The 68247-nt window shown below is 35.8% G+C and overlaps 6 protein-coding genes and 1 long non-coding RNA gene across 11 annotated transcripts; 1 reads left to right on the top strand and 6 right to left on the bottom strand.

Moving 5' to 3' along the window:
* Nucleotides 1-8931: 8931 nt before the first annotated feature.
* On the bottom strand, nt 8932-9611 carry LOC130463589 (uncharacterized). The gene is made up of 2 exons (XM_056832759.1): nt 9315-9611; nt 8932-9273 (listed from the first exon to the last, which is right to left on the bottom strand). The coding sequence occupies exons 1-2, from the start codon at nt 9609-9611 to the stop codon at nt 8932-8934; spliced, it is 639 nt and encodes a 212-aa protein (XP_056688737.1).
* Nucleotides 9612-10189: 578 nt separating this feature from the next.
* Nucleotides 10190-10864, bottom strand: LOC110801581 (uncharacterized). The gene has a single exon (XM_022006939.1). The coding sequence runs from the start codon at nt 10862-10864 to the stop codon at nt 10190-10192; it is 675 nt and encodes a 224-aa protein (XP_021862631.1).
* Nucleotides 10865-13874: 3010 nt separating this feature from the next.
* LOC110801580 (splicing factor SF3a60 homolog) lies at nt 13875-14639 on the bottom strand. Its single transcript, XM_022006937.1, has one exon. It carries the CDS (start codon nt 14637-14639, stop codon nt 13875-13877), a length of 765 nt encoding a protein of 254 aa, XP_021862629.1.
* Nucleotides 14640-19857: 5218 nt separating this feature from the next.
* LOC130462568 (uncharacterized) lies at nt 19858-24875 on the bottom strand. Of its 2 annotated transcripts, none has more exons than XR_008923091.1 (3): nt 24738-24875; nt 22027-22258; nt 19858-21947 (listed from the first exon to the last, which is right to left on the bottom strand). It is a non-coding gene; the product is annotated as an uncharacterized lncRNA (long non-coding RNA). The 2 variants fall into 2 exon arrangements; XR_008923092.1 differs by having other exon boundaries at nt 21537-21860.
* LOC110801557 (alpha-galactosidase) lies at nt 22054-25192 on the top strand. The gene is made up of 15 exons (XM_022006913.2): nt 22054-22223; nt 22423-22481; nt 22578-22634; nt 22740-22774; nt 22892-22995; nt 23126-23201; nt 23327-23385; nt 23478-23543; nt 23666-23749; nt 23926-23990; nt 24085-24167; nt 24278-24368; nt 24439-24488; nt 24580-24720; nt 24848-25192. Exons 1-15 carry the CDS (start codon nt 22054-22056, stop codon nt 24935-24937), a joined length of 1230 nt encoding a protein of 409 aa, XP_021862605.1. The 3' UTR covers nt 24938-25192.
* Nucleotides 25193-28050: 2858 nt separating this feature from the next.
* On the bottom strand, nt 28051-44192 carry LOC110801566 (putative GTP diphosphokinase RSH1, chloroplastic). 4 transcript variants are annotated; one of them, XM_022006921.2, is made up of 24 exons: nt 43946-44192; nt 43601-43806; nt 39884-40066; nt 37847-37912; nt 37669-37761; nt 37461-37592; nt 37283-37384; nt 37126-37203; nt 36944-37015; nt 34600-34707; nt 34261-34358; nt 33410-33470; nt 33217-33279; nt 33062-33118; nt 32786-32887; nt 32369-32506; nt 32114-32245; nt 31942-32031; nt 31793-31864; nt 30557-30643; nt 30041-30479; nt 28917-28978; nt 28755-28809; nt 28051-28657 (listed from the first exon to the last, which is right to left on the bottom strand). In XM_022006921.2, the coding sequence occupies exons 1-23, from the start codon at nt 43968-43970 to the stop codon at nt 28774-28776; spliced, it is 2502 nt and encodes an 833-aa protein (XP_021862613.1). In that variant the 5' UTR covers nt 43971-44192; the 3' UTR covers nt 28051-28657; nt 28755-28773. The 4 variants fall into 4 exon arrangements, with proteins under 4 accessions (XP_021862613.1, XP_021862611.1, XP_021862612.1 ...); XM_022006919.2 differs by having other exon boundaries at nt 28755-28823; nt 43946-44190; XM_022006920.2 differs by having other exon boundaries at nt 28755-28823; nt 31942-32028; nt 43946-44189.
* Nucleotides 44193-49030: 4838 nt separating this feature from the next.
* On the bottom strand, nt 49031-54946 carry LOC110801579 (exopolygalacturonase clone GBGE184-like). The gene is made up of 5 exons (XM_022006936.2): nt 54690-54946; nt 53662-53964; nt 51982-52277; nt 51683-51902; nt 49031-49725 (listed from the first exon to the last, which is right to left on the bottom strand). Exons 1-5 carry the CDS (start codon nt 54864-54866, stop codon nt 49489-49491), a joined length of 1233 nt encoding a protein of 410 aa, XP_021862628.1. The 5' UTR covers nt 54867-54946; the 3' UTR covers nt 49031-49488.
* Nucleotides 54947-68247: the final 13301 nt, after the last annotated feature.

Below are 68247 nucleotides of genomic sequence, written 5' to 3'. Positions count from 1 at the left end.
GGATATAAAACTAAAAGATTTACTATAGCATATATCACCCGAATAACATATGTAATAAAAAAAATGTCTAAGAAATCACACGATCGATCATCTCGAATGTAAAGCTTTAAGAGAAAAAGACTGAAATTGATGGTCTAAACAACTTTATTGAACTTAGAAACATTACAAATTGCAAACATCATAAAACCATTACAAAGCATAAGTAGTTAATTACTAACAGAGGGTACCATGTATTTGCGATGCGTGCAAGATAATATGAAAACAACATTTCTTCCTCCGGACATTTTTTTTCCCAATCTCTATCTTTTACTTGTTTCCTTATACATAAGGACAATTTTGTTAAACACAAAATCCAAAGGACAAACAGTTTATACACCATTATAAATTTTAAACAAAAAGTTCATTGTTTTTAGGGATTCTTAACACGTATTTCTCACTGAATACAACCCTCCTTTATGTTTAGTTCAAAGGCAGCTGTTAGCATTACTAAAGCATTACTTTTAGTAATACACAGTTTATGAAGAATTGTAATACAAAAAAAACCAACTTTAAAAGTTAAAGACGGTATAATTAATTAGTTGACTAAAAATTTTGTACATAGCATTACAGAAAAATAGGAGAACGACTAAAATCCTATCCTTACAACGTCACTGTTTTATTTGTAGAACAATTACTATAAACTCCAAAAACAAAAATTAATAAACGAAAAAGTGAGACCTAAGCATAGTAATTTAGGCTTGCTTTCTTATTTGCTTGGACTTGAATGATGCATTCATTGAAGTCCTCGTGGTTTACCTGGAAAATTGGAAACAAAGTTGGTAAGTTTAACAGAAGAGAAAGGAAAATCATAAAAAAAAAAAAAAAAAGAAGGGAGAGAAACCCATACCTCACATCTTGGCGAAGAACCAACATGCCTGCTTCAACACATACGGCCTTCAACTGTACATCGTTGAAGTCGTTAGCCAATTCTTCAAAGTTGACATCTGGATGCACCTTGAATGAATCTGCAACAAAATTAGAAGAAATCAATAATTAAACAAATAACCTGATTTAAAGATTTTAGAGACAAATTTCACCAAGATAAATTCTAAGAGACTTACAGCGAAGGGATTGACCTCTACCTCTTCTTCGAAAGGATTGGGATCATAACGACTTGTTATTTTTTAGATCTTCAGACAAAATCCAAATATCTGAAACAAAAACCTCAATCTCAAATTTGGCATCCTACAATTATCCAGATCCAATTTCATTTTTCACTTAGCATTAAAAGTACCAAACACTCAGAAACAATATGATGTATCTATGATGCTTTCTTTGCAATCAATTAACTCAGAAAAAATCAGAAAAAACCTACAATTACTCTACAATTATCCTCAATCTCAAATTTAGCATCCTACACTTATCCAGATCTTCCACTTAGCATTAAAATTACCAAACACTCAGAAACAATATGATGTATCTATGATGCTGTCTTTGCAAATCAATTAACTCAGAAAAATTCAGAAACAACCTGCTTGGAAAGCATTGAAGGTCATCTACAACATTGAAGCACTTTCGGAATAGGTAATACAAAACCCCTAACACTTAACGGTCTTACCACCCAAGGCAAGGAAGTTCAATATTCACGAAGCAAGAAAAGGAACAATCAATGGGATAATATCATTCTAAAGCCTACAATGAACAGAATAAAAATTAAATATGTCTGCTCTCCCACTGTTATCAACAAAGTGCTATTTGAGAACCGAAGATTAATACACATAGCACCTTTAGGAGGTCCAGTTTACAAAGTAGGCCATGGACGGAGCACCAAACAACCAGAACCATTCCTAAACTAAGCCATGATTCGGGGATAAAAGCTGAATTTAAGTATACCTGGTGTGCCAATGAACAACCACTTGTTGACTTTACCCATCTTCCTGTCGAGAATCCGACAACCCAGGCTGACTTTTCACATTGCGTTCCTCAGAATCTGTCCCTCCACCTTAATAATAAAGATCTATGTAACATACATAATACACAATAGAGAAACGACAAACTAATTGACAAATATTTAACAATCAAATACCTGCGACAGGACTCAAAACAGCATGAAGATGTTTAGGAACCTGTTTGTCTGATAAAAAGAGGCCAGGCTAGCTTTCCAGGACTGCGATACTTCAAAACAAAACACAGAAACTTGAACTCTGGAACCACATAACTTAAAGATTTTGTGCAGTTGTTCAACCTGTTCATTAATCATCATATTTGAACCACATAGCTTAATGATTGAACCACGTATCTTTAAACACACCGCAATTAAGTTGACGGATTAAGAATACTGATTGAAATGATGGAAAAGGCAAATAAATAATAGGAAAAAACCTGAAAATCGGATGTGAATCTTGTTATGTGAGTGCGAGAATCCTTGGGGATGCCTTCAGTTCTAAACTTACAGTTGAATATCATCATTCGCTTTCAGGATTTTCTGAAACTGCTGAAGTAAAAGTTAAAATTCAAAGGAGGACAAAGAATTGACAACTGCAACTTAACAAATTAAATTGTAAAATCTGCATAATTGAATTAGGATAGCCTTGCAAATAAAATAAAAAAGATTGTAAATTCGGCTTTTTAAATATCTCATCTATGACTCGTGATTAAAAATCTCAACAAAGATTTCCTATAACTCAAATACAGGAAGCTCCAAAAGATTTAATATTAAATTGATTTTATTACTTGTAAAATCGATTCTTTAGATAAAAACTAAACAGAACCTGTCAAAGTATGATAATGGTTCAACAACACCTTTCTTTCAAAAGGTTGGTTCAATGTAACCCAAACGATTGCAATCGAAGCAATACCTGGTATATAGGGCACGACCTTTCGTAGTTATGTACATGTCCATAGAATGCAATATCAACTTTGTACCTCTGCTAAAGCTTTTGAAGGCTTTCTCTCCCGATTGGCTCTTTAAATGAGCCCTCTTTCCCATACCATTTGTCTGATTAATAACCAAGGACACGATGGGCTGCAAAGATTAGCCTAGGTTGCTTTTGCCTATCTGCTGTTGAAAGGAAATTCTTAATGAACTTGTATTGCTCAGTTCCTTCCCTCCAGTCTCACTGTCCCGAATGCAGAAGCGGAACATTCCATAGTCTTACCTAAAGAATATCACCCCAAGTTAATGAATTTCATAGGAAGAATAATAGCCTAGAAAATTGTAAGTCGGTAATGTGCCACATTTGGTAAAGTTGTTGTTCTAGGCAACGTAGTAAACACAAAAACTAAATCAAATTGACAGCATCCCTAAACAATCAAATCGACCATCCTAAAATGAAAAAAAAATCAAACAGAAACAATTGCACTAACAAACAATGATAAAATTGACCAAATTTTAACAGAAACCCATAAATCGGATGATGAAAAACCCTAATCCTGATCAAATAAAATCAGCAAAAGATGCTAAATACCCAAAATCAACAATCAATTTCCAATTATATGTCAAACCCCAGAACTGGGATAACTTTCTAAAAAAAAAATTAAAAATTCCAAAAAAACATAGAATAAATGATAGTTACCTAGACTTTATGGTGTGCAGCGGTGATTCATCGGTGGTATCATCGTCGGAGTCGTCCTCGGGGAGGGGTATCTTGATGGCGGCGGCGGAGGGAGAAGGGAGTTTCTTGGAGGAAGCTAGGGCAGGCGATGGTACCTGGTATCATCGGCGGCGGAAGAAGGGAGTTTCCGTCTGAGTTTCCATCTAAATTGGCACCGCTCATAGGGTTTGTGAGATTAGAGGAGATCAGATGGAAAGCAGAGAGGAAGAGAGATAGTCGCTGGAGTTGAGAGAGAGAAGGTGCCCGATCATAGGGTTTGGAAGGGAGGTTTAGAGTTTAACTGTAAAGGGTATTTGGGTCTTTTTTCTTGGGGACACGAAAAGTGGAGTTACCAAAACGCCCTCAGCTGTTCCTTTATATAATAGAGATTTATCCGGCCTATCAATTTATAAGGAGTCTAAAACCCATCATTATACCAGGGTTTTACAATTAATTTAATTCTAAGATTGAGTCTTAAGTTGGCTAATTTTTTTTTTTGTTGAATACGGAGTATATAACGCCATTAAACTAATTCCTTTGTTATTTCGTCATGGCGGACAAATCTCCGTTTCACGTCGTAAGCTGTTGGTCACTATTCCGAGAGTTATTCAAGAAAATTCTTCCAAAACATCATAAGAAGAATATTTGCGATGGTGTTGCAACATGTTGCAGTGACCGTCTTTCGTTGGAGGAACAGGGAGAATCGAGTATTTCATTGGAGGAACAGGGAGAATCGAGTATTCTGTTGGAGGAGCAGCGAGAATCTAGTATTCCGTTGGAGGAACAGGGAGAATCGAGTATTCTGTTGGAGGAGCAAGGAGAATCTAGTGTTCCATTAGATAGACAGGAAGAATCTAGTATTCCGTTGGAGGAGCAGGGAGAATCGAGTATTTCATTGGAGAAACAGGGAGAATCGAGTATTCCGTTGGAGGAACGGGAAAAGAGCAAGGAGAATCTAGTGTTTCATTAGAGGGACAGGAAGAATCTAGTGTTCCATTAGAGGGACAGAAAGAATCTAGTATTCCGTTGGAGGAAAAAAATAATGTAATAAGTGGCCGTCTCCCGTTGGAATTGGAATCAAATATTCTCCAAAGATTACCGGTTAAAACGCTTTTCCAGATCCAATGTGTTTATAAGTGTTGGCGTGACGAAATTTATTGCTCATATTTTAGAACATCACATACAAGTCGAATTGTTTCTCATACAGAAAATAATCCCACCCTTATCCTCGTCCGCCGTGGTTGTTTTTTTCAATTCTTCTCCGATGATTTAAATTCTCATATAGAGTTAAAGAAACTATCTGTTCATGGCCTTCCCGAGGGTTATTACGGTGAATTTGTTTATTCTTGTAACGGTCTGCTTTGTTTCCACAGAAGAGATTATGAATACGAAGGAGGTATGCAAATTATTAGGTTTTGGTTATATAACCCGGCTACCGGCAGCTTTAACAATAATATACCGAAATTGATACCGGGTTATGTTCATTACGGTTGCGATTCCATTATTGGGTTTGGGTACGATTGCATTAGCGATGATTATAAGATATTTTGCACAGTTCCACACGCGGAAAGCGGTTTGGATGGATCACAAGCCATAAATTCATGGGTTTATAGCTTGAAAAACAATTCATGGAGAATCATCAAACCTCCTCCGCCTCATGGCCCACATCACTGTGCCATTAGACCAAAGATGGTATTCTCTAATAATGGTTTACACTGGTTAGTTAAAAATGATAAAGTATTTAGTTTTGACCTCGCAACTGAAGAGTATGATCAAGTACCCCTACCTTATAGGGTTTCTCAGTTTCGTAGTAGACATGAATTGGCTGAATTGAGGGGATGTTTGCATTTCGTAGAATATAAAACAAGGTATGAATATGATCATACCCCTCTGTCGTTGACAGAAATAAAAGAGTATAAGATGCGAATATGGGCGATGAAGAACAATAGATGGGTGAAACGGATGGATTATCTGTCACTAAAACAAGTCGTAGAGAGCGAAATGAAACGACATCATACCCTTGGGAATCAACTACTTACGCTTCCATTTATGTATACCCCGCCATTGCCTTACGCTTATTCAGAGAATCAAGATGAAATACTCTTAGTTTTAGAAGGAAAACCTTTTGTTGGTTGTCATGTTAGGACTGGAAAATTAAAAAGGGTCCAACTATCTGGTTTGCCTGACGATTGGAAGGATGCAGGATATTCATATCAAGTCATTCCATGGATTGCTTCCTTTGTTTCCCCCTCAAGCTCCATTATTTAAGCCTTATTCTAGTAAACTAGTTAATTCTTTTGTTTCTTTCTTTATTTTATCCATCTACCACTCTGTTTTTTAAAGTTTAATTAATTACGGAGTGCTATATTTTATCCATGTTTGTTCACATACATTGAGATGATAGTTGTTGCTATACTCGATGAGATTGTATCATACATTGTACATTATTGACATCGAATACGTCAAGCTTGTGCAGAGAAACTTTGTGATTAATGTAAAAACTAGGATAATTTAGGCCAAGGTCATACCGTAAATAGTGTAGTTAAAGTTCAAATTATAAGATATCTAGGGAACATAGAAAGTTTAACTTTTAAACATATCCTTTGCGAGAGAAGGTCATAATTTTCAGGTAGAGCCGTATAGGTGGCAAATTTTCAGGTAGAGCCGTAGAGGTGGTAAATAAGTTCTTTTGATTCAGTTTGGTCATGTATACCTATATATTGGCCTGAGCAGGCCCGGCCCAAACAAACTTGGGGCCCTGTGCTAAATTTTTTTTTTTTTTTTTTTTTGGCAATTAACAGTATATTAATAACCAAAGCAGTGAGCAAAAAGCTCAAATGTTACAAAGAGGACCAGACCTCCAAAACACCAGCACCAACAGAGAACACAGAAGGCTACACCAGCCCTACAACTGCACTAGCTTATCTCTAAGCTCTTCTGAGCATCTACATGACACTCTAAACAGAATTTCCCTTATAATACAAGAACTAGACTTGGTTGCTTTCTTAAAAATGACAGCATTTCTAGCAAGCCAGATGCTGTAAACAGTTTCAGCAAAGCACATCACATACAGCTTTGCAATATTCCCAATTTTCCTACCCTGCTTTGCAGCAATCTCCAGCTCCCTAGAGAAACCATAACCACCTCCATTAAGACCTAAATGCCTCCAAATTGCTTGCCAAATTGCAGCAGAGAAACTGCAATCAAAAAACAGATGCTCAACTGTTTCCTTCTTTGCTTTGCATAACACACACAAATCAGCACATGGGATCCCCCAAGCTTGAATTCTATCTGCAGTGTATAGCCTATTCAATCCAGCCAGCCAAGTGATAAATATGCTTCTAGGACTGGCCCTGTTATTGCACAAGACCCTTTTCGATGAAATTTTAGGGTGATCCCCCTGCAGCTTTCTATACACTAGTCCAATGGAGTACTTCCCTTTAGCATTAACATTATTCCACCCACCAACTTGCTGAATCAACTCTCTTGCACCCAGAATATTCTTCAGTGACCAAGAACAGGAGTTAGGGATAGGGCATACTAGAGGATCCCTCCCTTTCATATAGTAACAGTCCACCCATCGAACCCACAGCTTGTCTTTTTTATGAGCAAGAGCCCACAACAGCTTCCCAATGGCTACTTTGTTCCACATGGCAATGTTCTTTATGTTCCACCCTCCAGCAGACTTAGGCAAATACATCCTCTCCCAAGCTACCAGAGCTTTTTTAGAACAACTTGTATCACCAGTCTATAAGAAAACCCTGCAATAAGCCTCAACTTCCTTCACAATTTTCTTTGGAAGTATAAAAATCTGACACCAGAATGTTTGCATCCCAAAAAGAATTGTTTTGATTAGAAGCAATCTTCCTGCATAAGAAAGAAACTTAGTAGACCACACTTTAGCTCTAGCCAGAATCTTCTCCACAAGAGGCTTGCATTGATGATAATTCAACTTCTTGGAGGAGAGGGGAACCCCCAAGTATCTAAAAGGAAGAGCTCCTTCAGGGATGTCAACATGTTCCAATATGTGAGCTTTCTCAGCAGCAGTAACACCTCCAAAATAGATATTACTCTTTCCCATGTTGGCCTCCAAACCAGACGTACACAAAAGAGAATTTCTGAAAAGCTTTCAACAACAACTGAACTAAAATTTTGTCAGCCCTTGCAAATAACAACAGATCATCAACAAACATCATGTGAGAAATGTTCAATTTCTCACATCTGGGATGAAAATTAAAATCTGGCACAGCCTTCAATTGAGTCATACACCTAGTTAAGTATTCCATTCCAATGGCAAACAAAAAAGGAAACAAAGGGTCTCCTTGTCTTAACCCTTTCTTAGAAGGAAAGGGTTTACTAGGGAATCCATTTATCAAAACTGAATATGAAACAGTAGTAATGCAAGCCATTATCCACTGGACAAAAAGAGAAGGGAAACCCAACTCATGAAGCACAGTTTCCAGAAACCCCCATTCTATTGAATCATATGCTTTTTTCAAATCTATTTTAAGCACACACCTTGGTGAGATATGAGCTCTGCCATACCCTTTAATAAGTTCAGTAGCAAGTAAAATGTTGTCAGCAATATACCTTCCAGGGATGAAACCAGATTGGCATTCACTAACCACTTCAGCCACTACCTTTTGCAACCTAGCAGTGAGCACCTTTGAGATGATTTTGTACACCAAAGTGCAGCATGCAATTGGGCGAAAATCCTTCACATGAGAAGCATTAATCACTTTAGGAACTAAGGTGATTGAGGTGCAGTTCACACCCAAGTACATCTGCTTGCTTTGAAAAAAGAACTGAACAACTCTATACACATCTGGTTTGATAATATGCCAAGCCTTTTTAAAGAACACAGCATTAAAGCCATCAAGGCCTGGAGCCTTGCTATCATCAATGCTATTTAAAGCATCATCAATTTCACCATGGGTGACTGGTCTAACCAAAGACATTGCAGCTTCAGTAGACAGTCTGGGACCTGCTCTCAAAATAGGAATATTAGCTGTAGGGATACTACTGGCAGCAGTTCCTAATAGCTTGGTATAGAAATTCTGTATTTCTCTAGTGATATCATCAGGATCAGTCAACTTAAGCCCTTGATCATTGTACAGCAAAGAAATTCTGTTGGTATTTCTTCTTTGTTTCACAGAAGCAAAGAAAAATCTAGAGTTAGAATCACCATTAGATAACCAGTTAATTCTAGATTTTTGCTTAAGAGCTGACTCCTCAACAGAGAGCCACTTGATGAGTTCCTTTGTGCACCTTTTCTCTTCAACTTGCAACAAGATATCTGATGGATCATCCACCAATTGTGCCTGAACACTATCAAGAGATACCTGAGCTTGCTGAATTCTCATATCAAAGCAAATTCCTCTTTGTGCAATTGCTTCAGCTTACTTTTAAGCCTTTTTAATTTGAACCAGATGCAGCTAAGTGGATTTCCCTGTATAGGTCGGTTCCAATCAAGAGTGACAACAGTCTGAAATTGAGAATGATTAGCCAAGAAATCAAAGAACTTGAATGGTCTACCTCCCCCCGTGTGATCATTCCCAAACTGTACCAACAGAGGAGAGTGATCTGAAATTGAAGTATTACCATAGTCCACTGCAATGTGGCCAAATTGAAGCATCCAACATCCATTCCCTAGTGCTCTGTCAATCCTACTGGCCACCCTAGCATCTCCTAACCCTTGTTGCTCCAAGAGTAAAAATGTCCAGAGCTCCTAAGTTCACTCACATCTGTATTAGCAATGAAATCTTCAAAATCCTGAGTTTCATATCTACTAACAGCAGCACCACCAATCCTATCCTGGGTATTCAAAACAGCATTAAAATCACCTATGATCAACCAGGGGGCATTACTAACACTTGCAGCAATCCCTGTTAAGGAAGCCCACAAACCTCTCCTTGTTTCAACTGTATGTAAGCCATAAACAGCTGTAAAGAAACACACAAACACTCCCTTACTATCCATGATCTCCCCATCGATGAACTGCTCATGAGTAGTATGAACCAAAACTGACCCATTCACCATGTTCCAGCCCACCCAAATTCTGCCTCTAGGGTTACAAGCAGAGTTACAATGCCAAGTTCAAGCCTTCCCTATTTTTTGCTGAACTTTGTCTTTATTTTTATCCTTTACTCTAGTCTCCATAACTGCTATCACATCTACATTATTCTTACTTAAGAACTGCTTCAAAGTTCTTGTTTTATTAGGATCATTAAGACCCCTTATATTCCAAGCACAAATAATCATCCTGGGTGGTTGATAAAACCAGATACCCCTCCTTCATTCTCCTCCTCAACTCCATTTATGTTCTCATCCTGTTGCTCCATAGATAGCAAACTAAAAGAGTTCTGCACAGGAGTACCCTTTAACACAGGTCTCTCCTCCCTATGTTTAGTTCTCCTAGCATCCACTTTCCATTCTGTTGTTTCATGAGCTTCCACATTATTACCCACAGGAGTAAGGTGATCTTCAACAACCTGTGGCTTTTGTACCTGTTTTGGTACCCATTTCTTAATCACCTTTTTAACAGGAGCAGCTGCTTTGAACACTTTCACATTACAATTATGCCCCACCATACAACACTTCTTACAATATTCTGGTTTCTACTCATACTCTGTTGCTTGTTCAAATTCTTGTCCTGAGGGATCTGCTACAGTAATACTGGAAGGCAATGGTCTAGTTACATCTACCTCAACAAGCACTCTAGCAAAGGAAATTCTAAGATGCTGAGAAGTACACTCATCTGCATACAAAGGCACCCCAACCACACTACTCAATCTACTGAGAGAGTCTTCTCCCCAACGGTTCAAAGGCAGGTTTGGGAACTTAATCCACAGGGGAATGACTTTCAACACTTTCTCATGAAAACAAAAACTAGGAGACCACTGCTTGAGAATAGTAAGCTTCCCATAGAAGAAGTGTGGCCCTGCAAACAACACAACATCCTTATCCTCTACAGATCCAAATTTCAGCACAAAATATCCTTCATCATGTAGAAAGACCTTAGGCATAGCTACATGATTCCATTCTTTTGTGATAAACCTCATTACAGAAGCAATTGTGGGTGTCTCACCAATAACAAACATCACTACAGCATTAGACCACGGGGCATTGCATCTATTAAGTTCAGACTGTTGCAAACAAGCAATTACTTTCCCATCAGTACAAACAGGGGCGACAAATGATAGTGCTTTCCCTTTTGAGGCAATAGAGCTACCCTTCACCTTATTAGCCCAAGTTTCAGTTGGTTTAGGAGTCCCATCACTCCCTCCCTCCATCTGCAATCGTCTACTAACAATACGAGCAGATGATTACTGACCCCCACCCTTTTCAGCCACAACAAGCACACCACTCGATTTTCCAGCAGAATGTAAAGATTGGTATTCACGAATTACCTCCTGAAGACGAATTGAAACTGGTCCAGCACTAGGATGCACCAATTTTGGGTCAGCAATTGATTCAGGTTCAGCCAGCAATTCCTCCACCATTGCGTAAGTTAGATCTTGCGTGTTCTCTAAGTTTTCCAGCGAATCATCAGTCTGACTGGCGATTACCGGCGAAGAGGTTCCCGTAGTTCCCGTCGTTCCCGGCGAAACAGCTCGTGTAGTCTTCTTCCTCCTTCCCATCGGTGGACGTGGTGCAGGATAAGCACAGTACCTTATCGTGCGCTACACCCCATGAGAGAGAAAGTTTTTGATTTTCATATGCTTAGTTAATATTCCGTTATTGTATTCGTTGTTCCCTGTGCTAAATTTTCCCATGCTAAAAAATAGGCCCTTATATAATTTATGATTTTTTTCTACTTCATAAGTAAATTATAGGCACAATTTTTTTTTCCAATAAAAACTGAAAACATGAAGAAAAAGAGAAAATTAACTGTCAAAAATGAAAAAAACGGAAAGTTTTCTGACAAATAGTGACATTCATGGGAATGAAACATTGAAATATGGGCCCCTCTTTAGTTACAACTTACACGTGATGTTGCTAAGTGCCTAAGTCTACTCTTCAACATTTGAGTAATTTTGGGTCCTTTCACTCGATTTTGACCCATTTATACTTGGGGGCCCTGTGTCGTGTCCCACTTTGGACAGGTATAGGGCCGGGCTTGGGCCTGAGTGATGAGTCCATCAAATCAAGTAGTGGTAAATCAGGTACATTGTTAATTTATCAATAGTAGTCCATATATCTGTTTCGAGTTATGTTTGTCAACTAAAATTGGACGACTCCTATATATAAGGATATAATGTTAATGACTTGTTTAGCAATTGGTTAATCTTTCAATATATAAGGATATGTCTGGTTGTGGCATAACTTATGAGTTTTGTGAAATTAAGCAGCTTTAGTTTTGAGGTATTTTCTAAAGCTAATAAAGAAAGTTATTCTTTAATTACTTGAATTGGTATCAGAGCCGCAAAAGAGACATAGAAACGTTGCTTTTACTAGAGAGATCATAAGTTTTGATAATGGGGGATACTGATGTGACACCGTCGGAGAAGAGAAAAGAAGGAGGAGGACCCTCTTCAATCAAGTGCCCCATGCTGAATACAACCAATTATACGGTATGGGCCATAAGAATGAAGATCTTACTCAAGGTACACTTAATGGGACTGATAATGAGCTCAGGTTGCTAGCTTACATTTTAAGTAATGCAACTGTTTTGGAAGAGCTTCACATTGATCTTCGTACCAAGTGTGTAACTAAAGAGGCTAAACTATGGAATGAATGTAAATTCTTCACCGACTTGTACAATATTCCAAGGAGATGTTCAACTTGTGAGATTATGTTCGAAGCTGAGTATATAAGACCATAAAGAATTCAAGATATGACTGCAAAAATGGATACTTTGCGTGTCAAATGAATTACTTTTAAGTTTTGATTGACATTCTGTTATTATTGGCAACTTTTGTTTTCTTCTTCAAGCATGTTGGTGGCAGGTATTAACATCTTAATTACCGTTTGATGTATGCAAATTGTTTGGTTTATGCTTAAAATTACTGTTGATTTGTATGGGTGACTAGATAATTGCTTGTTTAATTTGTTTGTCTTGCATGTTTAAGTGCGTACTCAGGCAAATGCGTACTCAGCCAAACTTGGGGAGCAAACTCTTCAGGCCAGGTTTCTAGAGCAGCTAGCATTGATCGATATGGGAGTTTTCAGTACTTGCATTTTGTAGTCTTAATTAGATATCCGAACAATGTTTTTTTCGGGACGTTTTTTGGATTATTTCCATGCTTTAATGATTTGGTTTCTGAGGATTCCCAAGTTGTAGTTTTGAAGGTTAACTTTTAAGGTGATCTGGGTATTTTATTTTCTCTGCAACTTTTTTTCCAAAGCTAAACAGCTTGGTAAGGTTTTAGTAATTTAATAAAGGTATTGAAGGCAAACAAAACCAGAAAAATACTTGTCTAGTAATTTGATCCATGCCTGTTTTCTGCCCTTTTTTATGTGGTTACTTTCCTAGCATACTTGTCCGTTGTCCGTGATCATTTAATCAATACTAAAGCTATATATAAATCTAGCATTCAAAACTATGCTCAATCTTCAAGTGGGGTCAGTATATTTGTTTGGGCGGAAAAATATATACCCTATGTGACAACCATCAAGACAGTAATAAAAGCTATGGACATTGATCAAGGGAAACGGCTAAAGTAAAGAAACGGTTACAAACATTGACAGCAATGCTAAAATCAAGGGACGGTTACAAGCATTGAATGATATAGGAGTTACACCTATTTACTCCTTTATTAAATTCTCGATTTATGTTACAAAATAATGATTCATGTATAAATAGGAAATGATAAGCTAATTGTATGCATTCCATTCACACTTGACAATAATATACCCCTAGTTTTCCACCTACGTTCTCACCATCTTTATATTATCTTGGTCATTCGGATTGTTAGCACCCCTCCCTCCGACAAATTCAACCCTAGGTAGAATTTGTCCAAAACAATATTCAAATAACAATCCAGAGAGTACAAACCTTAGTGAAGCCTAAAAGTTCCAAGAATGCCAAAAACAATAGCAAATCATACTGGTAAAGTAAGGAATAGCAGCAGCAGCAATGAAACAAGGATAATGGTATCGTAGCTGATATTTTATCCTTGATCTGTTTGTTTGGATAAAATCAGTTTATTTGACAGAAACCGTATGCTACTCCAAATTGAAATCAGGAATTCTAGTTCTTTTATTTCTGAAACAAAACAGTAATTTGTAATTACAAAAGTCAAAATCCAGACACAAGCTACTGAAATCTAATTAACCTATTAATCAATGAAGGTAATAATATCAAATTAAGCCCTGCCTAACAAGATCCGTGTAAGTCTTCTTGGTATAGATATTACCATCACCATCTTCACATTCCTCATCTATTTCAGGACACCATTGAGTCAACCCCTCTCTCAATCGAATCGACTCCCACAACTCTTTCGCTTCATCGATCAAAGTAATCTCGTAAAACAGCTTAGAGTTCGGTATTCCTAAACAACTCATGCCATACTCATGTCGTTTTTCCCAGAAGTGGTTTTCAAAAGACCTTCTACCCTTATAAGTAGAGTCCCCACAAATCTGACACTTGAATTCTTGATCGAGACCATGAAGCTTGTACAACCAGTACGGCATAGACAGCTTATTATTAACATTAACAACCTTGTTGTTATCATCATCTTCTTCTTCTCTATTGATTTCTAGTTCAAGTACATGATCAGCTTCGCGGTCATCAGCTAACTCTTTAGCAGTCATCGCTGACCTATTCTTAACATGTTGTCGAGTTCGATCAAGAGTTTCTTTCAAAATCTTACATAACTTGTTCACTTTGACTTCTAAGAGCGCGGTTGCTTTATCTTCTGTTCTCTTCTTCAAGTGCTTTCTTTCCAGTTTGTTTACAGGGGTGTTCTTTGCTAAGAGAACCCTCGCTGCCTTTTGGAGAACGGTACCACCAGACTTAAGCCCTAAAACCTCCAAGCATTCTCTAAGCTTCACTGGTCCTAACTCAATCAAACTCTCCACTGTGTTACACTCATCAAAATTCACGATCACATCATAAATCGTCATCGTTCTTGCCCGTTTCTTCCATTGATTCTCAAATTCAGCCTCTAAATTCTTAAACACTCTGTCCAAGAACATCAAAGGCTCTGTTCGATCCAAGAACCCTACCAAATACTCAAACACCCCTTCGATGTAATCCCTGTATTGTTTCGTGCCCTTAAACTTTAAAGGATCGACCCTTCATTCTCATCATCAAATTCAGGGAATTTATCAATATAATCCGTGTAATCGAGAGGGTACCCGAACTTGGAATTGATAAACACGTTGTAAAACTCATGTAAATCTGCGTGGCAAATGACTCTAGGATGCTCCTAGAGTCATTTGCCACGCAAATTTGTAAATCTGCGACGCACTTGATTGAATCATTTGCCTCGCAGCTTTGTTAATCTGCGATGCAAATGACTCTGGGGGCATCCTAGAGTCATTTGCCTCGCAGTTTAACAAAGCTGCGACGCAAATGAGTAAATTTTATGCTAAAATTTGTTATTTGCATCACATATTTAGAATGGCGTGGCAAATGCGGGGATGCAAATAAGCCTTTTTCCACTAGTGTCTAGAGTCGACATCTAGACCAGTTATAATCTGGACATATCGATTCTGATCTGGACATGATCTGTACAAATCGGTTTTGATCTGAACATATTGGTTATGTAAGAATTGGTTCTGATGTAGACAAGATCTTTGCAGATTTGAACATGATCTGGACATGATCTGTACAGATCAGTTATGATATGGATATTATCTGATTCTATCAGTTCTGGTCTAGATATATACTCCGTAATAGTTTTGATCTATAAAAATCAGTTTTGATATGGAGATGACCTGATCATATCGTTTCTGATCTGGACTTAATGGTTTTAATTTGGACATGATGAATTTGAATGTTTTGTTAATGTTTTTTATGCCTTAAGTAATAGCTTTTAATTGCACCGACAACAAAAAAAAATTTTATTAAAGCAATAATAGTAATAAATATTAAATATAATGACAATGATATAAATAATAATAATAATAATCATCATCATAATAATCTGATCTGATCTGGTCTGATCTGATCTGATCTGAACTTATTTTTTCTGATCTGATCTGATCTGATCTGGTCTGGTTTGATCTGATCTGATTAAATCTGAAATAAGTAATAAGGTCCTGAAATAAGGTGAACTAAACAGGGCCTAAGTTACCTCATTTCCTCTCATATGTTGATCGAGTTTAGTTCTACGAAATTCTTTTTTCTTTTTTTTTCTTTTTTTTTTTTCTTTTTTTGGCTTTTACGTCTTGTTTTCTAAATGCCAACTACAATTACATAATTCTCTTACTCTCTACTAGTTACACGCTCAAATACAGTTTAATTTTGTTCCTTCTTCCAATTTTCCGTCAATTGTTACACTCGTATAGGGACGGTGTAAAATGCATAATCAATAAAAGATATTACCTCCATTTCAAAATTATTCTTACAGTAACTATTTGCACAAATATTAAGAAAAGATAGTAAATGTATGTAAAAAGGTGGGTGAATATAATAAAATATTAAAGTAAGATAGATGTGTAAAAAGGTGAGAAAGTGAGTGGAAAGTTATAAATATTATGGGGGTAAAAGGGGTAAAATAGTAATTTTTCATATCCAAAATAAAATAAAGCACAATGTAAAGAACATTAGGAAATAGACTAAAACCGTTCAAAAAAATAAAAAGACTAAAACGAAAAGTATAAAATCATTTTGAAACAAAAGTAGTACTCCCTCCGTATTTTTTTAAGAGATACACTTGGTCGGGCACGGGTATTAAAAAGAATAATTGAATGAAATAAAATAATAAAGCAAGTCGGGTTGGATAGATATTTTAATAATTAAATATGTGGGGACCATGTCATTTTGGTGGGTGGAGGGTGGGGTGGGTTTATGAAAATATTTGTTTAATAGGATGGTGGGTGATAGGGTATATTAGATGTATTATTTAATTAGATGGTGGGGTTGATAAGTTACTAAAAATGGCAAGTGTATCTCTTAAATAAATACGGCCGGAAAAGGCAAGTGTATCGCTTAAAAAAATACGGAGGGAGTACATAAGTATTTAAATTATTATATTCGACATTTTTTTATCGATGGCCTGATAAAAAACCAAGTACACAAAAACTTAAGCGGAACACATAAAAGTCTAATTACAAAAACAAAAGAGTACGTAGTAGTACTCGTTCCATTTTTCAAAGTTCTACTCACTTGCATTTTGTGCTTTTTCAACAAACGATGTTGACCTTTCATATATCTAAATATAAATTAGTAAAAATCATAAAAGTTGATATTTTATATATTAGGCAAACTTGGAAATCTATTTTATCCGACTCTTTAAGCCGCTTAGATTTTAATTTGCTATTCAGGCGAACATGGAAATCTATTATATATGTAGTATATATATATTTGTAAAATAAACTCGCTCTATTTGTCCGAATCGACATCCTAAACGATGAATCGGACCCTAAATCGATCTATTTGTCCGAATTGACACCCTAAATAACAGTAATAATTATTAATGGGTTCAAATTATAAAGATTTGAAAATAAAGTTAGGACGGATAAAAAAATTGCTACGATTAAATTGAGACGGATGAAGTAAGGGAGAGGGTAGAGCTTTCAAAAACTGACCCGGCCTGAAAACCCGACCTGAACCGACCGAACCCGTAACCGACCATGACCCGAAATTACGGTAAAATAGGTAACCCGAAACCCGACCTGTACCCGACCCGAAAAAACCGATAACCGATTTTAACCCGATTTTGTAACACCCGAACCCGAACCCGACACCCGACCCGAAAATGACCGACAACCGAACTGACCCGACCGAACAATGACCCGAACCCGATTCGATACCCGACCCGATGTCAACCCAAAACCGATTGTAACTCGATGAAACCTGCTATTGACCCGACTTGTGACAACCCGCTACCCGATTTACCCGAGTTATCAATGACACGACCAAATATTAACTACATTGATAAATCTATTTTAATTATTTATTGCTAGATATTGAAAAATTTAACTCTAAAATAAGTTAAACAAAATTTTTTAGAATATAAAATAATTAAAATGTATAGGTTAATTATCACACCCGAGTTTGACCCGTCCTTGAGAGTGACCCGATCTGAATTCTATTTGATCTGATTATTATCCGATCCAAACTAAGACACGAACCCGAAAATAACTGTGTTGCAAACCGACTTAAACCCGACTCGATAAGACCCGAACCCGAAATTATCTGCTACAAACCGACTTAAACCCGACCCGATAAGACCTGAACCCGAAATCAAACCTGACCGAAATGTAACCCGACCCGAACCCGACCTGAACCCGGGATAGGAAAAAACCAGATATGACCCGACCTGAAATCGACCCGACCGAACCCAAACTCAACCCGAATGAAATATTGACCCGACACGATCCGACCTGATCATGACCCGAGACCCGAGATGACCCGACCCAAACCTGACCCGATGACCTATTTTGACAGCTATAGGAGAGGGAGGTGAGGCTACCGAGAAAGGAGGCACTATTATCAGGTGGACACAATTGGGACATAAACTATAATGAATACGGCAGTAGGACTTTATTCAATGGGCGAGTGGGCAATGGAGATGGGGTGACCATGTAATCTAATGGTGACTACTGACTACTGACTACTGAGTACGCAAAAATCATACGGAACTATGTAGTGATCTTATCTGCTTATCTGACAAGGACTCTACATTTTATCAGTATCTCACATCATTAAAATAAAACTACACAAAATAAAAATTATTACTCTGTATTTATTAGCTTAAATAAAGTAGCTAGTCTCACACCATCTACCCGTATTATTATTAAAATTAATGGAATTACATGACTCCGTTGTTATTGATTTAAATTTTAAATATTCATCTCATATGTTTTTTATTACTTTATCCATTGTAATTTGTAATATTATTGCCCACTTGTCTTTTAAAATAGTTTCGCAAATATTACATATTTATTTAGAACCTTAATGTTCCAAAAAGCACACATATTTAACCCACCCCACCCCACCATATCCATAGGAAGTAAAATTTGCTTTCATACTTCAAATACCCAACATATCCTTGCACGCTACCTCTTGTTGATTTATTTTATGTTTTAATCATATGGATAAGTTTGTATTTTGACATTTCTCTCTATTTCTTTTTTCCTCCACCAAAAGTCTAGTTATGGTGCAATAAATTTGGAATAGAGAAAGTATATACTTCCTCCGTTCCGGAAATATCGCACCATTTATTTTTTACACTATTCATACTACGACTTTGGCCATTTTTTGTGATTCGTACGTAAGCAAATTTTAGTCATGCGGGATCATGTTAGATTCGTATCGATATATACTTTTTAAATATAATTTTTTTGTAATTTTTAATTGCACACGATTTGATATATTAAGAATCAAAGTAATTGTTAGAGGAGTAAAAGTCAATCATGGTTCGACATTTCTGAAACGGAGAAAATATATATTTTACTTAATTTTTATATTATGTAAATATTAATTTCAAATTCTATGGAACGGGCATCATCCGGACCAATAACTAATTTAGGGATCAAAACTTAATCCGTGCAATTCAGCAAAGTTACAGGGAAATGCTACTGAAAATGCCCCAATTTCTAGCTAGCTGGCTTTGCAGTTAGTCAGTTACACCTATTTGTTTCTATTTTCAAAGAAAATCTTCATAAATCCTTGTATCATTAATATTTCTTACCTACACGGCTACACATAACACTCAACCATTGCATCATGGACGATGATAAAGGTCGCAAGTTGCGACAACATTTAGTTGTCGCAATCTTACGTGTCGCAGTTTAATTGGTACATATAAGCGCCACGTAGGCTACGCGTCATCATAATATTTTTACTATTAATTCAATATTTCTACTACGAAAATATGTAAATAAGGTAGCCGATATAAAAAAGGAAAAAAGTTAGAATATTAAGATTTTCCTACCCTTTTTTATAACATGTATAATAAAAAATATAAGTTAAATATTTTAATTTCCAATTTAAATCATGACACATAAGCATGCCACGTCATCATTGTGACACGGCTTAAAGGTCGCATGTTGCGACCTTTATCATTTTCGTTGCATCATTATCTCACACCATTCAAATACAACTACATTAAATAAAAACAATACCAAGTGTGCGTTTTCTTCCCCTTAAATCTTGTGAACATAATGAAGCTGATAGAAATTTATGAGATAATTACTTATTGGAACTGACAAAATCTTATTGCGCCTAATTAGACGTGTAAAAAAGACTTGATTGGAACTTATTGAAACTAATAAAGTACTTCCTCCGTTCATAAATACTCGCAACGTTTGTCACTTTCACCCAAGCCAGTGCACAATTTAGATTGTCAATATCTTAAATTCTCTCCAAGCAAAAATTATAAAAAAAAATTGATAGGTTGAAAATAAGTATTGAGACGAATCTAACAAGATCACACATGACTATGTTTCATTTGACGTATAAATCACCAACAATAGTCAAAAATGGAATATGTGAATAGTGTAAAAATATCAAATATTACGAATATTTATGAAGAGAGGAAGTATGAACTAAACTTGATATTTTCTAAGGTGAAAAGAACACCGTCTCTCAAAATCATTAAAAGTAAAGATGACTTTGGCCCGTGCCAAACTCACTTAGCTTGAGCCTGGGTAGACCGGCCCATGAGCAACGCACTAGGCAAGGTCAATTGCAAAAGAAAGGTGGCCCATAACTAGAGCTGGCAAAAGCTTACCCAACCCACTAACCCGACCCGAACCCAACCCGTTATTAAAGGGTTGGGTCAAGATTTTTCAACCCGTTTAGTTAAATAGGTCGACCCAACCCAACCCGTTTATTAAATGGGTTGGGTCAGGTTGAAAATTTCAACCCGAAGACAACCCGCCTAACCCGTTTAATTATTGGGTCATAGGTTAACCCGCCAACCCGGCCAATCCGCCAACCCGTTTAAAAGTTTAAAGAAAAATTACTGGATATCCTAAATCATTTTGGGCTTTATGGTTTGGGCTTCTCTTCTTCTCTACTCATATATAAAGAAAAACCCTAAAAATCTCTCACAAATTCACTCTCACTGTCTCCCCTCTCTCAGTCTCTCCTCTCTAACTCTCGCACTCACTCATTCTCTCACTATGACTTAAACCCACCGCGCCGCCGCTTGTTGGTTTCCACTCACCCACCACGCCCCTCGTCGGTCTCCGGCTCTCCGCTCACCGCGCCGCTCTCTCACTCACTCAGTCACTCTAATTCAAGTGAGTAATTTTCGTAATTTTTTGTATGTTGAACCATTCGTAATTTTGAGTAATAAGCATGGGTCTTGCTGTTTTCTTGTAAAATGTAGGATTACCATGCTAAATATCAAATATGGCTTTGTTTTAGTAACATTAAGAAGTTTGTGCTTTTTGTAAGTTGGATTTGTACTAGATTTGGTCTTTGTAGGAAACTTCAATATGAAATTAGTAGTTCATGGTAGTTTACCGGTTAATTTTTATATATGTGAGCTAGTGGAATGTTGATTTTATTATGTTACTGATTTATTGCCAATTTAAATTGAAGTGCAGTACATTGTTGAAGGTGGAAGATCAAGTTGATGTGCTTTGTGACTGTGGATACTCAACCCTCACCCTGCTTCACCAGGAACTCCAACAAGTTTGATGCTTAGATAGGGCTAGCGTATTATAAACTAGCATTGAACAATTACATATATGAGTTTGTATTTGAATTTTAGTTTTATGTCAAGAATTTCGGATTTGGTAATGTAGTAAGCCTTAATTTCGGATTTGGTGACTTATTAAGACTTAATGACTTGTAACAATGCATTCATTAATTGCAAATATTGCCAATTCGATTCACATTTTTTATTTAACAGATTACAGTGCATGTTGTTTACAAAGAAAAATAAATAAATGGGTCAGCGGGTTGAAATCAGGTTGACCCGTTTAATTTCAGGTTGGGTTGGGTTGAAATTTTCAACCCGTTTAACTAAACAGGTTGGGTTCAGGTCGGGGAATTTTCAACCCGTTTATAAATAGGTCGACCTGATTTCGACCCAACCCGACCCATTGCCAGCTCTACCCATAACACCATGCATGCCTGTGGTCCGCACCGTGCTGTATGTCAGTTGTGCATAAAAGTTTAGGACTTGGTCACCTAGATTGTGTCTGGCCCCAGTTAGATTCCTTTAGAAGATTTTTCACCCCCCGTGATATGGTACAGCGTGATTTCTAAAGCAAGTAGGGGAGAGTCATTCTGGTTTTATTCTACTCCTACATAATACAAACAAACTTTAAGGTTAATATAAATAAATAAATAAAGTAGCTGCAGAATACCGGTAACGTAACTTACCAACTCACAGCTTTCGGATAAACAATAATGTTGTCGAATGATGGAGGTTTCATCAGTAGGCTCATCATATGGCTGCTAGTAGTAGTAGTAGCAGGAACTGCACATGCAGCTCGTATTCATCTTCCAAAGAACACATCAGTTGTAAATGGAAGGCCAAGTCTCTTAAGCAATGGCCTTGGTCTTACTCCACCCATGGGGTACGTTTACTGTCTTGTCCTGCTTCAAATTTCAACTGCAAAATAACTTGGAACTCAATCAAGGAAAAATGAAATGTCTGTCTATATTCAATTCAATTGTATATACTGCATCAAAATTTAATCTACAACAAGAAAATTAATTAGTCAAACATGAAATTAAGACAGTATGATAATGTTGTTTCCCCCCTCTTCTGAATAGGTGGAACAGCTGGAACCACTTTGGGTGTAAGATTGATGAGCGTTTGATTAGAGCAACAGGTAACTGCTTTTATAATCAGAAATAACTTAAAGTTGTATGTTTCAAGTTTCAACAATAAGATGGTGAACATCGATCTTTCTGCACTTTTCCTGCAGCTGATGCAATGGTGTCCAGCGGCCTAGCAGGCTTAGGGTATAAGTACATAAACATTGGTAAGCTTTTATCAGACTGGAGACTGGAGATTATGTTAAGCTTAATGTTTGTTTAGAGTTTAGACTACAAAGTTTTTACTGGAGTCATCATCTGTACTGAAACAGATGATTGCTGGGGAGAACTCAACAGAGATTCTCAGGTGCCTTCACATGTTTTACGTCTCCTACTATTCCAACTTATAAAAACATATTTTTCTTCAACTTTCCTTCTGATCCAAATTCCTAAATTTTGCCAATACTTGTTGCAAAATGTTCAGGGGCACTTGGTTCCCAAAGCTTCAACCTTTCCATCAGGAATTAAAGCACTCGCAAACTATGTTCATAGAAAGGGCCTGAAGCTTGGAATCTACTCAGATGCAGGGTAATCACTCTATCAATCTATCTCCCAGGCATTTGTTTGTTCATCTCAGAAAAAAGTAGTGATATCAAATCAATCGTTTCAAATCTGTATATGGTCAAACCAAACTCTTATTCCATGATTTCTATTTCAGAATACAGACTTGTAGCAAGACCATGCCAGGATCGCTTGGCCATGAAGAGCAGGATGCGAAAACATTTGCCTCCTGGGTGAGTAATTGATTTATTTCCTTTCTTGATATGATCCAAGGTCAACCAATACACAATTGGATTAGGGTAGGGTAGATACAGATTTCTCATCAGTTGATCTCTTTCTTTCCTGAAAACTGAAACAGGGTGTTGATTACTTGAAATATGACAACTGTGAAAACACAGGGATTGGCCCAAAGGAAAGGTTTGTACCTACTACTATAAACATTGATCCCGAGCATATGAAAGTCGCAAAAGTATTTGTTTCAAGCATTTACACTAATCTATTGTGTATAGGTTCCCTAAGATGAGTAAGGCCCTACTAAACAGTGGAAGACGTATATTTTTCTCCCTATGTGAATGGTAAGTAACTCATTCCATTCAACTTGAAGGTAATGTAATTTTATATCTGTAATACTGTGAGGAAAGTTCTATAGTAGAAACTAGTACTTACAGATTCTCTCACAAAACTTTCTGATTAGCAGGGGACAAGAAGATCCAGCAACTTGGGCCCCGAGTATTGGAAACAGTTGGAGAACAACTGGTGATATTGAAGATAACTGGAATAGGTAACACAGAAAAAATTCCAACAGATGTTCTTTATATTTTCCTTTGAAGTTCAAATACAATAGTCAATTAGTCATTCATCTGATCTGGACATCTAGTTTCAGCAGATAAAAATAAAGCAGAAGTTATACAATGCTTTATTGGGCTATTAAATCTTGAAACTCTTGTTCTGTTCCAGAATGACAAATAATGCAGACCAAAATGACAACTGGGCATCACATGCTCGTCCTGGTGCATGGAATGGTAAAAGGAAACAGATATTTTTATTTTTCAAGTTGCAATGCTGTTCTGGATAGCCGGAAAGGTATAAATGTGAAAGGGAATAAATTGTGTGCAGATCCAGACATGCTTGAAGTTGGTAATGGAGGGATGACCAAAGAGGAGTATCGTTCTCACTTCAGCATATGGGCATTAGTAAAAGTACCATTCCAACTTCATATTTTTTCTGACTTCTGTAATGGAACTCAATCAGTATATGTTTCTGGATGATTACTTCCTAGGCCTGTAATGTAGACTCTTGGTTTCTGCAGGCTCCTTTGCTGATTGGATGTGATGTGCAATCAATAGATCGGGCAACTTTTGAACTGCTAAGCAACAAGGAGGTTATTGCTGTCAATCAAGGTAAAGGACTGATGAAGGAGGTAGTCATTTATTTTATGCACATGGAACTAATTGACATTTTAATGACCAGATAAGCTAGGCATTCAAGGGAGAAAGGTTAAGAAATATGGTGATCTTGAGGTGATGTATACTTCATATACTACTAGTTTAGTTTTCCCAAATGATCATGTTTGGCATGAAGCCAAAAATTAAGATCTTATGAAATTTTTAGGTTTGGGCTGGACCATTAGCTCATAAGAGGGTAGCTGTTATTCTATGGAATAGAGGATCTTCACCATCAAATATAACTGCATATTGGTCTGACATAGGCCTTCAGCCAACAACTATAGTGGATGCTCGGGATTTATGGAGGGTGAGTTGTTTACTTACCTTGTTGTTGTTAAGCTGATATATTGTTGAACAGGACTTTTCCTCTTCTTTTACTTGATGCTCAAACTCCATGATTAATCCTCATTCAAAATGCCGCTTGAAAAATGCAGCATTCAACTCAGTCTGGTGTCAAATATCAACTTTCTGCTCAAGTTGAATCTCATGCAGTTAATATGTACATCTTAACACCTCATGCGTGAAATTTCTTCCACCTGCGGACCAAGCCAAATAGCTCAAGCAGAAGTCTTATTGCATGATCAACAGGGAGAGGAAAAGATTATTCAAGAAGGAAAACAAAAATTACGTGCAAAACATGTCTGACAGTCCATCATGTTGTATACTACCCAATATAGAAGTGATGTATTTGGACATTAGTTTCAGAAAACACAAGTGATATTTGACTAGATTCCTGCTGATTATTGAAAATCAAGAATCATAACCGTACTACTCCCGAACTCTGCTAAACTCATTATATGCTCACTAAATTAGAAAAGAACATGATGCGCATGGGAACATCAATAAATATAGATGTTTGACAGTGGTAATAAAATCCTCTTTGTTACACTCAAACATAATTCATTGATCAATTGGGAATCTAAGGCATGCAGGCTATGAAGCTTTAAAAGAAGATGAAAAGAATTCCGATAGCTTTTGGCTTTTGCTCCACAAGGCATCATAGAATGCTGGTTGCCAAGCATTAGATCGGGTGGGATTAGATAATTAGATCAACTAATTAACATTCCATCTTCAGTTGCCATAAAGTAGAAACAGTAAACTTGTTGAATGATTTTAGTTAGCATATAATATAACAGCATACGCAGGAAACCAACAGAAAAGCAAGCATGAACAAGCAGAATGTAGCATAACTTTATTTTACTTGTAAATGCATTGAAACTTGAAATGTGCAGCAATCTCATCAATGTTCAATACTCCAATTATTCGGATACATGAAAAGAGTAACACAATTACAATTTTGTAAAGATATAACAACAGTGGGCTATGGCTTTACATTGCAAGAAATATTACAAGACTGTAAGTGGCACCAAAGAAAAGGCGTACCTTTCTCTTTCTCTACACCCCCTTATGAGATGAAATTGATTGTGCTGAATAGAGATGACTGAATCAAATACTGTCACAGGTTTTATCAGTACCTAGGATGATTAAACAATAAGCACAGTTAACAAAACAGGTTTTAGCAAACACATCATTATAATAACAAGCATTTAGTACAAGTCTCACAAGTCAGAAGTCAATTGATGATCCTATGATGATAAATTATAGGAATAAAAATGAAGCATACGAATGCTTCATCTTTGAATTCTCATTCAATTGCAAAAATCCGATACAGAATAATATAATCATTTCCAAAAATTGGAAACTTTATTGCAGATTGGCAGTAAAACAGGTTAGCACCTTTACCTAAATTCACTCCGTGACTCCGGAAGAGAGGGAGCGCGGAAAATGACTCCATAGAATGACTGGCTGACTTTGTCGTGGCATTTAACTTTTTCAGACTTTCGCAAGGAACCCATATTTTGGGGAATTTCAACCCAAGTTCAGGGCAATAACAATAACAATAAGAGGTTTGTCATGAGGAATTTTAGACTTGATAAAAATGTGGCCGGGCCGCGACCTTAAAAATCTGTCATTATGTCGGGTTGGTTAAGCTTTAGGTTAATTTTATTTACCCATAACTCACTATTTCAGGCTAAAAATAGCGGTTTTTCGGACCGGGCCAAATTTATAACTAAAGTGTAGTTTTAGTGGTTTACATTGCCCAAACACGGGCAATTTTTTTTAAAAAAAGGCTGGGTCGGGCCTGAAAACTGGGCCTAACTATTCTGCCCAAAACCCCCTGATTTTTGGGTCGGGCTCATGTTGATTAGCTCTAAGGTTTTTGTATTGAATTGTGGAAACCTCACTATTGTTTGGAAAAGTTACAAATCACTTTGTTTTTTTCATGTATGCAAAAAAACATATATACTTCATCCGTTCTAAAAATATTGCACCATTTGTTTTTTACACTATTCACACTATGACTTTGGCCATTTTATGATTTGTACGTAAGGAAACTTCAGTCATGTGGGGTCATGTTAGATTCGCATAGATATATATTTTCTAAATATTAATTTTTTATAATTTTTACTTACACACGATTTAAGATATTAAGAGTCAGAGTAATGGTTAGAGGAGTAAAAGTCAACCATGATGCGATATTTTCGAAACGGAGGAAGTAGATTTTTTTGTTTTGTTTTGTTTTAGATGAGATGAATGATAATGGGTTCTACATATGAAACTGTGTACTCCCTTTGTCCCTATTTGTTTGCCCCATTTGCCATTTATGTACGTCCCCAAGAGATTGTTCATTTACTACAAATGTTCATGGGACCAGAACTTTACTTTCACATAAAATATATTTGGCAACCACTTTTGTCTCTTTTCAATTCCACTCGTCATTTCTTAATAAAGCATATTTACTTCATTGGTCAAACAAAAAGGGACAGAAGAGAGTATATGTTTATCTATTGTTGGTAGAAAGTTAATTACTTCATTACAATAACGTTTGTAAAATAATGATGTGCTATGAAAACAAACTTGATTCAAATTTATTCAATTACTACCGCCCTTAGCTTACCAAGTTACACCTAATTTGTAAATCAACTAACCAATATACATTCATACGTCCAAGGCCAAATTGTTTTCTGCACTCTTTTGGGAGAACATGCTTGTTAGATTTTCCACGCACATCAAGAATCCATCAAAAACATTCAAATAAATGGCATAAAACCACCTTATCCACCTGATTTCTGGTGCATCTAAGAATTTGTACTCCTTGTTTCCCTCGTATTTCATCAAAAGATGCATTTGACTGACACGGTATTAAATAGATAGCCTCTTCACAAGCTATCCCATAACTCATTGTTTTGGATGATGTTTAGATTATTCGTTTGAACACAGTATCTAATGTCACGACTCACGAGAAACTCCATGGCAATAAATTTTCAATATCCTCCTCATCTCATGAGGAAAAATAAAAAATCTCACAAAGTGATGACATTCATGAGTGGTAGGAGTACTCTAAGCAACTTTAAATTGAAACTGGCATATTATAATGCTAGTACGAGTGTTGTTAACTCTTTGCCTCTTTGGGTCAATGTATCATATTCCCTTCATTATTACTTGTCAATAAAGAATTACACTCAACAAGTTGTCAATCTCATAATCAACAACAGCGATGAATGCAGCATAATGATTTACAACCACAATCATTCCAGTTCGAAGCAGGCTTAGAACAGGATTTCAAGACGACCGATGTAAAAGAAAATTAATATAGAATTAAATACATGAATGAACTCTGGAAATTAACACATGGCTATGTATGGCTTCTCCCTTTGTCTTTCCTGGTGGATGAAGCCTTGTATTCCCCATATACACCTATAGTCCTAACTATAACTCTTCTCTGTATATACATTGCCCTGACTTAGTATACGAGCTAAATCGGCTCACGCTATCTACTTCACCACGTTCAACCAAAAATATCCAGGATTCTGGTTTGGTATCCAGGATTCTGGTTTAACAAACCAAATCATCAAATATCCAGGATTCTGGTTCAACAAACCACACCATCAGAGAGCGCCTCTGTCTCTCCTCCACACACAACTTCCACTCACAAGCCTGCAGGGCAGCGAGTGCTTGGAGAACAAAAATGGTGGGTTGTAGTGAAGAACACCAGAATATGGTATAGTATGTGGCTATGTGATACCCACAACCGGCCACGCCTTTCTTTTATCATTTTTCTCCTTTCTGAGTTTCCATATAATGACAAGCATTTTCTATACTGGAGTGGGGCTCAACCAACTGCAACCTGTGGACCATCCCAGAACACCGAGTATGAGATCAATCCTTGCGCAAGCATCATTCTGGAATAAGACGAATTCAGCATTTGCGTTAGTACTTGGCAGTTACAAGCTTGAATTAATAAGTAAATTACTTCAAAGATAAACCAACACAACTAACCAAATTATCCGGAGTCCCTTCAATCTGAAATAGCATGACTCCCATACCCTTCCCTCTGTCAAGTTCAGCCTAATTTGGTAAATATTTAAAAGGAAAATTAAGTCAGACGCACACTTCACAAATTTCTATTAAATAGAAAGAGGCGTTGTTGCTTCAGCTTACCACACAGGAGCATACTGAGATCCCTAAAGAAGCCAACACTGTTGTCACTTCGCCCAGTATACCTGAAATGTTTTTGGTGTAGAAATTTCAGAAGCCAAAGCGAGGAAATTGGTGCATAACATAATCTAAAATGTATCAACTACTCAAAACAATTCCACTATTTTAGCCACCAAACACTTGAATAAACCATATTACTGAATCCAACTCAAAGTCAAAAGGTTTAACATAAGTAGTACTGTAGTACTATGGTTAACGTTGTACATATCTTCCAATCGAGCAAATATCACATAGAAGTTGAAACTTACCAGTTATTCAGGACAGCCTTCATTCATAAATCTTTCCATACTTCCTTTCCTATAATGTTTTGGAAAATTTACAAAAATAATCCCAACAATTACCGTTCTTATTATCCCAAGTATGGATTCTACTAGAATGTGTCAACAGTTAGGCCATTAGGGGTGTCTTCCCAAAATGATCCAATGACCTATACTAACCTGTTTTAGCAGGTGACTGACCCACATGGCATCACATAACTGACACCCAATATTTTAAAATCTCTCTCTCTCGCCCCCTCTCCCCCCCCCCCCCCCCCCCCCTCCACTTCTTGGTAACAACACCAAAACTTCACAGGCCTCCTCTTTTTCTTCTTGTTTAAACGCCGTCAAAGACTATTACAGTACACAAATCCAATTTTGTCAGATTCATCATGCAAAGTTCCCTCAAATCATCCTCTTATAATTTCACTTGATCACATTCAGGCCTCCAATCAAATATGCAAACATGTTGTGGGAGATAAAAGGAGTTATTTACACATAAGGTAAGTAGATTTTGGAAGCATTTTAAATTTGATACCAAATTATTTTATGCAACTATTTTTCACAAACTAGAAATAACTATGTCAACATTACGTAATCATAATAAACACACCAAATGTTTCTTAAGAGGCTCTTGGCCTCCGCAGGATAAAAGGGTCAAGGACACGCAACCTTGACCCTCCAGAGAGGTCGTTTCCAACTGCGCCATAATTTTATATGCAAAATAAATGAGTAGAAACATTTCAATGACCCGTGAATTTGGTGCATAATGATCCACAAGATAAAGAAAAGAAAAAACTGAAATCTTACCCCGGCGATCAACACAAACTACAGAGAGCCACTGGATGGAGTTCCCTTCAATACTGTGCCAGGCAACAATCTTGCTGGTTTGCCAACTTTCTAACTCTGGAAGAACAACCCTGGGCCTTGCAGTATTAGCAATAATCAACTTAGCAATATCGTTATCTTGTGATAATAGTTGCCCCTTGTCCAAATTTGAATACTCTATATGCTTATTGTGTTTCCCATTGACCTTTGGGGCACAAAAGGCGCCATTTGACAGCTGAAGATCTTCAGGATTGTCAGGAGGCAACAAAATCTCAACTATTGTCTCTGAAATTGGCCTTCTCACCCTGGAAAAGTCCAAGGTCTCCTTTTGTACTTCTTCCTTTTCATAATCAGCAATGAAGTCATTTATAGAATTTGTAGTGATTTCTTCGGCGGACAATGCAGCTTGCTCCCTCAAAAACTAAGCAAACAATATGGAGTTAACATATAAATCAGCCAACCACAGTAATCCCAGCTAAGAATTAGGTGCAAACTCACTTTCATAATTTTATGACGAGCACTGCGGGTTTTAGCATGTTGTAACCACTGCTTGTGCTTCTGGAAAGCAGATTTACTCGAGAGCGCCTAGAGCATGGAATTTCAAACAAATATTAATACAGAATACAGAAATCAATATGCAGCATCATATATATATAAATAGGACGAATTAATTGATGATGCATGGGAATCCAAATCACAAACGAACCAGAGGACAAGGAATCCTTCTTTCAAAAATTACAAGAAAACATAGCAGTCACACTGGACAATCGGAAGCAAATCTGTGGGAAAGAGTGATGCTAGACACTGGACGCCATACAGAATAAGCTTAAAAAGAAATCCTAATGTAATCCCACAAAACCACCACCCAATTACATTTCTCCAAAGAAACTTGCAAAGTTTTCTGTTTTATCCTCCCAAAACAAAGCTAATACCTGCTACTGGCTATCAAAGAAGCATAACACCACCAGTCCTTTTTAAAACAAAAGGCTTATGCCTTAAAACACCAGCCACATCACACAAAAAAGGATACGGACCACACTTTGCACCTCTGTTATAACATACTAGTATCCAACAAAGATTTGGAGATAAAGCACTAATTGGCCCTGCACCTCCAAATTATCAAGAGTATCTATCCACTTCAAAACTTCTGTCCAGACAAACACCTTATGCTTAAACTTTACAGTAAGCTGGTAACATTCACCTTTCAAAAGAAATTGAACAGGGAAAAACTGTGGTCCAGAGTTTCTGTAACTGGTACTAAAAAAATTACAGAAGAAGTTTCCTGAATAAGCAAGTCAAACTTTACGATCAAGGGTATTAGAGAAAACATAGAGGTCAACAAGGCCCAATAGGGAGAAGCACATTTCCCAATTCAAATCACTAAGATGAATATCACAATTTCCATGTCATAACAGAAAACCATAGCAATTCCAGATAATAAAGCGGATATCTTTTTAAGGCTTATATTTGCCTTAAAAGCTTTTAGAATTTACCCAATCAGCAATGGGCATGAAAAGGGCTTACAGTAAAAGTAAAGTGACTTGCACGTTGTATGCAAAGATGTCCATTTTCAAGAGGTATGGGCTTGACTTGTCTTTCCTATATATTATTCTTTTATCCTCCCCCCCACACACTATACTGAGATAAAAGACCTCAGAAAACAACACCTCAAATAACAAATTCAGATAAGATTTAAAGGGAAATAGAAAAAAAAGGTGCCAGTCAGTGGCTTACATCATATGTTATTATCTCCACAACTTCAGCATTGGCAAGTACATGCGTCGGAGAAACAAGATTCCCATTGACCTGAGGAAAAGTGCCCATCTGATTACAAAGTTTTCATCAAGACAATGATGATGCCCGTTTAATCACTATTAGAATACCTTTGCAGCCACCATCTTGTTCCCAATTTCTGTGTGGATCATATATGCATAGTCAACAACTGTTGCTCCCTTTGGCAAATTCTTTATCTGCTGCAAAGCAATTTCATTATTGAAAGAACGAGAGTAATAATACTTTCGGTCTTTATATATATTGCAAGTAGCAGGCCTTTACCTCTCCACGGGGAGTAAATACAAAAACACGGCTGCCTAAGAGATCCCTGGTGATGACATCTACAAACTCTCTAGAACTCATGTTGCCAACAAATTCTTCTTGCCATTCTCTGATTGCATTGAGCCAGCCAATCTGGAAGAATGAAAATATTTATCTATACAATTAGCAAAAAATGCCAGAAAGGACAGGGACCACAATATAAATCCAAAAGGGGCTACTATTAACACTGATTAAACTACATAATAGATAAGATACCCTGAGTGTTGCATTGCTGTTGTTAAGACACACAGGCTTCCCCCTTGAATTCCTGGCTAAACCATCAACAGAGACTCGCCCACAATAGTGATTAGCAATCCCCCTTTGAGCTATTAGATTCATCTCCTCTGTTCTAATCTAAAAAAATGAAAACATTGAAGAAAGGGGAACAAAGAGTCATGAAATTGATAACAGCACATTGGTTAACAACTAAACTTGAGCTTTTTTGTTTGACTTAACAATAGTTACACGTCAGTTTACTATTTGCAAAGACATGCAAATCACTGTTGTGATTAAGCATCATAGGGCAGACATCAATAAAATTGGGAGAAAACAATGTGAAGGCTTGGGGTACTCAAACTCCCATGATTAATATAGTGAACATGGACGGAGTACAAAAGAGACTTCTGTAGCAACCTGAACTTCCACTCGGAACATGCTCTCATAAAGGAATGGGATGACAGTCGTATGCAAGCTTTGGAAGCCATTAGGCTTTGGAGTCGCAATGTAATCCTTCATCTGTTCACAGAAGGTTGGATATTAACAGGACAAAATATAGAAGATTTAATCCCCCTTGGCTCTCAAATTTTAAATGTATTGAAAAAGTGAAAAGAGACGTGTTCCAAAGGAGGAACCCCATTAATCTCCAATTCTCCACTACACACCCTATTTGTAAGAGATCAAGAAACTCACAGATCTAGGAATTGGAGACCATATACCATGTACAAGCCCAAGAACATGGTAGCATATCTGCACGGTAAAAATCCAGAACAATCTTGAATATCAAAGGAAAAAGAAATAGCCAGATTAAATTTTTGAGGGAAGATGAATCAGAATGATATTTTCACCTGCTCAGCAGTACACAGAGGCCCGATTCCACTGCAAGGTTTAGGCTTGATAACAATACGAAGCTGAAAACAACCAGCAATTGCCAAAGTATACATAAAAGACGTGTGGTGCTTTATGATTATCTCACCAAATTATTAAAAAATATTTTGATTTGTAAAAAATCTAAAAATAGAATGAGAAAAGGCAAAGCACCTGAGCTATCTGGTTGACCTCATTTATTGAAACATTTGCTTTGGTTACAGCTTTATAAATACTGCAAATTCATCGAACACGACCATTATATCAAGAAAATAAAAAACAAGACCAAAAGATCCATTGCTGTTTGCCTGTTTCCAACACAAGATTAGTGTATATGTAATACAGATAGGTACTCCCTCCGTCCCTTAATACTCGCACCGCTTTCCTTTTCGGGTCGTCCCTTAATACTTGCACCGCTTCTATAAATGGAAATTTATACCAATATTATATTATTTCTCACACTTACTTACTAACCCCACCTACACCCCTATTCCCTACAAAAAATCATTTAAAAATTCACACCCCCACTCACCACTCTCCACCTCTTACCCATTTCCCACTAACTATATTAAAAAAATACTCCACTATCAATTAACATCCATTAAATTAATAAGTCAATCTAAATGTCTTAAACTCCGCACCGGTCAAACCGGTGCGAGTATTAAGTGACGGAGGGAGTATATCGTAAAGAGTCACGCAGACAAAAGAGATTCATAAATTCATGCAACAGCCAGGGATCCTGGTAAATTTCTTCTGCTTCTACAATAAGACTACCATGTACTTGTGATTGCAACCACAAACATGAGTCTGTCATATTCACAAGATTAACATAGAAACTTGAACAACAAAATCAGGAAACACAGTAACAAGTTACTAAACCATATCAAGGCACAACCACACAAGACTCCCTCATTATATAGGTAGAAGTGTAGAACAGCCTTTTACATTAAAAAAAATGGTAAACTATACATGCCTAACCAATTTAAAGCTAAATAAATAAGAAATAAAGACAAAGAACTGCTGACCTGTAAGGCTCTTTAAGTACAGCACGCACTTCAGTTTTGATGGTCATAAGTTCCAAGAACTGATCATCCTCAATCTTATTCACCAACATTTTGTTTGCCTGGAAAAAAGGAAAGGACGGGACATAAGAGAACTAAACAAATAATATCCACAGAGATAGTTGTCAATAAAACCTCGTAAATCAATAAAATTAGAAAATTACAATTTCAAACTGAATCTGAGAAAAAATATAGACTTTCTCATTATGCAGATCAGTCCATGGCATCTACACGAAAAGATTCAAAAATATTCCGCAGCGTAAAATTATCACCAGTCTACATAGAGGACAGGGGAAATATTACCTCAATTAGCTCTTTCTCATGTTCTGCATAAAGCTCAGAAACTCTTTTAGTGATCTTCTCATACTCCTGGGCGTTTGTGTACATGAATGACAGGTTTTCAAGTTCAGACTGCAACATAGACAAGAAACCCAAATTAGATCTCAACTGGAAAAGCTTGAAACAATTTATCTGAAACATTAAGACCTCAAGAAAACTCTATGAAACACACCACTAAATCATGGCAGGAGTTGTAACCAAAGGAATCACACAGAAAAATAATACAGAGTATTAGCAACCATACAAGATCCAAAGATGTGTCAGTATTACTAAAAGCATCATAATGACTAGCAACTGTACACCCCCAAATGATCGCATTCAGGTGGTTTCAGCAGTTGGATGACGACTCTAGCCAAGCATAAGATCCACAGTTCCACACAACCATGCGGAAGGAGTAGGCTAAAAAATGATGGCTTCCGACCATTAGCACAACCGTATGGATCTTCTACATGACAGATAGACAGTGCAGATTGCCTGGACAGCTCAAGTGCACGTTTTTTAATGCTTGTAACTCTATGACCACTGATTAGAAATCTCTTGAACCCAACCTTCATCTCCAAGTGAACACTTCAAATGCGATGTGGGGAAGGAGTTATTTCCCTTCACAGGTTGGCCATGTAGGCTTGACTGCTTGTACAATGCCCAAGGTGTGTAGGTTTAACACCCTGTTCCAATTCTTTTCTTAGCCCGCACTACTCGAAACCTCAACCTCACCTCTAATTACTAAGCTTAAACAAGCATGAGGTGCCAATATAACGAAATCCCACCTGAATTGACCAATATATCTCAATATCACCATAAACACACAAGGAAACCTTTCAACTTTCAACTGATCTAAGTTTGTTGACCAACTAGTTTGCAAAGAATAACAACTTTCCTTTACAAGCTGACATTTCACTAGAGTTCTGGCCTACATTAGGTATTTATATAGAGCAGAAAGAGACAACCCTACTTATTCTAACTCGGTATTTTCAAGTACTAGATTAAGTCCCGTGCACGCACGGATATTTGAAAATTATTATTTGACCATCTTTTTTATAAAATATTTAACTCAAATATTTATCCCTTAAATCTATTGCGTAATTATTAAATCTCGGACGTACTCATTTTATCATATAATATACAATTTCCGCCCTACTACATACTACCTCCGTTTCTGAAAGTACTTTACGCTTTCCGTTTAAGTCCGTTCTTGAAAGTTCCTTACAATCTATTTTATTCCATTTTTAGCATATAAATTTTACATTTATACCCTCATTTGGCCCACTACAACATGCAACTTGCAATACTTTACTATTAATTTTCATCCACTCACATTGTTGGATAATTTATAGCTAATCATTTTCCCATTTGTTACCCCACCATCACATGTTCACCAAAGTACCTTAATTACCGTGCAAATAGTAAGCGTAAAGATCATGTCGGAACGGAGGGTCGGAGGTAATATTATATATTTTATATGTTTAATATGATGATTTGACCAAAACATTTAATACGGCTAATATGCTAATTTGACCAAAATATTGAGTAAGAATATTTTCTGTTATTGATATGACGATTTGACTAAAATATTACCAAAATTGTCTAATAATGTCATATTCCATAATCCTATAATTTTTTCCATATATAAACATTTATAGAAAAGGAGAGAAAATAAAAAAGGAATAAAGTAGATATACTTTTTAGGAAACGGTTTTTGACTGGAAAAATTTGCACCGGGATTTGGTGACTGTTATAGTATAATGTAATAGTACTAAATATGGAACAGAATACCAACACAAAATTATACTTATGTGCGGACTTGAGCAATTACCAAGTCACACAGCCTACGCTACTCTGTGGCCATTATCGTTTTGCAAGGTACAAGACTTACGTGGGCATAAATCATAGTCGGTTCTCAATTTCCTAGTGACAAAGAGTAATCATGAAATTGGCTTTGCACACATCGACTGGTTTTTTAACATTTAACAAACGCAAGAAGAATTGACCAAAAATTATAATATATTCTAAGAAAATCAATGCAAAAAAAGAAATGATTTAGTATTAGTATAATTTAGGTGATGTACAAATAACTGATATTTTCTTACACCTGTGACCCAAGCTTATCTTTTGGTCCACAAGTCAGACATCCAGTTATTAAACCAACAACCAGACCTGAGTCTAGGTAACAAAGGCAAGATGTTTGTGCACATATTTTTGCAGCGGGCAACCACAGGTTATCTGACTAAATTGAGCAACAAGAAAACAACATTGCCTGCATGAAAATTGTGGCGCAAAAGAGATTTTGGTGAAAGGTGAATAAAAATACCTTAATTTTATACATTCCTAGCAGTTTTGCCAGAGGAGCAAACACTTGCAGCGTCTCAAGAGCTATACTTGTCTGGATAACAGCAATCAAAGGTGAATTAAAAATACCTTAATTTTATACATTCCTAGCAGCTATAACTTAGTCATGGAACAGCAATGCATTGAACTCAAATAAAACATTACCTGCTTATGAGATGGCATGTGTGAAAGTGTACGCATGTTGTGCAATCTATCAGCTAGTTTGACAATGATCACTCGGACCTGAATCAGAAATTTAATCATGAACTGGTTAAATACAATAGACAAGAGAAGGAGATATAAGCAAAATGTGCCAAAGCACCTCTTCTGTCATTGCTAGAAACATCTGTCGTAGGTCTTCCGCTTTTACATCTTGTACACAACTATGTTCATCTTTGTACTTGAGTTTCCCAAGCTTCGATACCTAATAAAAGATGGGGATATAGATTTAGAAAAATCACCTATAATTGCAAATCACCTTGAACTGTTAGAAGTAGCACCTTGGTTTCCCCTTCTACAATGTGACGAACAGTAGAACCAAAGTCCTTTTCAATCCGCTCAAAAGTTACAAGATTTGTATCTTCAACAGTATCATGCAATAGCCCAGCTGCAATAGACTCCCAATCTAATTCCTGAAATGATAATCACAATTTAAAAACCAGCACCATAAAGTTGAATTAAATATTGATTAAAGTCACACCAGCTTACGAGTTCTCCTAAAATACGTGCAACTTCAACTGGATGGATGATGAAGGGTTCTCCACTGCGCCTTTTTTGACCATCATGAGCATCAAAAGCAAGCTGTGAAAGCCAGCTACTTGACATGAAACCTCTCATCCTAAATACAGAACCACTGGTGAGGAAAGAAATGATATACAAGTAATACCTTTAGGGCTTTCTGAACCAATTCAAGTTCATCAGGAGGCAGGTACGAGATGCTAGGTTTTAGATCCTGAGGACAGCAAGGAAAATGAACAATTATGAACTCTGTATAAGTCACTGATAGGACATGTACATATCAGCTAAAGCTCACGGTCATACCCGAAATCTTACAGGAAGGAAGTGCACTGAGCATTTTCAAGAATAAGATTAGATTACAGACAGTGAATATTTTGCATGACTATTCAATAGATCCTGCACTTTATCCTTTGCTATGCCTATTTGCAATGGGATGGCCTTGGGAGCATGTTTTTTTGCTCATTTGGAGGGCAAATAAGCGAATGAGCAAAAAAATAGCTTCGGTTGTACCTTGCAAGGTACAACCAGTTTGAATGACAAGCTAGATCTTCAAAGAGAAATCTAGGCAATTTCAGGATTCGTGTTTTTACAGGCTAACTAGGTTAGCATAATGTTTTACAGGCTAACTAGGTTAGCACAATAAAAATATCATTCAATGGGGCTTTAAAAAGAAATTATTTTAAAAAATTCCCTTTTGCATGGCTAAAATGCTAAAACCAAGCATGAGGATGAGCATTACATCCAACAGATTATCTTATGACTCAACAACATATCTTAGTCATCTGAAAAAAGGCCTACAAATTAAATTTCCCTAGTAAGAATTCACATCGAAATGAACCAGCCAAATCCGAATTTTGCAAATATTGTGTCAGCCTGCGTCATTGAGTTCAAAGTTTCAAACATCCATTGCAATAGGTTATCCCTACTAACTGCCATACTTTTCTCCTTCTCTTTCTAACAGACATATGAAAACATCCTATGAAGTCAAAATACTTCCCTGACTTTGATTTATACACCGTAGTTTACTTATTCCAAAACATAAGCTTACGTGATCATACTCACCACTTCGACTTTGGACCAGTGTATAAAAAAGCGCAAATCGGACTAAAACGATAAGCGCAAAGCGTAAGCGCAACACTTTTCATTGAAGTGAAGCGCACTTTTTAAGAATTAAAGGTTCTTTTACTATTATGCATATATATCTTACTAAAATAACCACAAAAATATATATACACCAGATTTGCTTCCAAAAATAAGTTACTCTTTGTTTTAACAAAAATAAAGCATATACTCCCTCCATATTTAAATAGGAGATACACTTATCATTTCAGCCGTATTTAAATAGGAGATACACTTGTCATTTTTAGTAACTTTTCAACCCCACCATCTAATTAAATAATACTCTAACCCCACTACCACATTAAACAATTAATTTCATAAGCCCCCCACCCCACACCCCTCCAAAATTTAATAGTCCTCACTTATTTTACTTGATTAAAATATTTACCCCAACCCCACTTGCTTTATTATTTTATTTCATTCAACTATTTTTCCTTAATACCCGTTCCCAGCCAAGTGTATCTCCTATTTAAATACGGAGGGAGTAACATAGTGTTTATCAAGAAACTAGGGCCGACTGCAGTGACTGTTGTCTTCTTCTTTTGTTATTTTTCCTTTTCTTTTGGACTTTTGGCCCACTTTCTATTGTTAAAGATTAATAGGGTGTGGTCTTAAATACAATAACAACATAAAAAAAAAAAAAAAAAAAAAAAAAGCTTCCAACGTAAAATTAAAAAACAGGGAAAAATAATTTCAATGAGGCGCAAAAGAGCATGCTTCATGCGCTTCGGACCGCTTCTTCCAAAACACTTCGCCTACTAAGCCTAAAATCCTAAATAAGCGCTTTGCGCTTCAGCGCTTTTTTTTAAACACTGCTTTGGACTGATAATCACTTTTTTATTTTGTCGATTTCATAGTTATTGCAGCCACTCACGCAACTATTGGACATTTGGACCAACTATGTATACTTCAACTATTGGACCGGCACCTCAAACAAGCAATCAGTCAAAATGATGAACATAGTACAGCATGAAATAATAACAATTGTCTAATCATGTCAACCTCCAATACCACCAGAAAGAAATTGCAATATTGCTTTATAAAGGATCTTATGTTCCATGAATACCTCCCACAAACTTTCAGCTGAAGCTGAAGCTTTATCAATTGAATCAGAACTAGGCGATAACATGCAGTCCCATTTCCATCTTTTGGAAGTTGGATGTCGCAAGAAAGCTTTGAAGATACATCCAGCATCAGAAAAGCAGGTCTCTGTGCAGTGATTGAATCTAATGTCAGGATTCCCACATCTCTGTTGAAGCATAAGTCCCAAGTACAATATCAGAAAAATGCAATTATTAGATATCGAACAGCAAACGGAGTACTATGTCCATCCAAATATCATTTTGTAATGTCTACAACAAGTAGTTATCTTCCAATAAAATAGTGGTTTATGAACAGATTTCCAAAGATACCTCATTTAAAATGAGGTACAGGAGTATGAAAATTATACAACTAGTATTAAGGATGGTGCAAAAAGTTAGGACATATCAATTATTGGGAGAGGTTGGCTAAAAAACTGAAATAACAATACTGCAGGCTCTATTATTCTAAGAGGATGATCAGTGAAACTTAATCTCTTGTCTACCCGGATATCATTTTTTGTATATCAAAATGAGAATTCTCATCATATAAAGTAGATGACGTTGTTGAAATTTTAATTTGTAAATTCATGTCACGATGGCCATGAAGTAACATCCACAAGATGCCCACTCCAGGGAAACAACGATTGTAACCGCAACCACAACCACCCTTTTTTATTTCACTCGGAATAATTTAACAAACCCAAATCAAATGCGTGTGTTAAAACAGGATGAAAATGATACATTTGTACATCTTAAGACATAATCCATGAGGGAACAAACTTAAAATTACAGCTCTATACAGGATTATATATGGGTTCGCTGCCACTCCTCCAACGTATAAAAATTATGTGCTGTTACCAAGGGTTTTGACCAACGGGGTAGGGTTATAAACTGATCACTGAACGGAAGGCGTGGAAAAAAGCCGGTTGGGATATAAACTGATTATTGAAGGAAGACGTAGAAAAAAGCATGAAAAGCAAGGGAGTCAACTTAGATCTTTTTTGTTAACTCTAGTAGTCTAGTCTGAAACTCTGCATGGGAAAACTGAAAAAAACCAAATATAAATATACCATTATAGTGTCTAGGGTCAAGATCTAGTCTACATGGGAGAGATGTTAATTCTAAAAGCCAGTGCAGGGATTATATCTAATGAGAAGGTATCGGGTGAGACGGATCTCAGGTTCGGACATGCCATATTATATTTTGGACATAACATCTCAGCTTTTTGACATAATCATTCAGGTTTTCGACATATCATCATTTAAGCTTTTTAGACACGAATATCAGCCTTTAATCATGATACGAGCTTTGGAAAATCATTTTGAAAACTTTTATGTAGGAATGCTATTATACAAGGGTTGGTTATCAGTTAATGAGATTTGTATGTTAGTTTCTGAGGTATGAGTGTCATCTTAATTTTTAACCTTACCATTTCTATTTTTTCCCTCTCCGCTCCTACTCCTTCTGAACTCTTCATCACCCTACACCTCCTAACGCTAACTTTTGGCTTCATCGTGATTCTCATCATCTTCTACAATTTTCTCCAAAATCCGCTCTCGTTCCAATACAGTAAACACCAGGTTTTGGGAGCTTCAATATCGCTCAACTCGTCCGGAATCTATCTCTTCCCTCCTCCTAAACCTTGCAGCTCCAAACATCCCCCTGGTGATAAGCTCCCCTGCAAGTAATCTTCATGGAGTTGGATTTATTTTTCTTTGCAATTCTTGTTATAATTCTTACTATTTCTTCCCCTCTCAACTTGGACTTCAATTCCCCCCACGAAATTAATCTAATTCCCCCCACGAAATTAATCTAATTCCCCCCACGAAATTAATCTAAAAGCAGTAGTAGAATCTTTCAAGAAGGAAAATATTAGAATATTAACACTTATAAGTTATAACATCCTTGGAAGAGTTATGTTCCGTATAATGGTGTAAAAATAAAGCTGCTATGCACCTTGCATAGGACTGGAGGGAGTAATAGTAGTTGAAATTTGTTAAATATAGCAGCTAATGTTAAAAAAAAAACAACTAATATTTTAGAGGTTTCTTTACGTTGTCAATGGTTGAGAACATAAGACTCGGCCAAGTGTGACAAGGCTTGTTGGTGGTTGGAACCTATATCAAATATGTTTTGCCAAACACAACAAAGTACCTTTATTATTCCATAGACATGCCTAAAAAAGCAACTCAGTAACTAAATCGCTCGGAGTAAAAGTATAGTATAATCACCAACAATTTCAAAGGCAAGGTTTACACTTGATCCCAAGCACCATAGCATCACTGGCACGTTCTACTTCAAAGGTAGAACAAAGATGTGGGCCCTAAGAAAGGGACCATGCCAACTAGGGAAAGTGGTTCTTATTATCTTATACGAAGTATATTCTAGGATATCTAGGGGACAGAATATGAAATGAGAACTGGCAACCAACTACGAAAAGTGGGTGTGAATGAGGAAGGGTATATAGGTAAATCTCCTTCCTGCTTTAATAAATGTGCCAACACCAGGTGTTGCAATTACAAGGAAATGGAGGAAATAGAAACTGGGAACGAAAACAGCTCATACCGAAAAAGGCTATAAATTAAAGGAATGATATCCGTTGTGTATAGAGTATAATATAAGATTCAAGGGCAGGATTTGATTTTAAAATATCATGGTAAACAATGGTAATAAATGGTAATCAATATCCATTAACAAGCAAGTATACTTCTTCAATTAGTTTCAATAACGCTTAACAAAGAAGTGACGGAATAACTGGGAAAGAAAAATCACATAGTAAGTTGTGGAAACATAAAACCATGAACATTTACATTCCGGTATTCTGGGTAAAATGACGCGCAACGTCAACACCCTTCTTAATTTCCACATGTTACTCTTTCATTACATTAACATCCAACATAAGAAACGACAACAAACCATTGCAAAAACAGGAAAATACACCTAAAAAACAAACTAAAGTTTGGTATAATTGCAAATTTGCAATTACTTCCCCGTGAGTCGGATTTTGTTTCCATCTAGTATTCCCGCCACCAACATATTGTTCCTCCGTTTATTTTATTGCACCATTTGCAATTTTACACTATTCACACACCCTTTTTTATTACTTTTTTGTGATTTATACATAAGTAACTATGTAGTCATATGGAGATCTTGTCACATTCGTCTCGATATATATTTTCAAAATATCAACTTTTTACATTGTTAACTTATGCATAATAAGTGATATTTATAGATAAAACTTTGTATTGGCAAGCGTGAAACATCAATGGTGCACTAAGTAAAAAAACGAAGGAAATCTTGTATTGGCAAGCGTGAAACATCAAATGGTGCAATAAGTTAAAAAAAACGAAGGAAGTATATATATTTTATCCCCAAACCTCTTCCTAGCCAGGTTGTTAATATGATTAATGTTTTCTAGCAGTAAATTTACTCTTTTGAGAAAATTACCGGAAGTCGTAGTGAAGTGTATACTGATTCTATGACCAATGAAATTGTACAGTCCTTTGGGAACAAAATCTCTACCATACCTTGCCAGTATTTATGTCATATTTTCTATGAAAAGCTCCCCTAAAGTCCCAATAATTCACTAATCAATGCAAAACGAGAGTGCAAAGACATTATCATCAAATAAAGGATCCAAATTCTCAGTTCAAGCAATAAATTAAGCATGAAGATCATCTAAAACAACAAAAGCAACTCACGTATATGTGCCGGTTGAATCTTCTATACGAATCTGGCCAAGACGACAACGGAAACGAAGACGAACTCTGAGTAGTACTAGCTAAAGAACCAGTCAGAGTCCTAGGAGCCTTCCAGGCACACGACAGTACACTACAATCATACCTCCCACTGCTCCCTTCTCCTCTCCATAGCTTTAATTTACACACGCTCACACATTCAACTGAAACTGCAAATTACATTGAAAAATTCACAATTCAATTTGACAAATCCAAAAGCAACACCTCTTCAATTCAATTCAACTCAAAATTCAACAAAATAAAATAGAGAATTATATTAACAATTTGGAGGAGAGAGAAAATGAGTACCTGACATCGACGGGGAAGACGCCATTTTCTACAGAGAAGCATCGGGAAGAGAACCAGGCATCGAACTGGGGATTGGAGGAGAGAGAAAGAAGAGTTATGGCGGAATATCGGAAGGGGAGTGGTGTCTGGTGTGGTGAGATTGTTTGGTGGTATTTTTTGAATTGATAAGGTGAGTGTTTGGTTAGGGAGAGGCGATAATGGAAAACGAGAAAATGGACTGAACAAAATTATCTTAGGGAGAGTGGTCAAAGGCCACACGAATACCTCTAATCGTGTCACCAAATGTTGTTCATATTGATTGGGCCCGATTTATCGGAAAATACACATTCGGCATGTCAGGACTCCCTCCGGCAACTAAAATCCCAAAAATAATACTCCCTCCGTTCTTATTTAAGTGTCCACTTTGAACATTTATGCGATTTTTAATAAAACAGAGAGTGTTTTTTTTTTGGGAAAAGAAAAAGTAAATAATTGTTTAATGTTTAAAGTACAAATAAAAAGATGTGGGGATTGAAAAGTGGGAAAAGTGAGAATGAGTAAGAAAAAATAATAATGATTTATAAAAAAGTAGGAAAAGTGTGTAGAAAAGTGGGAAAAGTGTATGTCCAAAAATGAAAACTGGACACTTATAAGGGAACGTTATTTATGGGAACTGGACACTTAAATAGGAACGAAGGGAGTATAAAGTAATAAATAAAGGAAAATTTGTAAAAAATAATTCAACCTTTGACCGCTCTTCTAAAAACAGTCCCACCTATAAGTAATCTATGAATAATTCAAGCTTTAATGGGTGTTTTCTGTAAACAGTATATTTTACCTACAACTTAAACTATCGGTTAATTTTATAATTTACAAATTAAATACGCTATGTGTCGCATCCTGATTGGTTTGTATTTTTAAATTTTCATAATTAAAAAACCCCAATCTCCTCTTCTATGATATTTCCTCCATAGCCTTCTCACCAATCCACCGCCCTTTCTCTTTCTCTGATCTCCTTCCTCCCACCACCGCAACCTCACTGCATCTCCTCCCCACCTATTCTTTCTCCTCCTCCTCGGTGTCCAACTCCGCCGACCCAATCCCACTTATCGTATCCCAGCAACTCCTGCTCAAACTTCCGTTATCACTTTCCTTATTTCTATCTCATTCTCCGCCACCGAACCTAGCGTCGCCGACCATACCTCAACCTCCCTACTACGTTGCTCTCCTTTTTTTTCTGGGATTTTCTTTTCAATTTTCTAATGATTCTGGGACTTTTTTCAATTACTTTCAATGTATGCGTATTAGTTACCTGGGTTTACTTTCTTCATCAATTGTTCTATTTTTTAAATCAGAATTTCCAAGTTTTGCTGGTTGTTGTATTTCTATGAATGAACTGTATTGAACAAACAGAATTCGTCAACTAATTTTTGTAGGGAAACAATGAGAAGGATAAAAATGCAACAAATGTTGAAGGCAGAGAAGCTATATGGGGATTGGACATTGATGAAATTCAGTTGTGGATGTTGTGTCCCTGTTTACAATTTCTCTTTTGTGCAGCTAACTGTAAATATTACTTGCTAGTCTGAATTTAACATTTTCATGGTGTGTCAGTCGTAAATTTAGATTGGTTTGCTATTTTCTGTGACATTTGTAATTGGAATTGTGGTACACAACTCGATCACATTTGTAATTGGAATTGTGTGAGAAAAATGTGAGATTTCGGAGGAGAGAGAGGGGGTGGCACATTCATGGAGGAAATTGGGGGAAGTTTTCATGGAAGATGGGAGGAGAGAGAATGTTAGCAATGGGGGATAGGAGGAAGAGAAATAAAAAGTTTTAAAAAAAATTAAATTTAATGATTTTAGACCAATTAGAAGGAGACATGTGTTATATTAACTTATTAATCCGGTTACCAACAGGTCAAGACCTGTTTTTGGAATACACCCCTTAAAGCTTGAATTATTCATAGATTACTCATAGGTGGGACTGTTTTTAGAAGAGTGGTCAAAGGTTAGATTATTTTTTACAAATAAATTGGTGTCCATTTAATTACATCAAAAGCTTTTGTGTAATGTCGTATAACGGTTATATCACTTTTTTGGTATTAACTAAACTAGTGTAAAACATAACTAAAAGTAATAAAATCATAACTAATTGAATAACAAAATAGTTAAGGTATAAAGACAAATAATTAAATTTATGAGTCGAATATTTATTATTTTTGAACAAACTTATTATTAACTAAACTCATAAAATCTTAACTAATTGATCCCATTGCTTAACTAATCAGTTTCATTGTTTAACTAATTGGTTCAGTGCTTAACTAATTGTTTCGGTTGCATAACCAATTAGTTTCGTTGCTTAACTAATTGAATTTCAGACTTAACTAATTGGTTCCAGTGGTTAACTAATTAATTAGTTAAAGTGCATAACTAATTGGTTCAAGTGCATAAAAGTGGTCTAACCGTTAGGTAGTCTTTCCTAAAAGTTTGTATAATTACATAGACAAGTTTGTATCGAATACTATACTCCCTCCGCCCTTTTTGTTATTTACGTCTTTCATTTCAGGTGTCTCATTTTGTTCTTTACAATGAGATTTTTATATTATCACATAAGTGTTGGCCTCTTTAGCTATAAGTTTGTTTCATTGAGTGTAATGTATCTATACTAATAATATATTAAAAAGGAGTACGGAGTTGTAGGGGGTTCAAACACGATGCAGAAATACTGCAAAATGGGAGGTACCTGCGAGTGGATGGTTGAAGGTAAATACTGATGATGCGGTAAGTGGTGAGTTACGGTGCAACTTAGGGGTTATCATCCGTGATCATGAAGGGCGTGTTAAGAGGGCAACATGTTCACAGGTGCGACATTCGTGGTCTGTGGAGGTTGTTGAGGCCAAGGTTGTAGTGTTGGGACTGCAACTAGCTAGCTGGGCAGTGCCATGAGGGGCCCATAGTGGTGGAATGCGACTGTTTGAGTGTGGTGAAGAAGATGCATGAAGGTCAGCCTGATGGCTCGTATTTAGGTGTTATAATTCGTGAGATTAAGCACTTGTCTAGTTTATTTGGTTCGGTTGTATTTGCTCATGTTTTTAGAGAAGCTAACGAGGTTGCACACACCATGGCTCACCTTACCCCTATAAACTACTCTGTTAGAGTTTGGTTGGGAGTGTTCCTAGTGCGGTTGAGGATGTAAGAGCTTTGGATTTTTGCATTGCCTATAATAACAACATCTAAGGCCTTAGGTTTGTTTGTTCTCAATATATATATATATATATATAAAGGGAAACCACATTTGATTAGATGACACATGTCAACCATTCTTTCTCCATCAATTTGGTTTTTTATTTTTTCTTTGTTGTTTGATATACTTCGTATTATACAACTCCAATCGCCTCTTTCACTCCATGTTCCTCATACAACATCAATTCACCAATCTATTCATTCAACATTTTCCACTCCCTCTTCCCGATTAACAATCAATGTTAATACACTATTTAATTTATGTATAATTCCAATTTTCAAAATTTACCTCTATTTAAATCATATATTCTCTCTAAAATCACAAGCTCAATAAAATTAGAACTTAAAAAGATAAACTAAATAACCACTATACAACCGCTCGTTCTTTGAACGGGCTCAAAAGCTAGTTATATTAAAAAGCGTTGTGAAAAACATTTACGTGTCACGCAGTACTCTCCCCGTTATAACACATCATCCACTCACCAAGCGTTATTTCATGTCATATATAACCAAAAATCAATACAATGAGGTTCGAACACAAGACTTCATGGGTAGATGATAACTCTCATTACCATCTTAATCAACCACCAATGGTTTATCTCTTCACATTAATTTATAAATAAATGTTAACATCAAGCCTAAAACAACTAAATTTTATGTGACATTTTCTTTTTTATGGACTATTTGGGGAAAAAAAATAATTAAGGCATTAGGACAAACATGAAAAACATGTTGTCATAAGTCTTATAAGCATCGACTACAGAAACTCCATGCATAGCTATAATTTGGTGTTTATTAATTTGAAACACTTAGTTCCACTAGAAAATAAATTATATAAATTGTAAGATGATTTAATTGAAAAAATAATTGCCATGATAAATGATGTAGTGTGTCTGTGTAGTTGACGAACTTAATGGATGTTTTTCACTTTATGAAATACATGTATTTTAGTCAAATATTGATCTCAAGAAAAATTTAAAATTTTAACTATTCAATGTAGCAAGCGGGGCATCGCCCGACCTACACACTGATTTTATTATTGTATGAAGTACTATGTATTGTCTTTTCTTATTTCCTTAGTATGCTTTGATGTTTTTTTGAGGAAGAAGTATAAGGGTTTATTCATACTTTAAAATTCAAAGATTCACCCATCTCCAATCCCTCATTAATAAGATAATCAACGAGGTTAACCACATTCTAATTTCTAACAACAAATCTCAAATTCAAATGCATCGCTCTATAATATACGAAGTTCTTTTTACTTTCACCATTCCTTAATTATGCATTTATATTTCTTTATAAACAAACTGCTCGTATAATCATGTAAGTTAGTAAGTATATTTTGGGGTATTAACTGCCCACCTCTGAAATTGGTGTTTCTTTTTTTCTCTCCCCCTGCGCCCTTTAGGATTTGCAAGAATTAAGGTTTTCTACTCCGAAAATAGCCAAATTTCTTCGTAAATTTTTCTAACTCTGACATTTTCTCTTTAATTTAGTTTGAGTATAATTAGATGAATCTGACACCATCTTTATTATCATGGCCACAATATATACATCTCATTGAAGAATGTCGTGAAACACATCGAAACAAAAGAGTTTACAAAGAAATTTTGATATGCAAAAATCGTATCTTTGTTGAAAGGAAGTAACGTGCACAAGGAAACGTTGAGTTAGGTTCTATTATGGTCACCTTACCTCCACTTGTTTCAAGAAAAATAAGTTCAGATAAGATAAGTTTGGGAAAAATAAGGGTCGCCAAAATACAATTTATAACTAAACTAAATTTTTATAAATTCTAATAAGTTCAGATAGGATAAGATCAGGAAAAAAAAAGGAATCAGGTGAATTGAACACATCCTTACATGAAAAACTCATTCAACGTCTTGAAAGTGAAGGGACTACCCATTTACAAGGTTAAGGAGTAAGTGTAAATCTTACAATATTGTCAATTAATTATAAGATGAAATATCACTAAAGTTTTAAAAGAGATCCAAATTAACCTCGATTGATAGAATGTCATCTAGCTTAGGCCCATTTGACGACATTGACATGCTCAGTTGAGGGCCATTCACAATATGTTTGTATATATTTTTATGCATTTGCATTGATCACATTTACTGTATAAATTATTTCCTACTCTAAATTCCTAATAACAATCACATGTATTAAAGAATTTTGAAATGTTTAAATACATACAATAATAATATTGGCTTCATTTTTCTTACTTTTAGTTCCTGTAACACTTCTACTTGTTCTCATCTTAATTAATTTTATTTATATTTTAAACAAAACTTAGTAAATAACATATTTAATTAATTATGGGCAATTTAATCCTCCATCGTTTCCTGTAAACATAACTTTAGCATTTGCACATGATGCTGAAAGAACGTTTTGAACCACCTTTCCAGTTTCAGTGAAATTGATGAGCACATCAACCACTTCTATTCCTTCACAAGAAGTAGCCTTGTCACATGCAAATGATAGAGCTGCTTTTGTTGTTGTTGTACCCTTTATATTCTTGAAATGTACGTCTGTGATCTTCGCTAAAATTGCCTAACAAATAAGAAAATAACAAAGAAATAAGAAAATAATGTTAAATGCAACAGAGTGGGGGTAACGAAGGAGTTTCACATCAATTACTACCTCAACTCATGCTTTATCTCCTATAAGGAAATCACAACCAATAGTGGCTTTGGCACAATAACATCTCGATGGTAGTGCAAGTAAGGCTATCTCAACAAATAAGGGCTGACAAAAGGGAAAACAGCTACTTATTCGGGTATCACCAATTTATGTTTGAATGTTATAATTCCTCCGTTTATTTTTACTCGCAACGTACACAACTTTGATCATTAATATCTTAAATTTTCTTTAAGCCAAAATTATAAAAAGTTGATATTTTGAAAATATACATTGAGACAAACTTAACAAAATCCTACATGACTATTTATCGTACATATAAATCACAAATAATAGTCAAAGTAGAATATGTGAATAGTGTAAAAAGTACAAACATTGTGAGTATTAAAAAACAGAGGAAGTATAAGTTATGTAATGGTCACTAAAGACCATAGTATTATATTTTACTAAGATGGTAATAAGTAAACTTCGTTGTTCTTAATGCAAATTTAGTCTATGTCAAAACAAAAAAAATAACGTTAAATGCAATGGAGTGAGGGGTTAAGGGAATTCCGGTTACAAGAGAGTCCATTAGTAAGAGCTTTATCGTGTGACCTTAATCAAGAGAAACGCCGCATACCACTCCGAAACTAGCTAGATCAAGTATAACATTTTTCTAATTAGAATAACGTATGTAAATCTATAAGGGAATTCCCGAGGTCATTTTCGTTTTGATGTCCCCCTATAGAATAGTCTACAATACCCTCCATAACTTCTTCATCAAATTGAATTAATCAAAAAAGTTGATTGATTTATGACATTGAATTTAATTAAATTTAAAACCATTTAGTTAATGCTAATCACCAATTAAAAAATACTAATGCAAATCATGGAAAGAATCATGAAATCTCTAGAAAAGACATAAAATGAAATTAGTCAATTAATACTACTTATAAATTATGTTAACATTAATTGTAAAATAAAATAAATGGCATAAAAGAAAAGTAGTTAGAAAAGCAATTAGCCAATTAGATTTAATCACAACAGACACAAAGTCAAAAATAAAAAACGATGTCACAATCAAACACTTAATCACAACCAAATATACTCCTTATTAATCACATAATTTATTTTTTCCTTTCAAATATTTTATTATGCCACATTCTTTTTTATTGTCACAGACAAATCATATTTTAATTTAAATTTCTTAAACAAATTCAATCAAAATAATATACCCCGCAATAAAAATTCGTCCCTTATAATTGATGTATGTCTTTTCTGTAGAGAAAGTTTGCGAATCATCTTTTCTACATAACATTTTTTTTTATTATACATCTTGGCACGCAACGCGTGCATATAAGAATAGTATAAAATATGCCAGCTACATAGGTCATGCTCTTAGGAATAAGGGTAAGGATAAGAGAATTTCCATCCTTAAGGATCGTGGATGGTAAGGGTCGAACTCGTGAGTCAATGAACAAGAAAAAATCTTGGGGATAAAGGGGAGGGATAAGAGAATCTCCATCCCTAAGTATTGTGGTTGGTAGGGATCGAACTCATGAGTCAATGATCAAGCCATACTCTCGGGAACAAGGGGTAAGGATAAGGGAATTTCCATCTCTAAGGATCGTGAATGGTAAGGATCGAACTCATGAGTCAATGACCAAGCTAAACTCTTAGAAATAAGGGGAAGGATAAGGGAATCCAAACTTCTAAGAACAACAGGTGGTTAGGAGGTAAAACCCTCAGCATATTATTACCAGGAGTACTACATGGTACCCTTGACAACATAGGTCTTGTGCCAACTTATTGCCTTTGTTCTGTGTAAAAAATAAACATGATACTGTACAACTACATAGAAAAAAATAGATAAAGAAAATAAGAGGCTGACCTTTTCTGGAGCAGGAGGATAATTTTGTTTAACTGCGATTGGGTTTACGGTTTGGTCCATCGTTAAATCTTCAAAAATAATGTTTGATATTTGTGTTGGTTTGTCTGCTGGGCGAGGGTTGATTCTTGCACCAAATGTTGTTCCTTTGAAAGTACAACCCTTAACTTTCACCCCCTTTACATTATAATCAGGGTGAAAACCATCCAGTTGTGCTCCAACACTGAAAATCATCATTAAAACAAGTTAAAACCCGTGTACCAACCAACTAAGCTACTTGACATACAACGACCCACAATTACCTGATTCCTTGTCCGGCGACACAAGTAACTCCAGTAATAGTGACATCAGTAGAACCTCCGGAAACAGTAATACAGTCATCACCAGTTTTAATGAGACTGTTGGTTACAGACACCAAACTGGATCCACTAATGTAGACTCCATTAGAGTGAGTATTAGGTTTAACAGTAGTAGCTTCAAATTTGGAGTTAAGTATAGATATATCATGGCTATTTTCAATCAACACGTGGAATGCAGAAGGATTCATGGAATGTATCCCATTCATCTTACAACCAGTAGCATTGCTGAACTTAATACTCTGAAACAAAATTCATTAAATAAACAAGGTAATTGTTAGACTATTTGATTTTGAAAATGATAAAGGTCGCAACATGTCACCTTTAAGCCATGTCACAATGATGATATGACATGCTTACGTGTCATGATTTAAATTGGAAACTAAAATATATAACTTAAATAACCTATTATATATGTTATAAAAAAAGGTAGGAAAATCTTAATATTCTAATTTGTTTCCTTCTTCATATCGACTACCTTATTTACATATTTTCATAGTAAAAATATTGCATTGATAATAAAAATATTGCGATGAAGCATAACCTACGTGGCGCCTATATGCAACAATTAAACACCGACACGTAAGTTTGCGACAACTTAATGTTGTCGCAACTTGCGACCTTTATCATCACCCATTTGATTTACATAATTGGAAAATTAATACTCACTTCGTCCCACAATATAGTGCCCGTTTGACTAAAAACACGGGAATTAAGGAAAATGATAACATTGATAATAAAACAATGATTATTTGTACTTTCAAGATAAATTACATGTTAGGTGACTTTTATGGAGAGAGAAATTAAATATTAAAGGTGTGTATATGATAAATGGGCCTCAAAAAGACAAAAATCAAGCACATGGGTTGAATAAAAGTCAGAAAGTATAATTTTGAAAGTAAAAATTCTGACTTTTTTAGGACACTATTGTAATTACAATTAGTGCATGAGGGTATTATTTGTAAAAATTAATGGTTAAATAGAAATAGACACATCATTTAGGGACACCATTTTAGGAAAGCAGACACTATATTTTTGGGACGGAGGGAGTAATTGACTACTCTAATAAAATATACCCCGCAACATATTTTCACACACAAATTGATGTTTTCTTACTCCCTCCGCTACACTTAGTTGTTCCTATTTGAAATATTTATAGATTCTAATTCAAATGAAATATAAACTCTCATATAAATATACTATAAAGTATAACAAAAAAACATATTTGTGGGGATTGTGTTTGATTAGTCTTTATGTTTATTTATTTATCCTAATATCAACATTTTTCAATTGCTTATTATTCGGAGTATGCATTTAACGATTTTGTACTAGTGTAAATCATATTTCTTTATACTATCTAAGTATCTATATGTGTGCATGCTCATGTGCGCCTCTTAAATTTTATTATTCCTAATTGAAATTAGATCCAGACATAAATGATAAGGACAATAATATTTTGAAGAGCACTTCTTGTTAAATTAAGTTGTTAATCATGATTTTTTAAATAATGTATGAGTCTTTAATAAACTAAAATCCACATCCATGGTAAAATAAGAATTACATTAATAAAATCAATCAAATTGGATGCGAAAGAAAAAAAAGAAAACAGAGGGAGTATTAGCTTACAGGCATGACTTCACTGAACTCAAAACTTTTCTCAGGATCACACGGTTGAGCTGGCTGGTTAACGTTAATGCTTCCGACACCTGTAAACGTGACACCCTCGACTTGTTGGAAGACTATTAATTCTTGATTAGGGAACATACTAGGATCAGAGTCAGCTAAGATATTTCCTTGAAGTTCAACAGTTACATGAGATTGGCAAGGTCCGGCAAATAAGACTTGTGCCACAACAAATGTTCCTTTGGGGATTAACAACGTTGATGGTCCTATACTGTTGCAAGCTTTTTGCCATGCTTGAATAAATGCCTACATTCAAACATATTGAATAACACAAATATATTACTAATTAATCAATTTTTGCCTCATTACGATATAATTTGTAAATTTAAATTTAAAACATGAATGCAATATAAATTGCGACTTTAATTTGTATAGTGTAATAATTTTCAACTTTGAACAATAATTTGTATATTATAAAAATAGGCAAGTATTAACTTGTTGTAAAATGGAGAGAAAATCATATGTTTATAGTCTTGATTTCCCCCTAATAATGATGAGACAATTATTAGTATATCGAACTTTTTGACGAATTAAACCATAGGTTCTTCTTGTCCTTTGACGAATTGAACCATAGATTATTCTTGTGACTTTGATGAAATAGATAATTTTGAATTGAACCGTGATAGATTCCTTTTAAAATTTTCTAAAAATGTAGAAAAAATTTCACCATATGTTCGGCGAGGTTTACAATGATGTGTCATTGAGTGCACCAAATATTATAATTGATGTCACATGTATATTAGTTTAAGAAGATATCAATACCCGCAATTGGATTATACACCAGTATGCATAATGCTCATTGTGCACCCAATGAACATTTGTTTAAGAAGATGCCAATACCCAAATATTCAATTGTCTCCTCAAAGATTTTATTAAAACAATTACTCATGTTATAATAATGAATTAGGGAAAAGTTTTTCAAAAAACGTACGAAAACTAATAACAGAAAAAGGAATATGGTTGAGATTTACCAAAGAATTGGCATCTTCGCTATCCTCAGTGTATTCAGGTTTGCCATTTCCCTTGGCTCCAAATTTTGTGACGTCAAAAACGGAAGATGCACCAGGTGTTGCAGCCACTTTTGTAACCTCATATAAGCAAAAAACCAAGCCTAGAACAAGGAACAATATTTTTGTTTTAATGGCCATTTTGTAATCTTAATACCAAATAACAAGAAAGAGAGACAACAATGAGAAATAAGAAGCAAATTATTTCTATTTTTGCAAGATATATTGAGCATTGGTTGGTTAATATTTGCTTTCAATTCCCCTATATATCGATTTGTATTCACTACCATGTTTTTGAGTGTTTTTCGCGAATGTCTATATTAGGATTTTGACCAATTTACTTCTTAAATTAGAATTTCAATTCAAGTTTTTTATGAAAATATCAAAAACTCTTTATTCCTTGAAATTAATAAATATCTTATTTATACATTTCTGTAAAAGACTGTATCACATCACATGTCAAGTCACTCATCGCCTATCCATCTGACATATTATTAAATATGGTACGACAGTTTGATAGAAGCCTAAATGTATCTTCTTTTAACCCTCTAATAAAATCGGATTTTTTAGAGCAACTTCAACTTTACTCGTTTCTATTAATAAGTTTCCTTAGTATTGTTCTCTAAGCTTATGTTAAAATAAAAATAAACAATTTTTATTATTTAGAGCATCTGAGCATAGGCCAAAGATAATTCACAAAATTATGATATTATGCATTCTTTTTGATGATAATCTAAGTTCTCTTTGAAAATTAGATACTTTATTATAATGGTCTCAAATTATTTTAATAAATTTTTAATTTTAAAATTAATAATTAAATAAAAATTAATAATTTTTATATAAATTAAATAGAGTTTAACAATCTTCTTGTACCTTTTCCATATAAAAAATAATGTAGTCAACTTCTTATACGACGTTGAAGGCCTATCATTTTAGGCTCCGATGAGAGTTTATGCTTGGCTCAATGAAAATTATAATAAACACCATTCTTTCTCTACACCAGAGAGGTCTTCTACTAATAATATAATTGGTTTTATCTATCTCATGTGAGAGCCTGGGTTTAGCTTTAATTTTCGTTAAGAATTAATTTGTAGATAGAGATTTGAGCGGAATCATGACGAATGCTGTCAATTTTTCGTCTACAATTATTTGAATCGGGTGGAGATCTATTGCAAAGTTATAATATGGATTTTTTAGACGTAGACGAGAAATTCTTTATTTTTTTACGCAAGTACGAAGAAACTATATTATTAACGACTTATGCCTATATCGAGTTTGTTACAAAAGGTCGAACAACAACCCAATTTAAACTTTCAAAATATACCAAAAGTAAGCAAAATAAACTTCTAGCCTTAACCATGAATGGAGTAACTCATAATCAATATCAAAGCTAGAGAGTTTGAACACCCATACGACTATACACTAGCTTTGATCCACTTCCTTCGTCTTTTCCATCCGCACCACCTCGTCCTCCCGTTAAGTTCTTTATGCTTATTCTTTATGTTGTAAAAAAATATAAATTTTGACCATGTTTTATGATTTATAATATAAGAAAAAAAGGTACTATTGGTGATTTTTAGATTTATATCAAATCATTTTTTCAACACATAAACTTTCCATAATGTTTACTTAATTATAAGTTATAGATGGCCGGTAATGTGTTAAAAGACAATGTGTAATGCAAGTGCAAAGAACTTAAAAAAACTGAAGGTCATATACATTTAAGGGAGTATATTTTGACAAATTGCTATTTATATCTATATCTATATTATTATTAAAACTCAATGGAGTTTATGTCATCCCGCCACATGCCGCCTCCATCATGGAGCCAAGTCATATCCACATTGACATATTATATTTTCTTACATGAAGAAATACAACATCGATCAATGTTTGAACCTATGACCTCATGTGCATGAGCTAGAAATTTAACCACTAATCCAATAACACAACTTATGATATTAAACTAATTCAAAACTAGGGCCGGTGAAAGCCCTGTGCAACCTGGGCTACAAAACAGGGCCCCAAAACTTTGAGGGCCCAATATTTTATAGTACACTTATATTTGTTATTTTCTGGAAATAAAACGTCACCTTGGATTCTTCTCCCTTGATAAATTTATGGAGAAATAACTCCAGATTTCTAATTCTTCACGCTAATTACTTTTCGTGTCTCGCGTTTCTTCAATTTACATTAAAGGTAATAATTGATTTCAAACATCCTAGTCCCATTAATCTTATTTCAAACTTTCTATAAACTTTTTCATCTTCCCCTCTCAATTATTCAATTAAGAACAGTTCTAAAGAAGTTTTCACCAATCGATGTTGTCAATGGAACAATGTATTCAAATAACTACCTTTTCACTAAAAATCAACCGATTCAGTTTTCTGTTATTTAAAAAAATTAGATTTGATTATGAATTAACAAAAAGGAAGATGGAAGTGAGAATTTGGTACAGAACAAAAGGAGTCGATGGCAAAGAAGCGAAGAACAACAAGTTGTGTGTTTATTTTTGTTCTTCTTAATTTATCTAACTTAATGAGGGTGAAATAATTGTCTAAATTTTGTGGGCTGGGTTTAATTTATTAATTGCGCACTAATAATGGTTAAAATCATAGAATTTTCGTTTCCAGCCCATAATTTGTTTCTAGCTACTAACAAAAAGAGCTGACTTCGACTGCAAATGCTTAAAGATCAGCCCTTTGTCTGATGTTTTGTGTTCATTTCTCTTTTCTTATGTTTCTGGTTTCAATTTAGAAGGGGTTATGTTAGTGATTTTTGCTGCAATATACGGAGTAGTCCACTCCTTTGCTTTCTTTTGCTATTGCAAGTCAATTTCAACTAATAGTATCAAAAAATTAACTTTCAACTATTCCTAATATTGGTCTATTTGACAATTATAACTATGGTAGTTTGAAGTAATGTTGATGTAGCATAAAGATACTTGTCCACCTGGCCCAACCATAGCACGACATGTGGCACCAACGTATTGTGCCAAGGTATCATGTGCTCCACGAGAGCAAGAATTGCACAATAAACCTATAAGAAAAATAAACAAAGCTAAAAGCCCAATATAAGGAGGCCCACTAAGCCCTCTATTGAAAATCTAACAAGGACATATGTCCCCTCCAGGAAAGCTAGCTAATCAGGTAGCTAGGTTTTGGGAACAAATCTCAAAACTCTAGCTCTAAATAGTTCAATTCCCAAGGTAAAAGGACACACAGTTCATTCCCACCTAACTTTCCTATTTTGCTCTACCTTTTCTCAAAAAAACTTTCTCTCTCTAGCAAATACTTACTTAAGCATAAGAGGGAATATTCCTACGAGAATATTCTTGTTTTGCAGGTTGTAAGAAGATCTTGCCAGCGCATACCGGATACCTCCGTGGAAAAGTGCCACCTCAACACCGGTAAAAAGTCCCACATCATTTGGGGCCGTATGTGGGGAGGTACATTATCATGGCAAACTTACAATCTGACACGGACGAACATGGTAGTGACTCAAGAGAAAGACGTCAGCGAGAGATGAGCCCATCACGAAATCATGTTCATACAAAAGAAGCTAATCGACTCGCCAATGCTGGGGATACACCACACCGTGTCCCTGAGGTAGAAGTAATCAGTGAGGAAGATCTTGACGCCGGACCGCCTCCTCCTGGCGGACATCTCAGCCCTAGCGCCAAAGACGCAGTGTTAGATGAAAACTTGGACCTTCATGTCTCGGTAGGGACGTTACGAGAAATCTTGGTTGGGTTTCAATATCAGATGAATCAAACTTTTCAACAACAAATGAGCACTATGCTACAAGAGGAGATTCGAAGGAATATGATAATATACAACGCGGGTGCTACAAGAGAAAATCTTGGTGGACATATTGTCCGTGACCCAACCACTTGAAGGAAATAGTTCCCTTGGTCCAAGTATGCATTCAATGTTAAGTCTAATAAATGCGGTTCAATATTAATTAACAAGTTAATAATTCAGTGAGATCAAGTGAGCTGAATGCCTAGCTAGAGGCCGCTTCAGTTCAAGTGGAATTAATGATATTAATCCACAGCTTACTCTTGACTGAACCCGTAGGGTCACACAAATAGTACGTAAACGGATCAAGTATTTAATGGCATTAAATACTCCATCTATGGATATTCGGAATCGACGGATCTTCGTTTCAGTGGGAGCTGAGATCGTCACAAGCAAGAAATGAATACTCCGGAAACGATGATATTACCGGAAACGGAAATATGGATCGTATCGGAAATATAAATATTATCCAAGTCGTAGATGTTGCCGGAAACGGAAACATGGTACGTATCGGAAAATATTATCGGAAATGGAAATATTGCCGGAATCGGAAATATTGCCAGAAACGGAAATATTGTCAGAATCAGAAATATTATCGGAATCGGAAAATAATTCCGGAAACGGAAATATTAAATATTTGTTCGAAACGGAAATTAATTCCGGAATCGGAAATATTAAATATTGTTCGTATCGGAAATGAATTCCGGAACCGGGAATTTAATCGGAAGCGTATCGTACGAATAAGCATCGGACGAGGCCTGCCGGACGAAGGCCCAGCACGAAGTCGGGCCATCGCCCAGCAAGCCAAACGCGCGCCACACGCCAAGCCAAGGCAGCGCCCAGGCCCACCGCAAGGCAGGCCCAGCGCGAGCCAAGGCCATGGCTGCGTTGCGGGCCTCGTGGCGTGGGCTGAGCGCGCGCGCATAGGCGCCCCTCGTGGGCTGCCGTGCGTGTGTGTGTTTGTGTTCATGCACGATTCCTAAAGCTATTAGGATTTAGTATATGATTAAATTCCTAATCCTAAATGGATAAATTAATTAATTAGAGTTCTTATAGGATTCTAGTTTAATTAATTCGTATCCTATTAGGATTCCATTTCCCTTTCCATACCTCTATAAATAAGAGCCTAGGGTCATAATTTATAGACACGATTGAAGTATTCAAAGGGTAAGTTTTTGAAAGAAAATTCAGCCATACACTTGCACTAACCTAGCCGAAAATCCTAGCACCTTAAGGGCGATTCTAGTTGGTCAATCTTGAGGCGGATCCGGACGTACTGTGGACTATCTACGGAGGGACGACACTTGGAGTCCTAAAGACTTGTTCTTGTTTGGTTCGGGCGCAGCTAGGGAGGGCACGCAACAAAGTGTATGCATCTAAACTATGCTAAATGATTATGTGTAAATAATATGCTTTCCTGGCTTTATGGTTTCTCCACATGATTTATGTTTTGTCATATGAATCATAACCTTACAGTGGTATCACGAGCCTCTTATTATTTTCATAATCTAAATTGCATAAACATGGTTAAATATTACAAATTTGCAAGAATTAAAAGGGGTGATTAATTTTCGTAATTGTTAATTAATTGCAAATTGCGTTTATTTAATTATATGTACGCAGTTTTTCGGCAGTTTCTTCGTTACTCATCCAAATCGAGTGATTTTTGTGTCAATTCCGCATGTAAAAGGCATTCTAAAATTTTGACAAAATTAGTATTTTTCGGCCGAACCCAGAATTCCCAAATTCGAAGCCTAACTATGACTTTTCGGAGGTTTTAGTTTTTCGAACGCAAAAGTTTGTAAATTTAAGATGTTAAATTAAATATTTGCGATTCTTGTTGATAAATCTTGAATTTTTGATTGACCTACTGTATATGTTTAACAAGTTTGAATGCCTAGCCTTGTTAATTATGCAATCTAATTTGTAATTATGATTAATTTGTTGAAATTCGAATAATTTAGAATTGATTTGATTTTCATGATTAATTAATAATTTAATTAGATACATATGATTAAAAACCACCATAAGAATTGTTAATTTGTGTTAAATTTTAAATTTTTATGACCTAGATTTGAATCCATGTTAATCGGAAATTATTTAATTAATAAATTTTCGATTTTTCGCCCTAAAATTATGAAATTAATATGATTTATTAATTTGTCATTAATTTTGAAAATAAAAGTTTTAATTTTTTATGCAATTCGCTCATAAAACTTGCACGCACAAAGCAATGGACGCTACGTGTTACCCTTCAGGGGTGTGGTATAGTGCGGGCATGCGACGACGAGCAAGGGAGCTCGTCGCCCATGCGGTACGAATGCAGCGAGCAAGGCAATGGTGCGCGAGCACAAGGCAGTAGCCCTGCCTTGTGTCGTGTGCTATGCGCGATGGGCGAGTGGGCAAGGGCGAGAGGCAAGACAGCGAGCAGTCGCGTGTGGGCAGCAAGCGAGCTGCGCCACAGCGCGCACTTCCTCGCGAAGCGAGCGCGGGCTCGCGCGCAGCGAGCGCTGGCTCGCGTGCAGCGAGCAATGCCTCGTGCAGCACGCACTGGCTCACGTGCATCGAGCGCTGGCGCGCGCAGCGAGCACTTGCTCGCGTGCTTCGATTGATGCCTTGCGAGGGTGAGCAACAGCAGACGCGACGCAGCACATAGGATGCGCATCGTGGCCAGCGATGGCTGCGTGCGTGTGGCCTATGGCTGTGCGTTGCGTGGTGATGTTCGTACCTTGTGTTACGATTAAATCGTTTTAAAATTTTAATTTGAAATTTTCAGTTCATGTAATTTTAATTAATTTTAAAATTAATAATTTAAATTTTTTTCTTGGATTTTAATTTTGAATATTATAATTATGATAAATTTTATTATTCTAATTATTTTACTAAAATTAAAAATCTTGAATTAATTTAAATTCGACTGAAAATAAATTAAATAAGCGGATTCAATTATAAATTTATATGAGCTTTAAATTTTAATTAAATTTGTATGTTTCCGGTTAGACTGGAAATACATTTTTATGTTTAAAATTAGTAAAGCATATGAATTTATTGGTTTAAGTGGGAGCATTTTTAGTCATAAACTCTTGATTAGGTCTACAAATCCCTTAAGGTTAAACAACTTGATTAGAATTAATAAGGACTGAATAATTGGTAGATTATTGGTGCCCTTAATTAATTGCTGCAAATATTTATGTGATGCATAATGTGTTTTACTAACCAGCTATGTGGGCCATTCATGATAATGAATGGGTGAATGGTATATATTGTATATGTACTGTTTTGCAGGTTATGAAGTGACTAGTATGGCCCAAATAGGATAGAAAATATGGTCTGCGTACCATTAATCTGAATGTAATTGGTCTAAAGTACCAAAATTGTTCTTCAATTCAAATATGGTCTGCGTACCATCAAATAGTTGTAATTAGTTTAATTATAGCTTATCCTAGGCGCCTCCCACAGAGATTTTCAAGACGGACTTTGAAGTTGAAGCTTCAAGATGAAGTCGGGCTATACTAGATCACATTTATCTTATGCATGTTTTAAGTTATTTATTGCTTTTAAATATGTCTTAAATATGCATGAGGTCAAAGCTTGATTATGTTGCATGATTAAGGATTTTAGTTCACTTAAAATCTAACCAACATAGTAAGAGCTTTAAGTTCCAAACTTAAAAATTGAGTTAAAAGGTGCCATGCCAAAATAACACTTACTTGGATATCCTTTTTTCATCGATCTTAGTAATAGTTTTCCGTCATAGCGAGGTGTTACTTATCGATACTAAAGGGGTAAGGTACACAAATAATTGTGAGTACATGTTAGTTTTGGTGAAACTCAACGATATAAGTAAGGAGTCCTTTTATGTCGTGGAAAAATCGATAGGTTTACCTAATAAGTTCTTAGACGTACCTATCAACCAAGAGTAGTTTCTAGACTATTAGCAAAAGGCTTTTGCTTACCTAAAATGTTTTAGAATTGAGTCAAATACATAATGTGCTTAATTCTTCAATGGTTTTAGGGTCTTGGAATCATTTTATTCACACCTACCGGAACAATAAATTAGAATAAAATGCTAATAACTTGTTTGAATTGCATGATTGCTTTAAATTTCAAGTTATTATTCATGATAAATGTTTAGACTTCGCATGCTTCAATGTATGTTTTAATTATTGTTTATAATTAAATATCTTGCACTGCGGTAAATCCTTTTAGAAAGGTAACAGTAAATTTCCTTCATTGGTAGTGAATCCAAGAACCATTCACGGAAATGAGAGAAAATGAGCGATTTAAAATGTACGTTTCTTTTAGCGACTTTTATGGTTGTTTTCGAGTATCAAAGTCGAATGGCAAACCGATTGGTGCTTGTGAATTCAAAATACAATGTAGTTTTGAGATCATAAAGCATTGAGTTTAAACGCTCAGCCTTACCAATGGTTAACAACCTAATATCTTTGTCCATTTAATTCTCGAATGAGTCTAGTCCCTAGACATTCGAATAGATCGATGCTTAGAGAACTTTAGAAGCTTCTGGTAAGATCATCTAGTTGAAAAGAATATTGAACATAAATAAAATGGTAAGAACTTTGTTGGATTGACATTGGACATGTCTAAACAAAGTATAACAGTCAACACTAAAGAATTCAATTCTTAAGACTATAAGAAAGGGTACAAGAAATAGGAAAACAAGGAACAAATGAAAGGAATTTACGATTCCGTTTCTACCTATAAGTTTATGTTTAAAGAGAGTGACCTAGCAATCAAACTTCCTTGGTATCATATACCGCTTGAGGTTCTTACTTCGGTAATAACTCAAACAATGGAAGCTAGGATACACTAATGACCTACAAGTGGGAAATGAAGCATGGCAATGCTACATTAGTTGTAGGGTCATCTAGTTTGTTTTAAGTCCTTTCAAAGGCTGGAACTTAATGGCTATTTTGTTCCATAATCAGCATACCTAAATTTCTGCTTCAGACACAGAAAGACTCACATTCGAAGAACGAAAACAATGCTTGTTTGTTTGTTTATTTGAATGAAATGGTCATTTACGGTTTGAGTCAATATGTTTGATTAAAACAAACAACTCTTTAACAATAAAAACTTTACTAGGTTCAAATCAACCCCTTGATTTGAGTTCCACTAATCTTTGGCATTGTTGCTTAGACCATGTCAACAAGTTAACATTCATAAGCTCTATTTCGATGGACTTTTGAAAGTTGATTGATTTCTAGATCAATTTAAGACAAGCTAGTTTTACTTGTTGAAAGTAACAAACGATATGAACTATTGTTAGAACGCCTAGACAATAGAGTTCAAAGCTAAAGAAAGATTTTATGACTTTATTATTTCACATGGATTTGAGTGAATATAGGTTTATTTACTCAAAGTGATATAAATTTGAATCTGTTTGCCTAGTTCAAAGATTCAGAAGTATAAAATCCACTTGGAAAGAAATCATAAAGATCTAGGTTAGATCATGTTTTTGATTACTTATACCAAGAATGATCATCAATGATTGTGTGTAGTAAAATTCACAATCTAGCTCCATAAGATATGGCATATCTAAGTTGGAATGATCGAAGTCGATTAGTACTTGATTCGATCAATGATGGATCATAAAGACTTTTCCTATAATTTCTAAAACAAAATGCTCAACTACCACCAAACTAAACCAAATTCGTCAAAGCTATAGAAAAGTAATTTCAGAATATCTTTTCGATAATATATATCTAGAGAGTTGCTAAACTCAGTGGGAGCTTAGTGTTTGTTATTCAACAAACTAAGGCCCAAGTATAGATATATGTTTCATTGTGATTTATTCAAATGAGGCCCAAGCTATGACGAAACCCAGATTCCCTAAAATGGTTAGAGGCCATATATAGACTCAAATGTTTTAAATGGTTAGAGGCCATAAAACATACTCAATGTTTTGATGACAAAATTGAAATTTTGTTTATTTGCAAGAATAGTTTCACACCTATTGGTTGCAAGTTTATTTTAAGGATAAAAATCATCAAACATAGAATTGTGTTCACACACAAAGCTAGATTAGTTGCTAAAGGTTACAAGCAAATTCACGACGTAGATTGTGTTGAAGCCTCATGCAAAATCGTAATGCTTAAGTCTATAATTCAAGCAATGATTGCATATTGGTAAATATGGCAGTTGGATGACAAAACGTATTCCTCAATCAAATGTTGGAAGAAAACTATGTACATGGCATGTCATAGGATTTGTGGATCCAAATAATGCTTGAAATGAATGTTAGCTTATGAAATCTAAGTACAGATTTAAGCAAGCAATTGGGAATTGGAATTGTATTTTAGTGAAGCTAATAAGTATTTTAGTTTCATAAAATGTACATGATTCTTATAGATATATAAGAAGTTTAGTGGGAGTACATAAAACGTAATTGGTCCTATGTGTATCACACACATATCTCTCTATTGTGAAATAACATTCAAATGCTAATAACTTAGGTTTGAAATTATTCATCAATGATGGACCAAGGCGAAACTTAGTACATACTGGGTATTAAGATCTATTTACAAAGATCTTATGATATTGTTTTGGATTAATTAATGGCATTTACTAAATCAAACACGAAGGACTCCATTAGGAGACATTCGACCCATATGAATAAATCTAAGTAAAAGATGTTTGAACTATGTATAAGCATTTACTAAGTTAAACATCAAAGGATCTAAATGAGATTCTTAACCTATATTATATGTCAAAGAATTTAGCTGGATTCAGTATCTACTGAAATTGAATGAGCTAAAGTTACATGAATAGAATTCAATTGGAAATTATTCTGCAAAAGAATTTATCATGTATGATATAATATGAGGATCGCCAAAAACGTATCGTATGACTTTAGGCATGACGAACATATACCAATCTCTATTTATCTAAGTAAAGATCAACTAGATTGAGATCAAGAAAAACTTATGGTACTTGAAAAAGGTAAATAGGATTAGTTCTTGATTCAAAGAAATAAAGATATGCTAAATATTGATGCTACACGCATAAACACTGGCAAAGGATCAAGAAAGATCCTTTTGAAGTTAACCATTGACAAGGACGAGCTATAGAGCATTGTGTTTTGAAATGGCAACATGGATTGGAGACCATGAGTTGTTGCGTGAGAAATTAAATATTAATTTCTATGTTCTAAGATACAGCTGGAAAGTCTTCCACATATCTGTGAACTGCTTGGATAAGCAAATCCAAACAAAGCATCACTAGAAACCTATACAGTTGAAGTAAAAGTACTTATTGCCTAAGAAGCAATAAAACAGAGTTGTTTATATTATTGAGTTCTTCATTGAACTTGGGAAGATCACATGTCTGTTGACTTAATGGTTCTTCATTGCAAAATGCGTAGAACCACTAATGTAGTAAGAAAGACTAGATCACATAATAAACAAACTCAAAAGATCTTATCATCCTATCTCGCAAAACATTCGATGAAAAGGATATTAAGATTGGAAAAGCATGATAACTAAACCTATGCAACAAGTGAGAAACAACACTCACATTGTGGCACTGGAAATCAAGCATAGCTTTGAATTCCACGAACTTTTTTAAAGATGGGTTTGAGGCCCATGGTTGTAAAACATTGGGGTTGAACATTTATCATATATGAGATGTATTTTCATATTCCATTTAATCTTGGTTTAGTATTAAATGATGAGTCCCTTCAATTTGACAATATATTCAAGATAGACTGTCAGGACCAGTCCTGTGACTAAGAAATGTCTATCAAGTGAACTTGAATGTCAAAAGTTGAAAATGGTCCCTGGTCGGAGGTTTCTATAAAATTGGACGCATAGAAAACGTTAGACGACTAGAATGCAAGATGACTAATAGTTATGTTTCTTGAACTATGTGGACATGGTAATGTCATAATCATTTGCATAGATACTTACTTTGAGAAGACTAGTATCGGACAGACCTATGAAACTTTACTGTAAGAGATGAAATCTGTCATAAGTAAATTTCATTAAAATTATTAGACACTAAGTCCTCAATACCTGAGTGATTTGAGATTACTTGTTTGAGAACTGGTTACTTTGACGTTGACCAACCGTCGCACCGTAAAAGGAGGCTATAAAGGCAACGCTCAGGTAATCACCTATCAAACGAAGTCTAATCTCAAGATCGCAAGATTGGGATTGTCCTCCCATAAATCGGGATGAGATGCTTAAAAGTTGTACAAGGCCACTCGGAGAGCTAGAAACTGTGAAATGCATGGCCGTGCTCGGATGAATCATAGGTTATGATTATTTGTTTATTTGATCAGTTGAACTCTGAAACCGAGAAACACCTCTGGACATAATAAGGATGACAACTCTTACCTTATGTTCAAGAGCAAGCATCGAGCGACAAAGGAATTAGGTAATGCACACTTGTCCCTAAGGACAAGTGGGAGACTGAAGGAAATAGTGCCCTTGGTCCAAGTATGCATTCAATGTTAAGTCTAATAAATGCGGTTCAGTATTAATTAACAAGTTAATAATTCAGTGAGATCAAGTGAGCTGAATGCCTAGCTAGAGGCCGCTTCAGTTCAAGTGGAATTAATGATATTAATCCACAGCTTACTCTTGACTGAACCCGTAGGGTCACACAAATAGTACGTAAACGGATCAAGTATTTAATGGCATTAAATACTCCATCTATGGATATTCGGAATCGACGGATCTTGGTTTCAGTGGGAGCTGAGATCGTCACAAGCAAGAAATGAATACTCCGGAAACGATGATATTACCGGGAACGGAAATATGGATCGTATCGGAAATATAAATATTATCCAAGTCGTAGATGTTGCCGGAAACGGAAACATGGTACGTATCGGAAAATATTATCGGAAATGGAAATATTGCCGGAATCGGAAATATTGCCGGAAACGGAAATATTGTCAGAATCGGAAATATTATCGGAATCGGAAAATAATTCCGGAAACGAAAATATTAAATATTTGTTCGAAACGGAAATTAATTCCGGAATCGGAAATACTAAATATTGTTCGTATCGGAAATGAATTCCGGAACCGGGAATTTAATCGGAAGCGTATCGTACGAATAAGCATCGGACGAGGCCTGCCAGACGAAGGCCCAGCACGAAGCCGGGCCATCGCCCAGCAAGCCAAACGCGCGCCACACGCCAAGCCAAGGCAGCGCCCAGGCCCACCGCAAGGTAGGCCCAGCGCGCGCCAAGGCCATGGCCGCGTTGCGGGCCTCGTGGCGTGGGCTGAGCGCGCGCGCGCATAGGCGCCCCTCGTGGGCTGACGTGCGTGTCTGTGTTTGTGTTCATGCACGATTCCTAAAGCTATTAGGATTTAGTATATGATTAAATTCCTAATCCTAAAAGGATAAATTAATTAATTAGAGTTCTTATAGGATTCTAGTTTAATTAATTCGTATCCTATTAGGATTCCAATTCCCTTTCCATACCTCTATAAATAAGAGCCTAGGGTCATAATTTATAGACACGATTGTAGTATTTAAAGGGTAAGTTTTTGAAAGAAAATTCAGCCATACACTTGCACTAACCTAGCCGAAAATCCTAGCACCTTAAGGGCGATTCTAGTTGGTCAATCTTGAGGCGGATCCGGACGTACTGTGGACTATCTACGGAGGGACGACACTTGGAGTCCTAAAGACTTGTTCTTGTTCAGTTCGGGCGCAGCTAGGGAGGGCACGCAACAAAGTGTATACATCTAA

The sequence above is a fragment of the Spinacia oleracea genome, chromosome 6, assembly GCF_020520425.1.
Source record: "Spinacia oleracea cultivar Varoflay chromosome 6, BTI_SOV_V1, whole genome shotgun sequence".
NCBI lineage: Eukaryota > Viridiplantae > Streptophyta > Magnoliopsida > Caryophyllales > Amaranthaceae > Spinacia > Spinacia oleracea.
Note: the sequence above shows the minus strand (reverse complement) of the source record. Positions and strands in the feature narration are given on the sequence as shown.

What these genes read in the sequence shown, in the direction of transcription:
- LOC130463589 (XM_056832759.1), bottom strand. Translation starts at nt 9,611, where the DNA reads ATGGTGAATGGGTCAGTTTTGGTTCATACTACTCATGAGCAGTTCATC. An exon ending in ATTTCATTGCTAATACAGAT is followed by an intron (nt 9,274 to 9,314) that starts GTGAGTGAACTT and finishes TTACTCTTGGAG; the next exon opens with CAACAAGGGTTAGGAGATGC.
- LOC110801581 (XM_022006939.1), bottom strand. Translation starts at nt 10,864, where the DNA reads ATGGAGGGAGGGAGTGATGGGACTCCTAAACCAACTGAAACTTGGGCT.
- LOC110801580 (XM_022006937.1), bottom strand. Translation starts at nt 14,639, where the DNA reads ATGACGATTTATGATGTGATCGTGAATTTTGATGAGTGTAACACAGTG.
- LOC110801557 (XM_022006913.2), top strand. Translation starts at nt 22,054, where the DNA reads ATGTTGTCGAATGATGGAGGTTTCATCAGTAGGCTCATCATATGGCTG. An exon ending in CGAAAACATTTGCCTCCTGG is followed by an intron (nt 23,202 to 23,326) that starts GTGAGTAATTGA and finishes AAACTGAAACAG; the next exon opens with GGTGTTGATTACTTGAAATA. An exon ending in AGAAATATGGTGATCTTGAG is followed by an intron (nt 24,489 to 24,579) that starts GTGATGTATACT and finishes TGAAATTTTTAG; the next exon opens with GTTTGGGCTGGACCATTAGC.
- LOC110801566 (XM_022006919.2), bottom strand. Translation starts at nt 43,970, where the DNA reads ATGGCGTCTTCCCCGTCGATGTCAG. An exon ending in GTACTTAAAGAGCCTTACAG is followed by an intron (nt 33,471 to 34,260) that starts GTCAGCAGTTCT and finishes ATGAATTTGCAG; the next exon opens with TATTTATAAAGCTGTAACCA. An exon ending in CTCGTCATAAAATTATGAAA is followed by an intron (nt 30,480 to 30,556) that starts GTGAGTTTGCAC and finishes TTGTTTGCTTAG; the next exon opens with TTTTTGAGGGAGCAAGCTGC.
- LOC110801579 (XM_022006936.2), bottom strand. Translation starts at nt 54,866, where the DNA reads ATGGCCATTAAAACAAAAATATTGTTCCTTGTTCTAGGCTTGGTTTTT. An exon ending in GCGAAGATGCCAATTCTTTG is followed by an intron (nt 53,965 to 54,689) that starts GTAAATCTCAAC and finishes GTTTGAATGTAG; the next exon opens with GCATTTATTCAAGCATGGCA. An exon ending in GTCGCCGGACAAGGAATCAG is followed by an intron (nt 51,903 to 51,981) that starts GTAATTGTGGGT and finishes GATGATTTTCAG; the next exon opens with TGTTGGAGCACAACTGGATG.